This window comes from Jaculus jaculus, chromosome 14 (assembly GCF_020740685.1).
Source record: "Jaculus jaculus isolate mJacJac1 chromosome 14, mJacJac1.mat.Y.cur, whole genome shotgun sequence".
Lineage (NCBI taxonomy): Eukaryota > Metazoa > Chordata > Mammalia > Rodentia > Dipodidae > Jaculus > Jaculus jaculus.
In genome coordinates, this window is record NC_059115.1 from 3,789,638 (window position 1) to 3,859,577 (window position 69,940).

At 51.2% G+C, this 69,940-nt stretch overlaps 2 protein-coding genes across 3 annotated transcripts in view; both read left to right on the plus strand.

The window, feature by feature from the left end:
* Positions 1 to 22,879: 22,879 nt before the first annotated feature.
* Bcl3 (BCL3 transcription coactivator) lies at positions 22,880 to 42,493 on the plus strand. Its single transcript, XM_045134053.1, has 9 exons — positions 22,880 to 23,132; positions 25,433 to 25,586; positions 36,167 to 36,275; positions 37,500 to 37,704; positions 37,815 to 37,903; positions 38,084 to 38,161; positions 39,201 to 39,368; positions 41,563 to 41,677; positions 41,758 to 42,493. Exons 1-9 carry the CDS (start codon positions 22,880 to 22,882, stop codon positions 41,937 to 41,939), a joined length of 1,353 nt encoding a protein of 450 aa, XP_044989988.1. The 3' UTR covers positions 41,940 to 42,493.
* A 12,812-nt stretch (positions 42,494 to 55,305) lies between these two features.
* Positions 55,306 to 69,940, plus strand: part of Cblc (Cbl proto-oncogene C) — a 19,587-nt gene continuing 4,952 nt past the window's right edge. The window contains exons 1-8 of one of the 2 annotated variants that reach the window (XM_045134273.1): positions 55,306 to 55,715; positions 58,124 to 58,270; positions 58,401 to 58,557; positions 58,898 to 59,019; positions 61,908 to 62,045; positions 64,659 to 64,746; positions 67,109 to 67,240; positions 68,548 to 68,688. In XM_045134273.1, the coding sequence (XP_044990208.1) occupies positions 55,372 to 55,715; positions 58,124 to 58,270; positions 58,401 to 58,557; positions 58,898 to 59,019; positions 61,908 to 62,045; positions 64,659 to 64,746; positions 67,109 to 67,240; positions 68,548 to 68,688 (1,269 nt within the window). In that variant the 5' untranslated portion in view covers positions 55,306 to 55,371. The remainder of the gene's footprint in view (positions 55,716 to 58,123; positions 58,271 to 58,400; positions 58,558 to 58,897; positions 59,020 to 61,907; positions 62,046 to 64,658; positions 64,747 to 67,108; positions 67,241 to 68,547; positions 68,689 to 69,940) is intronic. The other variant, XM_045134274.1, reaches the window with a different exon arrangement.

The window sequence follows — 69,940 nt, forward strand, 5'->3', positions numbered from 1 at the left end:
TGCACAAGGGGGCGCACGCGTCTGGAGTTCGTTTGCAGTGGCTGAAGACCCTGGCATGCCTGTTCTCTCTCTCTCTCTCTCTCTCTCTCTGTCTCTCTGTGTCTATCGCTCTCAAATAAACAAATGAAAAATGGACAAAAAATAATTAATAAAAAATAAAAGAAAAGTGTGCAGAGCAACCCCGTCGGTCACACACTTCAGAGCATTGTAGGGTAGTTTCCCAATAGGCTGACAAACCCAACCCCCATGGACCTCTGCTGTTTGGTTTGCCTGTTGCTTGACCAAGGGGGTCTCACACAGTCCAGGCTGGCCTCAAACTCCACCTGCTGTCAAAGATGACCTTGAGCCGGGCTTGGAGGTGCACACCTCGAATCCTAGCACTCGGGAAGCAGAGGTAGGAGAATCTCTGAGAGCCCAAGGCCACCCTGAGACTACATAGTGAATTCCAGGACAGCCTGGGCTAGAGACCCTACCTCAAAAAAAAAAATAAATAAATAAAATAAATAAATAAATAAATAAAAAGATGACCTTAAGCTCCTGATCTTCCAGGTTCCTCCCCTCAAGTCCTAGGATGATAGATGTGCACCCCTCGACACTGAGCTGAGGACTGAAGTCAGGGCTTTGTTCAAAGTGGCAAGCACAGGACCAACTGAGCCACATCCCCAGCCCGTGTGTGTGTGTGTGTGTGTGTGTGTGTGTGTGTGTTTAACTTTTTTTTAATTTTTATTTTTCGAGGTAAGGTCTCACTCCAGCTCAGGCTGACCTGGAATTCACTATGTAGTCTCAGGGTGGCCTCGAACTCTCAGCGATCCTCCTACCTCTGCCTCCCAAGGGCTGGGATTAAAGGTGTGCGCCACCACGCCTGGCTTTATTTTTTTTTGAGGGAGAGAGACACAGAGGAGAGAGAGAGAATTGGTGTGCCGGGGCCTCAGCCTTCTGCGGTCAAACTCCAGATGCTTGCGCCACTTAGTGGGCATGTGTGAAATTGCACTTGCCTCACCTTTGTGCATCTGGCTTACGTGGGATCTGGAGAGTCGAGCCTGGATCTTTAGGCTTCCCAGGCAAGCGCCTTAACTGCTGAGCCATCTGACTCAAACAAAAAAAAAAAACCACATAAATATAATATATAAATATATATTTGTGTGTATATAATACATATTAAAAGTATATAATATATACATATTTTGGGTTGTCAAGGTAGGGTCTTGCTCTAGCCCAGGCTGACCTAGAATTCACTTGTAGTCTCCGGCTGGCCTCACACAGTGATCCTCCTACCTCTGCCTCCCAAGTGCTGGGATTAAAGATGTGCCCAGTTTAAAAAATATTTTTTTAAAAAGATTATCAGCCGGGCATGGTGGCGCACGCCTTTAATCCCAGCACTCGGGAGGCAGAGGTAGGAGGATCAACATGAGTTCGAGGCCACCCTGAGACTACATAGTGAATTCCAGGTCAGCCTGAGCCAGAGTGAGACCCTACCTCGAAAAACCAAAAAAATAAATAAATAAATAAATAAAAGATTATCATTTAATTTACTTATTTGCAAGCACAGAGCGACAGAAAGAGAGAGGGAATGGGCGGACCAGAGCCTCTTGAGTCTGCAAAGGAACTCCAGATGCATGCACCACTTTGTGCATCTGGCTTTAGATGGGTACTGGGGAACCCAACTGGAGCCGTCAGGCTTTGCAAGCAAGCACCTTTCACTGCTGAATCATCTCTACAGCCCCGTGTGCTTGTTTTGAGATATCACCTCTCTGCATAGCCCAGGCTGGTCTCAATCTCATGATAACCCACTTGTCTCGTCTTTCTGAGGTGACAGGCTTACTCCACACTCCCAGGAAGGTGTCCTGTTTGAGTCAGTGTGGGACTCCCGGTTTTGAAGTGAGAGGATGTGATTGGGCGGGGGGGGGGGGGGGGTTGAGGCAACCATAGATAAGCAATAGTTAAGTGGGCTGATAGTAGATAAAGGGAGGAGGAGGTGCCGCAGAACCTCTGTGAAGGGAGCTGGACTTTCTCCTGCGCCCTTGCAGATGGAGCCTTTGCCTCCACATCTATCCATCCACTTGGACCAGACAGGAGGGAAGCGATCACGGGTGGGGAGGGCGCCGCAATGCGAAGAGGCTGCAAGAGCCCTCTGGGGGAAGGGAGTGCAGGTACCCTCAGAAAACAGGCGGGCCTCCTTGCTACTCAGTTCCCATGCCCACTGGGAAGGCTGCAGCTGAGCTGCCAGAGTGTAGTTTTCTTATTTCTCAAGTCCAGGGTCATGCGTTTTGAGGTTCACACACAATACATACAGATTATTTTTCTGAGGCAAGGTCTTGCTGTTGCCCACGCTAACCTGGAATTCACTAAGCAGTCCCATACTGGCCTTGAACTCACGGCGATCCTCCCATCTCTGCCTCCTGAGTGCTGGGATTAAAGGTGTGTGCCACCACACCCGGCTTATTCCTTCCTTTTAAAATTATTTTTATTTATCCATTACGTGAGAGAGAGGGGGAGAAGAGGCAGAGAGAGAGAGAGAGAGAATAGGCATGCCAGGGTCTCTAGCCTCTGCAAATGAACTCCAGACACATGTGCATCTGGCTTACGTAGGTCCTGAGGAATCAAACCCCAATCCTGAACTGGGCATGGTGGCACACACTTTTAATCCCAGCAGCATTCGGTAGGCAGAGGTAGGAGGATAGTGGTGAGTTCGAGGCCAGCCTGTGACTCCATAGTGAATTCCAGGTCAGCCTAAGCTAGAGTGAAAACCGTACCTTGAAAAACAAACAACAAAAATGACTCAAGAAGCAAGGCTAGGCAGATGCATTTATAGGTGAAGTGTTTGCCAAGCAAGCATAAGGGCCTTGAGAATCCTCATAAAGACCAGGTGTGATAGGTGTGACACACCCGGAACCCCCAGAGCTGGGAAGGCAGACTTAGGAGGATCATTGGGACTTGGACACTCGGTAGCCAGCTGGTGTCATGGCACCACGTGAGCCAGGACCTGACCATGTCGGAGAGCATGTGAGAAAGACAGATGAGGCCAGGGTTGCTGGTGCTTCTTGTCATCCCAGCACTCGGGAACTGAGGCAGGAGGACTGCTATGAGTTTCAAGCCAGTCTGGGCTACAAGGTACTAGGTTAGTCTGGGCCATGTGAAAAGACCCTGTCCCAATTCCCTGAGCCCCCACCCCCTCCAAATGGTTCAGGGCTGGTCGAGGGGTGTGCCCCTAGAATCTTAGGTGAGAGGCTGAGGCAGGGAGGGATGTATTTAGTCTGAGGCTGGCCTTGAACTCACAGCAACCCTCCTTATTTATTTATTGAATGATTGATTGTTTTTTGGGGGGAGGGGCTGAGGGGGTCTTGATGTAGGGCCTCCCTCTAGCCCAGGCTGACCTGGAATTCACTCTGTAGTCTCAATACTCACAGTGATCCTCCTGCCTCTGCCTACCTAGTGCTGGGATTAAAGGTGTGTACCACCACGCCCGGCCCTATTTTGTTTTTTTTTTTTTTTGTCAAGTCAGGGTCTCATTTTAGCCCAAACTGACGAAGACCCCCAGGCCCGCTTCAACCTCACTACCCTCCCTGCCTCAGCCTCTCACCTAAGATTCTAGGGGCACACCCCTCGACCAGCCCTGAACCATTTGGAGGGGGTGGGGGCTCAGGGAATTGGGACAGGGTCTTTTCACATGGCCCAGACTAACCTAGTACCTTGTAGCCCAGACTGGCTTGAAACTCATAGCAGTCCTCCTGCCTCAGTTCCCGAGTGCTGGGATGACAAGAAGCACCAGCAACCCTGGCCTCATCTGTCTTTCTCACATGCTCTCCGACATGGTCAGGTCCTGGCTCACGTGGTGCCATGACACCAGCTGGCTACCGAGTGTCCAAGGCAGGGGAGGTGCCAAGCTCCTCAGGGACTTTCCACCACCAACCTCAGCATGCTGTGCCCAAGAACAGAGTCGTCCTGCCTTTCAGACAAGCGCAGCGGAGGGCAGGGCATACTGTGAGGCCACACTGCCACATCCCAGCGGGGCAGGAGCCAGACAAACTCCACCTGACGCCAGAGGCCTGGGTCTTTAGGCAGAAGGATGAAGGTGCCACGTGGAGGCTCTGATATGCCAGGCAACTGGGTCATAGGGTATTATCGTCGCTGACTCACAAAAATCTTCCCAGATGCCACAGTTTTGTCTTTTTTTTTTTTGGTATTTTAGAGGCAAGGTCTCACTCTAGCCCAGGCTGACCTGGAATTCACTATGTAGTCTCAGGATGGCCTTGAACTCATGGCAATCCTCCTACCTCTGCCTCCCAAGTGCTGTTTTTTGTTGTTGTTTTTTTTTACATTTCTTTCTTTTTTTTTTTTAATTTTATTTATTTATTTATTTGAGAGCGACAGACACAGAGAGAAAGACAGATAGAGGGAGAGAGAGAGAATGGGTGCGCCAGGGCCTCCAGCCTCTGCAAACGAACTCCAGATGCGTGCGCCCCCTTGTGCATCTGGCTAACGTGGGACCTGGGGAACCTAGCCTTGAACCGGGGTCCTTAGGCTTCACAGGCAAGCGCTTAACCACTAAGCCATCTCTCCAGCCCTCTTTCTTTTTTTAAAATATTTATTTTGAGAGAGAGAATGAGTGCGTCAGGGACTCCATTCCACTGCAAACGAACTCCAGACACATGTGTCCCCCCCTTGTGCATCTGGTTTATGTGGGTCCTGGAGAATCGATCCGGCCGGGGTCCTTAGGCTTGGCAGGCAAACACGTTAAATGCTAAGCCATCTCTCTAGCCACAGACGTCACGTTTCTAATTTTCACTGTCATTATGTCATGACTCACCAGAGGGGAGAAACTGAGGCGCAGACACATCAGATGTAGAGGAGGCAGGGCTGAGTCGCCCAGGCCCACGCAGCATACGGTATTCCTTGGGAATCAGACGTTAATGGGGTGCTCCAGGGACAAAGGACTGAGAAAAAGGGACAGGACTGGGTGGTAGGCATCAGACTGTGACAGAACCCTCTTCGACAGTAGAGGACCACAAGGGTGGAGGCAGCCGCCCTTCCCGTCTCCCGGGGGCTCGGCCGTGGCAGAGGGTTTGCACTCCGTCCAGGCCTGGCAAGCCGGGCGGACCTTGAGGGAATCACCATTGAAGACTGTCATAAATCAGCATGCCTAGCCATTGAGCCACAAGTCTTCCATTGGGGCAGGGGAGGGGGGGTTGAGGTAGGGTCTCACTCTAGCCCAGGCTGACCCTGGAATTCACTATGTCAAGGACTGGGATTAAAGGCATGCATCACCATCTGGGCCTGTTATCTCTCTCTCTCTCTCTCTTTTTGTTTATTTGAGGTAGGGGTTTCACTCTAGCTCAGGCTGATCTGGAATTTACTATGTAGTCTCAGGGTGACTTCGAACTCATGGTGATCTTCCTACCTCTGATTCCCAAGTGCTGGGATTAAAGCTCTTTTTATAAAACAGACTATTTTTAAATATTTTTATTTATTTATTTATTTAAGAGAAGGGGGAGAGAAAGAGGCAGAGAGAATGAAAGAGAATGGGCACACCAGGACCTCCAGCCACTGCAAAAAGAACTCCAGACGCATGCGCCACCTTGTGCATCTGGCTTACGTGGGTCCTGAGGAATTGAATCTGGGTCCTTTGGCTTTGTAGGCAAGTGCCTTAACCACTAACCCTAACCCTCCAGCCCATTTTAAAAAATATATATTTTATTCATTTGACCTGTTCCAAAGAATGTATTGAGGAGGGGTGTGGTGGTACATGCCTTTAATCCCAGCACTCACTCAGGAGGCAGCGGGAAAAGGATCACTATGAGAATTTACTTATTATTATTATTATTATTATTTTATTCATTTGACAGAGAAAGAGGGAGAGAGAGAGAGAGAGAGGGAATGGGCATCTGGCTAACGTGGGTCCTGGGGAATCAAACCTGGGTCCTTTGGCTTTTCAGGCAAATGCCTCAACCACTAAGTAAGCCATCCCACCAGCCTGTATTTTTTTTTTGTTGTTTGTTTGTTTTGTTTTTTTTTTTTTTGGTTTTTCGAGGTAGGGTCTCACTCTGGCTCAGGCTGACCTGGAATTCACTATGGATTCTCAGGGTGGCCTCGAACTCTTGGTGATCCTCCTACCTCTGCCTCCCGAGTGCTGGGATTAAAGGCGTGCGCCACCACGCCCGGCTAAGCCTGTATTTATTTATTTGCACATGGGAGGAACAGCAGTGGTATGTGTGTGAGGATCTCTTGTCCCTGTAAACGAACACAGGACCCATGAGCCACTTGTGACATCAGGGTTTACGTAGTTGGCTGGGGAATCGAACCTGGGCCACAAGATTTGCAAGAAAGTGCCTTTAACCTTTGAGCCATCTCCCAGCCTTGCTTAATTGGTTTTTGGTCTACGTGTGAGATCAAAGGACAACTTTTGGGTCAGCCCAGCCTCCCACCTTGATTTGGAGGCAGGGTGTTTTGTTTTTTTTTCATCTGTCATGTTAGCTGGCCCACGAGCTTCCAGAACATTCTCATATCTCCTCCTCACTTCTCAGTGTAGGCTTGCTGGGATTACAGAAGCCCACTACACTTCTGGCTTTTTGTGTTTTGTTTTGTTTTGTTTAAGATTTTATTCTTATTTATTAGAGACAGAGAGAGAAAGAGAATGGGCATGCCAGGGCCTCCAGCCACTGCAAACGAACTCCAGATGCATGTGCCACCATGTACATCTGGCTTACGTGGCACCTGGAGTATCGAACCTGGGTCCTTAGGCTTTGCAGGCATGTGCCTTAACCACTAAGCCATCTCTCCAGCCCCAGCTTCTGGCTTTCACATGGAGTCTGTGGATTTTAGGCACTCAAGCGTGTGCAGCAAGTGCTTTACCCACCTGAGCCATGTAGACAGGTCGCCCTGTGTAGCTCAGCCTGGCCTGCAACTTCTAACCCTTCTGCCTCTGCCTCCCAAATGCTGGGAATGCAGGAGCGTGTCGCCAAGGCCAAGGCTTTGTGCTGAGAACTTACGGTGTCTCAGGCCTGTGCTGATGGGGGCTAACTCATTTGGCCCCTCACAACCACCCAGTGAGGCATGGATTTTGCCTCATAGGGTAAAAAAAAAAAAAAACAACCCTGCAGCTCAGAAAGGTCAAAACAGGGTCTGGGGCTGGAGAGATGGCTTAGCGGTTAAGCGCTTGCCTGTGAAGCCTAAGGACCCCGGTTCGAGGCTCGGTTCCCCAGGTCCCTTGTTAGCCAGATGCACAAGGGGGCGCACGTGTCTGGAGTTTGCAGTGGCTGGAAGCCCTGGCGCGCCCATTCTCTCTCTCTCCCTCTATCTGTCTTTCTCTCTGTGTCTGTCGCTCTCAAATAAATAAAAAAAAAAAAAAAAAAAAAAAAAAAAAACAAGGTCTGGAGAGATGGCTCAGGGACTAAAGGTACTTAGAAGTAGAGCCTGCTGGCCTGGGTTCGATTCCCCAGAGCCCACGAAAAGCCAGATGCACAAAGTGGCACATGTGTTTGGAATTCATTTGCAGTTGCAAGAGATCATGGCATGCCCATACTCACTCATATTCATTCTCTCTCTCTCAATACATTTTTATTTTTGCTTATTTATTTATCTTTGGTTTTTCGAGGTAGAGTCTCACTCTAACCCAGTCTGACCCGGAATTTGCTATGTAGTTTCAGGCTAGCCTCGAACACACAGTGATCCTCCTACCTCTGCTTCCTGAGTGCTCAGACTAAAGGCGTGTGCCACCATGCCCACCTCAATACGTTTTAAAACACTTAGTTATTTGAAAGAGAGAGAAAGAGGTAGACATAGAGAGAGAGAATGGGCACCCCAGGGCCTCCAGCCACTGCAAACAAACTCCACACACATGCACCACCTTGTGCATCTGGCTTATGTGGGTACTGGGGAATAAAACCTATATCCTTAGGCTTCACAGGCAAATGCCTTACCTTTAAGTCATCTCTCCAACTCTCAATACTTTTTTTCTTTCTTTTTTGAGGGTCTCACTCTAGCCCAGGCTGACCTGAAATTCACCACGTAGTCTCAGGGTGGCCTTGAACTCACGGCAGTGCTCCTACCTCTGCTTCCTGAGTGCTGAGATTAAAGGCTTGTGCCACCACACCCGACCTTTATTTGGTTTTTCGAGGCAGGGTCTCACTCTACACCAGGCTACCCTGGAATTCACTGTGTAGTCTCAGGGTAGCCTTGAACTCATGGTGATCCTTTAACCTCTGCCTCCCTAGTGCTGGGATTAAAGGTGTGTGCCACCACACCCAGCTCCTCCATGCAACTTTTTTGAGCAGGTCACATCACTTGCCAAGGATCACACAGCCAGTAAATCGTAAAACTGAAATTCAAATCCAAACAATGTCTTTTCTTTTGAGATAGGGTCTTCACGATGTCACCCGGGCTGACCTCAAACTCCACAGCCTCCCACCTCAGCCTCCCAAGTGCCAGGATGACAGACCTGTGCCACCCTGCTGGGCTCAACCCCCAACAACATGGTATGTCCCATGTAACGATGAGAGCAGGGCGTGGTGGCGCACGTCTTTCATCCCAGCACTGGGGAGGCAGAGGTAGAAGGATTGCCATGAGTTCGAGGCCACCCTGAGAGTACAGAGTGATTTCCAAGTCAGCCTGTACTAGAGTGAGACCCTACCTTGAAAAGAAAAGGAGAGGAGAGGAGAGGAGAGGAGAGGAGAGGAGAGGAGAGGAGAGGAGAGGAGAGGAGAGGAGAGGAGAGGAGAGGAGAGGAGAGGAGAGGACAGAACCCGGGCATGGTGGCGCACGTCTTTAATCCCAGCACTTGGGAGGCAGAGGTAGGAGGATCGCCGTGAGTTCGAGGCCACCCTGAGACTCCATAGTGAATTCCAGGTCAGCCTGAGCTAGAGTGAGACCCTACTTTGAAAAAAAAGAAAAAAAAAAGAAAAAGAAAAAGAAAAAAAAAAGAAAGAAAAGAAAAGATGAGAACCCTGATACCCCACATTACATGGCCTGGCTAGCTGTCATCCTTTCCATGAGCCCCCTGTGTCTTGATGTCCTACATCTCACGTTCTGAGAGCACCCCCTCACCCCCCAGACACCCTTTTGCCAGGAGGCACGTCCCTGCTGCATACCCACAGTCCGATCAAGGCGTTGGGGGAGGGGCACGTGGTGTCATTGTCCCAGGCCACAGAGGGAGGGAGAGCCGGATGTCGCAATGCTCTGACTCAGGTCCTGCGCCAGGAGAAAGGGGGAAGATTAATTCTTGGCAGAGCCCCAGATGGGCTGATTCTACTTGGTGCCAGGGACTGGAGCAGCTGCCAAGGCCCCAGGGCTGGAGGAACCGGGAGGTACAGGCCTCGCTCCAGGAAGCTGGTGTGCAGTCACCCGTGGGGGGCGGGGGGGGGGGGAATTGCTGGGAAGGAAGTCCCAGGGAAATGGCATTCAGGTACTAGGGTGAAATGTCCAGCCAGGGGTCTAGACAAGAGGTGGTCTGACCTTGGGTAAGTCCTCCCCACCTGGGCTCTGTGTCCCTGTTTTCCTCCATCAGTAGAATTCACTGACACTGGTTTTTTTGTTTTGTTTTGTTTTGTTTTTTGGTTGTTTTTCAAGGTAAGGTCTCACTCTAGCCCAGGCTGACCTGGAATTCACTATGTAGTCTACAGGATGGCCTCCAACTCGCAGCCATCCTCCTGCCCCTGGCTCCCTCCCGAGAGAGAGCTGCGGCACCACGCCCAGGCCAATTCTAAATGCTCCTTCTGTTAGGCTCAAATCTAACGCCAACCCTTCCGGATGCAAACGGGAGTGTCCATGCACCTGCCCGGCCACCCCCCCCCCTCCACGTCCTGCGCAGCGCGAGACGTGCTGAAGACCCCTGCAGACCCCGTGACTTTCCCCCTTCACACGTCAGTTTCCCCTCCCGAACTGTTCCTTCCCCCAGAGAAGGGGTTGAGAATGAGGGATTCCACCTCCCCGGGGAGTCATGGCGACTTGCCCAGGTTAGCAGGCTGGGCTTGGATTTAAATTCCAACTTTTCCCAGCCGGGCGTGGTGGCTCACGTCTTTAATCCCAGCACTCGGGAGGCAGAGGTTAGAGGATCGCTGTGAGTTCGAGGCCACCCTGAGATTACACAGTGAATTCCAGGTCAGCCTGGACTAGAGCAAGACCCTACCTTGAAAAACAAAACAAAACCAAAAAAATAAAAAACCAAAAAAACCCTGGGTTAGGTCCTCAGCACTGAATAAACCAGGTGTGGAAGCACATACCTTGTAATCCAAGCTCTTTGAAGGTGGAGGCCGGAGGACCAGATATTCAAACTCATCTTCTGCTACACAGGGAGTTTGAGGCTCACCTAGGATACCAGAGACCCTGTCTGAAGTGTAAATCAGAGCAGTGACTCACATGGAAATGATCTTATTTTTGCCCACAGGATGGGCACACCAGGGTCTCTTACTGCTGCCATGAAGCACCAAATACATGGGCCACATGTTTTTGTGTCCTGCTTTAGCTGGGTGCTGGGGAATTGAGCCTGGCCTGGCAGGCTTTGCAAGCTGAGCAATCTCCCCAACCCCGGATTGTATTTATTTTATTCTACTTTAATATACTTTATTTTATTAGTATTTGACAGGGTCTCTCCTGTATCCTGGGTAATCCTCAAGCTCCCTATGTAAATTCTTCATGGGCGACCTTACCTTGGTTTCCTTTTATTTAATTAATTTATTTATTTATTTATTTATTTATTTATTTATTTATTTAAGAGAGTGAGAGGAAGACACACAGCGAGAGAGAGAATGGGCGCACCAGGGCCTCCAGCCACTGAAAACAAACTCCAGACACATGTGCCACCTTGTGCAACTGGCTTACGTGGGTCCTGGGGAATCAAACTGAGGTCCTTTGGCTTTACAGGCAAACGCCTTAACCACTAAGCCATCTCTCCTCTATTTTTATTTTTTATAGAGAGTGAAAGAGAAAGAGAGAGAGAGTTGATGTGCCAGGGCCTCAGCCACTGAAATCAAACTACAGAACGCTTTCGCCATCTAGTGGGCATGTGCAACCTTGCACTTACCTCACCTTTGTGCTTCTGGCTTACCTGGGATCTGGATAGTTGAACATGGGTCCTTAGGCCTCCCAGGCAAGTGCCTTAACTGCAAAGCCATCTCTCCAGCCCTCTTACCTTGAATGTCTGATCCTCCAGCCTTTACTTCCCAAGAGCTTGGATCACAGGTGTGTACCACCACACCTGCTTTATTCAGCGTTGAGGATGTAACCCAGGGCTTGTGCATGCTAGGCAAGCACTCTACCAACCAATCCACATTCCCAGTCTGGGGAGGGGTGGGGATTGCAGTTGAATTTTCTTCAGACACTGTAGAAAGAATTAAGTGGGCCAATTCTCAGCAGGAAGTTGGCCCACACTAAATGGACCTATTATGTTTGATCTGTGACAAGTAACAAGGAGACCTGTCCTCATAACTAGAGTGAAGTTAAGAAAAGCAGTGTGGGGCTGGAGAGACGACCTAGTGGTTAAGGCACTGCCTGCAGAGCCAAAGAACCCAGGTTCAATTCCCCAAGATCCATGTAAGCTAGATGCACAAGGTGGTGCATGTGTCTGGTGTTTGTTTGCAGCAGCTGGAGGTCCTGGCACACCCATTCTCTCTCTCTCTCTCTATCTACCATCTATCATCATCTATCTGCCTCTCTCTCTCTCTCTCTCTCATAAGTAAAAGTAAAATATAAGGGCTGGGGAGATAGCGTAAGGCACTTGCCTGCAAAGCCAAAGGACCCAGGTTCGATTCCCCAGGACCCACATAAGCCAGTTGCACAAGGTGGCACATGTGTCTGCATTTCATTTGCAATGGCTGGAGGCCCTGGTGTGCCCATTCCCCCCCTCCTTTCTCTCTCCCTCTCTCTCTCCATCTATCTATCTATTCCTTTCTCTCTCTCAAATAAATAAATAAAATACTTTTAAAAAGTAAATATTAGGGCTGGAGAGATGGCTTAGCGGTTAAGCACTTGCCTGTGAAGCCTAAGGACCCCAGTTCAAGGCTCGATTCCCCAGGACCCACATTAGCCAGATGCACAAGGGGGCGCAAGCGTCTGGAGTTCGTTTGCAGTGGCTGGAGGCCCTGGTGCGCCCATTCTCCTCTCTCTCTCTCTCTCTCTCTCTGCCTCTTTCTCTGTCTGTTGCTCTCAAATAAATAAATAAAAATAAAAATAAAAATAAATAAAAGAAAGAAAAGCAGTGTGGCCAGGCATGGTAGCACATGCCTGTAATCCAAGCATTTGGGAGGCTGAAGCAAAAACATCACTGAGTCAAACAGGTTACCCTGGGTTACAGAGGGACTTCTAGGTCAGCCTGGCCTAGAGTGAGACACTGCCTCAAAAGCAAACAAAAAATCTAAAGAGAAAACAGGAGAAATGGGGATATAGTTCAGCAGTAGAGCTTATGTAGAACCCACAGTGAGGGGCTGGGGGCGTGGCTCAGAGGTAGAGCACTTGTCTAGATCCACAGTGAGGGGCTGGGGGCGTGGTTCAGAGGTAGAGCACTTGTCTAGATCCACAGTGAGGGGCTGGGGGCGTGGCTCAGAGGTAGAGCACTTGTCTAGAACCCACAGTGAGGGGCTGGGGGCGTGGCTCAGAGGTAGAGCACTTGTCTAGAGTCCACAGTGAGGGGCTGGGGGCGTGGCTCAGAGGTAGAGCACTTGTCTAGATCCACAGTGAGGGGCTGGGGGCGTGGCTCAGAGGTAGAGCACTTGTCTAGAGTCCACAGTGAGGGGCTGGGGGCGTGGCTCAGAGGTAGAGCACTTGTCTAGAGTCCACAGTGAGGGGCTGGGGGCGTGGCTCAGAGGTAGAGCACTTAGAGTAGAATCTACCAGGAGCATGCCTAAGTGTTAGATTGAAGAAAGGCCTAGCATGGAAGGGGCCCTGAACTCCATCCCCAGTATCAGAAATAGAAAGAGAGGGAGGAGCCGGGTGTAAGTGACACATGCTTTTAATCCCAGGACTCAGGAGGCAGAGAGAGGTAGGAGGATCGCCATGAGTTTGAGGCCAGCCTGAGACTACATAGCAAATTACAGGTCACCCTGGGCTAGAGTGAGACACCCTACCTTGAAAAGCCACACACACACACAAAGTTCGAGTTCAGGCTAGAGAGATTAGCCTAAAGACACAGGCTTGACATATAAAGCCAGAGGCAGTAAGTGGCGTGTACATCTGGAGGTGCAAGCTCTAACACACCCATTCTCTATCTCCCTCTCTCTCCCTGCAAATAAGTAGATTTAAAAGAAAGTAAGAGGGGGCTGAAGAGATGGCTTAGCGGTTAAGCGCTTGCCTGTGAAGCCTAAGGACCCCGGTTCGAGGCTCGGTTCCCCAGGTCCCATGTTAGCCAGATGCACAAGGGGGCGCACGCGTCTGGAGTTCGTTTGCAGAGGCTAGAAGCCCTGGCGCGCCCATTCTCTCTCTCCCTCTATCTGTCTTTCTCTCTGTGTCTGTCGCTCTCAAATAAATAAATAAATAATTAAAAAAAAAAAAAAGAAAGAAAAGAAAGTAAGAGGGCTGGAGAGATGGCTTAGTGGTTAAGGCACTTGCCTGTGAAGCCTAAGGACCCAGTTCAACTCCCCAGTACCCACGTAAGCCAGATGCACAAGGTGGCGCAGGTGTCTGGAGTTTGTTTGCAGTGGCTGGAGGCCCTGGCATGCCCATTGGCTCCATCTGCCTCTCTCTCTCTCTGTCTCTCTCATAAATAAATAAAATATTTTATTTTAAAAAAAAGAAACTAAGAAAGAAAGAGGGCTGGAGAGATGGCTTAGCAGTTAAGGCGCTTGCCTGCAAAGACAAAGGACCCAGGTTCAATTTCCCAAAACCCACGTAAGCCAGATGTGCAAGGTTGCGCATGCATCTGGAGTTCATTTTCAGGGCTAGAGGCCCTGGTGTGCTCCCCCCACCCCTGCTTCCCACTCTCTCTCAAATAAATAAATAAAATATTTTTTAAAATAAAAATAGAAAAAGAAAGAAAAGCATGTTTTCTTGTGTTGATCCAGTTTACAGATGAGAGTCAACGTTCTTCAAAGTTAGTTAACTGCCTGAAGTCACACAGGTAATAAGACCCCAACAGCATGTGCACCCAGGATTCAGTTGTTTTTTGGATTGTTTGGTTTGGTTTTTCAAGGTAGGGTTTCACTCTAGCCCAGGCTGACCTGGAATTCACTACTTAGTCACAAGGCAACCTTGAACTCATGGCGATCCTCCTGCCTCTGCCTCTTGAGTGCTGGGATTAAAGGTGTGCACCACCACGCCTGGCTCATTTTATTATTTATTTATTTGACAGAGAAAGAAAGAGAGAGAATGGGCATGCCAGGGCCTCCAGGCACTGCAGACAAACACCAGACGTGTGTGCCCCCTTGAGCATCTGGCTAACATGTAAGCAAACCTGGGTCTGTTGGCTTTGCCTTAACCACTAAGCCATCCCTCCAGCTATGATTTTTGTTGTTGTTTTGTTTTGTTTGTTTCGAGGTAGGGTCTCCTTCTAGCCCAGGCTGACATGGAATTCACTCTGTATTCTCAGGATGGCCTCGAACTCACGGCGACCCTCTCACCTCTGCCCCCCAAGTGCTGGGATTAAAGGCGTGCGCCACCACGCCTGTCTAGGTCTTTGTTTTAAACAGCAATTCAAGGTCAAGGAATTGAGGTGGATGACAACATGGACTTTCATCCACCCCACATTCTCCTCTAAAAGGGGAAGTCGAGGCCCAGAAAGTCAAAGCCTTCCGGTTGGACTTCATTTCCCACTGGTGACATTCACCACATGATACTTGGCCTTTCCTTCCACCTCCCCAGGAGGAAGTGGAGACGCAGTAACAAGAAGGAGGAAGAAAAGATCCCACCAGACACCAAGAGAGGAAAAGACCCCACCAGACATCAAGAGGAGAAAACACCTCACCAGATATCAAGAGGAGAAAACACCCCACCAGACCCCAAGAGAAGCTTGTGTTAGGGGAAAGGGCTTAGACTTAGACACCAAGCAGGACTTCCCGAGCCCCTCTCTGGGATAGTTCTGGGACTGATCCAGGGGCTGCCCCTGCCCGTGGGTGGGTGGGTGCCTCCAAAGCTTCAGGGCCAGATAGGGGAGACCCTAATTATCCCCTCCAGAGGTTCAAGAAGCCAGGGGGAAGGAGGGGGGAGGCCATCCTGATTCCGCATCCTCCATTCCCGACGATGTGGTGGGAGCTGGGACTTTCCTGCGTAGCAGAACTTTCTGGGAAATCAGAGAAAGCTGCAGGGTGGGGCTGACTCCTGGCTTCCCTCCCCTCTGTCCCTGCTAGGTCCCCAGACACCTCTCCTTCAACCTTTTCCCCAAGGGGGGGGTCCTCAAAAACTGCTCTTCCTTCAAAGTCAGGCCATGCCTCCCCCTTCAGACTCTCAGATCTCCTCCCTCAGAACAGCCCACTCCCCTCAGTCCCTTTCCAAATGTCCTGCTCCCTCGGACCCTTCTTTCCCACACTCCTCCAACCCTCAGAATGGCACCTCTCCACTTAGTGTCCCCTCTTTCGGACCCTGTCCGCCTCCTTCAGACCCTCATCTCCTACTTCACTTCCTCCCTCAGACCCTCACCTCCTCTATCAGACCTACAACTCCTCTCTGGAACCCTGATCTCTTCCCTCAGACCTTTATCTGTTCCCTCAGACTATCAGCTCCTCTGCTACATCCTCACCTCCTCCCTCAGACCATCAACTACTAGCTCAGATTATCACCTCCTCCCTGAGACCCTCAACTCCTCGTTCACACGCTCTTATCTGGGACCCTCACCTCCTCCCTTAAACCATCACCTCTTCCCTCAGCTCCTCAGCTCCTCCCCTGAACCCTCAACTTCTCTCTCAGAACCTCAGCTTCTCCCTCAGACCCTCACCCACTCTCTCAGATTCTCACCTCCTCTTTCAGACCCTCACCACCTCCCTTAGACCATGTCTTCTTCCCTCTCACCTCCTAGGCCTCTCTTGCTCCTGCAGACCCTCTCCCTTCATGCCAGTTAGTCCCCTCTCTGTCCCAAGAGACTGGAGACCTCCCAGTCTTTTGGGGGCCCACTGAACCTAGGGCGGACACAGCCTTCTCAGGTCCTGTGAGGAGCATCCACTTCCCTGCTGGCCGCAGGGTGACATGCAGCGAAGATGTCACTCCCCTGAGCCTCACCCCCAGCCTCCACTCCCTTTTCTGTACAGTGAACAGAACTCCACATTCTACCCCTCTCCTGGGTGGGAGGGTCCCGGAGGGTCTTCTCCAGGCTACCCTGCCTCTTGTTATGAGTGTTATATATGCTTATGATTTTCTGGGATTTTTCTTCTTTTTTTTTTTTTTTTGTTTTTTGAGGTAGGGTCTCACGCTATCCCAGGCTGACCTGGAATTCACTATAAAGCCTTGAACTCACAGTGATCCTCCTACCTCTGTCTCCTGAGTGCTGGGATTAAAGGCGTGCGTCACCATGCCTGACTGGTGTGTGTGTGTGTGTGTGTGTGTGTGTGTGTATGAAGCAGCGTCAAACTAACTTGCCCAGGCTGGCTTACAATTTGCACCATAGCTCAGGCTGATCTGGAAGGTTTTGTCCTCCTGCCTCATCCCCCTGAGTATCTGGGATAAGAGACCTGCGCCACGATACCTGGCTTCAAGATTTAAATCTGGGGGGGGGGGTATTACCATGGGTATGTTTTATAATCATGGAAAATGTTTAATAAAATTGAGATAAAAAAATTTAAAAAAGATTTAAATCTAGTGCTTGAGTGATGGCTGAGCAGTTAAGGCACTTGCCTACAAAGCCAAAGGACCCAGGTTCAATTCCCCAGGACCCATGTAAGCCAGATGTACAAGGTGGCGCATGTGTCTGGAGTTCATTTGCAGTGGCTGAAGGTCCTGGTGCGCCCATTCTTTCTCTCCCCCACCCACCAAATAAATAAACTGTATAGACACACACACACATATATATGTATATACATATATATATATAGTTCAAGGCAGCTAGCCTTGAAATGATGAATCAAAATAAATAAAATAAAGATTTGAAGGTGGAGAAATGGCTTAGCGGTTAAGGCAGTTGCCTTCAACGCCAAAAGATCTCCGTTCTATTCACCAGGGGACGCGTGCGTCAGGAGTTCATTTGCAGAGGCTGGAGTCCCTGGCATGCCCATTCTTTCTCTCTCTCAAATAAATAAATAAAATGTATATTAAAAAAAAGAGCATCCTATTTAAAAATATATATAAAAAAATAAAAGCAAAGATTTGAATCCAGATCTAGGCCCCTCCCCCCGTTTCACCTTAGCAGGGTGCTGTACTGGGGGGGGGGGTGCCTCCAGAAAGTGGTGGAAAGAGGCAGGAAGGGGTTCGGCCTCTGTACACAGCAGCTCCTGGAATCCAGTGTCCCTGGTTAACCATCCACCTGGGTGGGGCCAGCAGCAGTTCAAAGTCCCTCCGCACCCCACGCTGATGGTCTCCACAGAGACGCCACCCAGGACACAGACAGAAGTGAGGAGACAAAAAAGGCACAAGAAGCCCGAGGGGGGGGCTGGAGAGATGGCTTAGCGGTTAAGCGCTTGCCTGGGAAGCCTAAGGACCCCGGTTCGAGGCTGGGTTCCCCAGTTCCCACGTTAGCCAGATGCACAAGGGGGCGCTTGGAGTTCGTTTGCAGAGGCTGGAAGCCCTGATGCGCCCATTCTCTCTCTCTCCCTCTATCTGTCTTTCTCTCTGTGTCTGTCGTTCTCAAATAAATAAATAAATAAACAAACAAACAAAAAAAAAGAAGCCCGAGGGGTAGATCACCCCCTTATCCATCGCTTGGGAAGCTGAGGCAGGAGGATTGCTGTAGGCTCAAGGCCAGCCTGCTGTACAGATGAAGACCTTTTCTCAAGCAGCTGGCTCCACGTGGGTTTTGGGGAATCAAACCAAGGTTGTCGGACTTTGCAGGCAAGCACCTTAATGCCTGAGTCATCTCTTCAGCCCAACCCTGTCACGAAAATACAAAAAAAAAAAAAAGTGCACGCCTTTAACCCCAGCACTTGGGAGGCAGAGGTAGGAGGATTGCCATGAGTTCGAGGCCACCCTGAGACTCCATAGTTAATTCCAGGTCAGCCTGGGCCAGAGTGAGATCCTACCTCGAAAAAAAAAGCTGGGGTCTGCAGGGAGGTTAAGGCGCTTACCTGCTTGATTCCCCAGAACCCATATAAGCCAGATGCACATGACATCGCATGTGTCTGGAGTTTGTTTGCAGTGCCTAGAGGCCCTGGTGTGTCCATTCTCTCTATCTGCCTCTTTCTCTCTCTCTCAAATAAAATATTAAAAGCTTTTTTTTGTTTTTTTAAGGTATGAAAACTAGAGAGATTGCTTAGCAGGGAAGGCACTTGCCTAAGAAGGCAAAGGACCCAGGTTCAATTCCCCAGGACCCACGTAAGCCAGATGCACAAGGGGGCGCATGAGTCTGGAATTTGTCTGCAGAGGCTAGAGGCCCTGGTGCACCCATTCTCTCGCACTCTCTCTCATTCTATCTGCCTCTTTCTCCCTCTCTCTCAAATAAAAATAAATTTTAAAACTATTTCTAAATATTTGAAATAAATAAATAAAATTTTAAAAGGTGGACTGGAGAGATGGCTTAGCGGTTAAGCGCTTGCCTGTGAAGCCTAAGGACACCGGTTCGAGGCTCGGTTCCCCAGGTCCCACGTTAGCCAGATGCACAAGGGGGTGCACGCATCTGGAGTTCGTTTGCAGAGGCTGGAAGCCCTGGCACCCCCATTCTCTCTCTCTCCCTCTATCTGTCTTTCTCTCTGTGTCTGTCGCTCTCAAATAAATAAATTAATTTTTAAAAATACTTTAAATTTTTAAAAGGTGTGCACCACTATGCCTGGCTTTGATTTTTTTGCTTATTCTTTGTTTTTTTGAGGTAGGGTCTCACTCTAATCTGGGCTGACCTGGAATTCACTACCTAGTATCAGGCTGGCCTCGAGCTCACGGCGATCCTCCTACCTCTGCCTCTCAAGTGGTGAGAATTGGAAGTGAAAGGTTGCCCTTAGACCTTCAAACACACACTGTGACACACACGCACCTTCATTCACACGCACGCACACAAACATACATATGACAGACACACACATTTTGTTTTGTTTTTGTTTTTTGAGGTAGGGTCTCTCTCTAGCCCAGGCTGACCTGGAATTCACTATGTACTCTCAGGCTGACTTCGAACTCTCGGCGATCCTCCTGCCTCTGCCTCTCAAGTGGTGAGGTTAAAGGTGTGTGCCACTATGGCCTGGCCACAATTTTTTTTAAAATGTATTTTATTTATTGAGAGAAAGAGGCAGATAGAACGAGAGAATGGGCGTGCCAGGGCCTCCAGCTACTGCAAATGAACTCCAGATGCATGAGCCCCTTTGCGCATCTGGTTTACATGGGTCCTGGGGAATCGAACCATGGTCCTTAGGCTTCACAGGCAAATGCTAAAACTGCTAAGCCATTTCCCCAGTCTGAATTTTTGTTTTTTTAAGGAGGGGAAGAAACAGAGGTTAAAAAAACAAAATGGATGGGGAGCAGGGCGTGATGACGCACGCCTTTAATCCCAGCACTCTGGAGCCAGAGGTAGGAGAATCGCCATGAGTTCGAGGCCAGCCTGAGTGAATACGTAGTGAATTCCAGGTCCGCCTGGAGTAAAGCAAGGCCCTTCCTCAAACAAAACAAAGGAAAGAAATGGAAGGAGAGACTTGCAGAGACCCAGGGCCACCCAGGCAGGGGACCGACCTTGCGTGGTCCCTCGGCGGGTTTGGGGCGCAGCCCCCACTCCCAGACCCGCCAGCCTCTCCCAGCGCCTCCCCATCCTCCTCCGGTGACTCAGTGACCGGGACTCAACCCCAGCGCGGCCCCGCCCCCGGGGGAATCCGGGAAAACCCCGCGCTGCCGGTCCGGCCCCCGGGGCGGGGACGGGAGGCGGCCGCCGCTGCCCCGCCTCCCCGGCCGCGCACGGTCTGAGTCACGTCCCCAGCCTGCCCGGCCTGTTCCCCACCCAGGGGTGGGAGGGGAAGCGGGGGAGCGAGGGAGTTAACCTGATAGATACCCTTCTCCAGGGCCTGGTCTTTGCTGGCCCCTTGCAAGCTGCGTCTCGTCTCCCGTGGACCCTGTACCCCCGTCTCCAAGTCTCTTGCGCTCTGCGTACCCGAGACGCCCCCCCCCCCCTCCCGTGCACCATCTCGGGGACCCCCTGCAGGGAGACCCACTGAACTCTTGTGCGCACCCTCAGGCCTGCAGCCGGGAGGCCCCTAAAGTTTAGGCAGAGGTGGAGGAGAGAAAGACAGGTAGCTGATTTCTGGGCACCATCCAAGAACCCGTACCCACCCTGGGCTCCACTTTTCACTCCCCACTAGGAAGTCTGAAAGGGAGCCCACCCTGATGGTTCACACCTGCTAGTCCCAGGGTAGAAAGTTCAAGGCCAACCTGGCCTTGTGCCACGCCGACCTGGACAATTTAGTGAGACTCTCAAAAATAACAAGTTAAAGTTAAAAAAAAAAAAAAAAAAAAAAAGGAGAAGGCAGGGGAGGAGGGGAATTAGATTCGAGAGATGGTTCAGCTGTTAAGGGTGCTTGTTTGCAAAGTCTGATGGCCTGGGTTCCATTCCTCAGGATCCCCATAAAGCCAGATGCACAAAAGGGGCCCATGCATCTGCTGTCGGTTTGCAGCCGGAGGAGAGCGTGGTGTGTGCATGTTCTCTCATTCTGTCTCTCATTCTGGCACACCTTTAATCCCAACACTCCAGTGGCAGAGGTAGGAGGATCGCTGAGAGTTCGAGGCCACCCTGAAACTACATAGTGAATTCCAGGTCAGCCTGGGCTAAGCAAGACTCGACCTCAAAAAAAAAAAAAAAAAAAGAGCTGGAGAGATGGTTAAGGTGTTTTCCTGCAAAGCCAGAGGATCCTGGTTCGACTCTCCAGGACCCACGTAAGCCAGATGCACAATGGGGGGGGCGCACGCATCTGGAGTTCGTTTGCAGTGGCTGGAGGCCCTAGCCACCCATTCTCTCTCTCTCTCTCTCTCTCTACTTGCCTATTTCTGTATCTCTCTCTCAAATAAATAAAAAATATATATATTTAAAAAAAAGGAAATGGCTCTGAGAGGGGAAGTTCCTGCTAAGGTCACTCGAGGAGGAAGTGGGAATCTGGATCCTAACCCATATCCTAGCCACCCCTTTGGCCTTAAGGAATTTCCTCCGGGTGGGGAGCAATGCTGTGGAACCACAGAGCCTGAGGACCACCTCAGAGACTCGGGGGGCTGTGGTGCTCACACACCTAAATTCAGAGTCACTGAGATGCAGAGCGCTCACTCAAGATCTGGGGTGGCTCAGTGCACCACGCTTTCCTCCCAAGCACCAGCCCACGGGGTTCAATCCTGCAGAGAGTGAGCGTGAGTCTGACATGGCCGCACTCCCGAGGTGGTGAGGCCGTAGGAGTTCAAAGCCAGCCTGAGCTAAAAGTCTGAGAGGGAGGGGGAAAGAGAGAGAGCAAGACAGAGGGAGACAGAGAGAGAAGAAAGGAACAGAAAGAAGGAGGGGAAGAGAGAGAGAAAGCAAGAAAAAAAAAAAGAGAGGGAGGGAAGGAGTGTGGGGGAGAGAAAGTGAGAGAGGAGAGAGACAGAGGGAGAGAGAAAGAGTGAGCAAGAAAAAGCAAGAGAAGTCGGACATTGGTGGCGCACGCCTTTAATCCCAGCACTCGGGAGGCAGAGGTAGGAGGATCGCCATCAGTTCGAGGCCACCCTGAGACTCCTTAGTGAATTCCAGGTCAGCCTAAGCTACAGTAAGACCCTACCTCGAAAAACCAAAAAGGAAAGAAAGAAAGAGAAAAGGAAAAAGCAAGAGAGGCAGAGAGGGTGGAGGGAGAGAAATAACAAGAGAGAGGGAGAGAGATTAAGAGTGAACAAGAGGGCTGGAGAGATGGCTTAGTGGTTAAGAGCTTGCCTGTGAAGCCTAAGGACCCATGTCAGCCAGATGCACAAGGGGGCGCACGCATCTGGAGTTCCTTTGCAGTGGCTGGAGGCCCTGGCGCGCCCATTCTCTCCTTCCCTCCCTCCCTCCTTCCCTCCCTCTCTCTCTCTCTCTCTCTGCCTCTTTCTTTCTCTCTCTGTTGCTCTCAAACAAATAAATAAAATAAAATAAATACCCCCCAAAATTAAAAAATATATATATTTAAAAAAAGAGTAAACAAGAAAGGGGCTGGAGAGATGGCCTGCAAAGCCAAATGACCCACATAAGCCAAATGCACAAGGTGGGCATGCATTGGAGTTCGTTTGCAGTGGCTGGAGGCCCTGGTGCTCCCATTCTCTCTCTCTCTCCCTCTCTCTGCCTCTTTCTCTCAAATAAATTGCGTATATGTACATACATATATATATATACCTACATATATGTATACACACACACCACACACACACAAAGATTGAGCAAGAAAGAGAGGGAGAGGGAAAGAGGGAGGGAAGGGGGAAGGAGAGAGAGAGAGAGAGAGAGAGAGAGAGAGAGAGAGAGAGAGAGAGAGAGAGAGATCGCAGGCTTGCAGAGGCCCAGAGCGAGCCGAGGGCACGGCCCGGGCGGGCGCACGCCGATCGCGGAGGGCCGGGCGCCGGGGCTCCTCCTCCTCCTCCTGCCCGGGGCGCACGGCGGGGCGGCGCGGGTCCAGGAAACCCCTGGGGCGGACGGGTGGCCCCGGGGGGCCGGGGGCGGGGAGGCGGGCGGCCGGCACCGCCCCGGCTGACAAAAGTCCCTTCAGTTCAGCCGGCGGCTGGGGGAAGTCCCTGCGACCGGCGAAACCACCACCCTTCCCCGGTGCCACCGCCGCCGCCGCCGCCTCTCCGGCCCGGCCGCCCGCCCGCCGTCCCGGGCCGGGCGCTCTCCCCTCCCCTCCCGCTCTCCCCTCCCCTCCCGTGCGCCCACATGCCCCGATGCCCCACGGGGGCCATGGACGAGGGGCCCGTGGACCTTCGCACCCGGCCCAAGACCACCGCTGCCAGCCCGGGCGCCCCGCTGCTGCCCCTCCGCAAGCGTCCCCTGCGCGCGCCCTCCCCGGAGCCCGCCGCCCACCACCGCCACGGGGCACCCCTGGACCCCTTGAGGGGCGGCTGCGACACGCCGGGGATGCCCGGGACCCCCCACGGCCTGGCCCAGCCAGAAGCGCTTTATTACTCGGGTGAGTGGCCATCCCCGCGCCCCCCCCGCCCCCAACATCTAAAGGTCAACAAGGCTGGTGGGGGCCACCTGAGGTCACCAGAGCCAGGGGACAGAGCTGAGGACACAAATGCACATGGTGTGTGTGTGTGTGTGCAGTTGGAGGGGGGTCCCGGGGTAACTAGGAGACAGCATGGAACCTGATGTTGCCCGGACAGCTAGGGGAACGTCCAGACACCAGGCTGTAACCCCCATCGAGTAAAGAGACGTCGGGGCACCCTAGGGGACAGGGCCCAGGGGACAAGGGACATAGATAATGGGAACCCGGGGACAGTGCTCAGTGGTGCAGACGGAAGCGTCAAGAGACCAGAGGATAAACCGCAGCGTTCCAGGGACAGATTGGTGTTCAGGGCTCTGGACGTTGGGGCCTGGGAAGCTGGGGTTCCTGGTATCCAGTTAATTGGGGTCAGCAGAAATAGAGATGTTGGGAAGGTTAAAAATCCCAGGGAGCTGGGCTGGAGAGATGGCTTAGCAGTTAAGGACTTGCCTGTGAAGCCTAAGGATCCAGGTTTGATTCCCCAGTATCCACATAAGCCAGCTGCACAAGGTGGCCCATGCATCTGGAGTTCCTTCTCTCTCTCTGTCTCTCTCACTCACTTTCTCTCTCAAGGGAATAAAGTATATAAAATATAATAAGATCAGGGTTTAAGGGGATGGCTTAGCAGTTCAGGTGCTAGCCTGCAAAGCCAAAGAAGCCAGGTTCTACTCCCCAGGACCTACGTAAGCCAGATGCACAATGTAGCGCATGCTTCTGGAGTTCGTTTGCAGTGGCTAAAGACCCTGGCACCTCCATTCTTTCTCTCTATCTGCCTCTCTCTCTCTCTCTCTCTCTCTCTGTGTGTGTGTGTGTGTCTCTCTCTCAAAATATGGAATCGGGAGGTAACATATGAGGATTGGAACACTTGGGTCTGTGAGCACCCCAATATCCTAGGGGTCACAGATGGAAGGCACAAGCTCAGCCCCAGGGGCCCAAACAAATATTGCAGGTGCCCAGGAGTCAGGGAGACAGAGCTCACATTCTGGGCTCACAGTTAGGTGTGGGTACAAGGGTCCTATGTGGGGTCGCAAGGACTGAGTGTTCCAGGGGTCGGGGGCAGGACTAGGAGATTCAGAAGTCCAGAAACTCTTCTCCACATCCCATATCAAGGAAGGGGTGTCCCTCTACCACAGCCACGTTATCATCACCCCCCCCCCAGGGGAAACCCAAAGCACCTGGCCACCTGTCTCTAGGGCCCCAACTCATTCCGGGGTTTCTAACACCTTCCCATCCCACCTGAGGTGCCCGGGGATCCTCAAGCTGGGTGTCAGGAGGCACTCAGCCCCCCCCCCAGAGAATCCCATTCCCCGAGCCAGTCCTCTGAATTCCCATCTGTGCAATGGGCATCTGTGGATATGCCCGCATCCTTTCAAACAACTTGAGCTCCAGGCTCTCAAACATCCTTGCTCCTCAAACCCCTGTGGGTTCACTCTGTACCTGACACCCATATCTTGGTCTATTGCTGGCTCCCTCAGCCACATTATCACTGGGTGAACAGGCCATGGGGTCCCCGTGCTGGGTAATGGAGGGGGGGGAGCTCACCTGCCCTGAAGGGACTTTAGTAGATGTGAGGATCAGACACACAAAGGAAAGAACTGGCGGTGAGGGGTGGGGAAGCTTCAGTGGGGCGGGGGGAATGAAGATGAGGAATTTTTCTTGAACTTCAAGGTCCAAATTCTTAAGCATGCTAGGCAGGCCCCCACACACACCTGTAATCCCAGCACTTGAAATGCTGAGATAGGAGGATTGCCATGAGTTCAAGGCCAGCCTGAGACTACTGAGTTTCAGGTCAGCCTGGGCTAGGGGGAGACCCTGACTCAGAGAGAGAGAAATCCGGGTGTGGTGGCACACACCTTTAATCTCAGCACTTGGGAGGCAGAGGAAGGAGGATCGCTGTGAGTTCAAGGCCAGCCTGCGACTACAGAGTGAATTCCAGGTCAGCTTGGGCCAGAGTGAGACCCTACCTCGATAAACCAAAAAAAGAAAAGAAAAGAAAGAAAGAAAGAAATAGCAAGGTCATCCTCGACTACATAGGTTCGGGCTAGCCTGGGCTACACGAGACCCTGTCTCTAAATAAATAAACAAACGGGCAAGCAAATAAGGGCGTGGGAGAATGCTGAGGGCCTTACAAACTCTCAGGCCTGGGGGAGGGACTGTCTGGGGTGGGGGGAGGGTGTGCGTGCTTGGTCTAACCTGAGTCCTGTCTCTTTCCCTGTCCTACCCAGGACCCATGATGCCTCTATACTCCACCCCTGCCATGGGCCCCCCTTTTTCCCTGCTGAACCTGCCTACGCCCCTGTACCCCATGATGTGCTCCATGGAACACCCCCTGTCAGCTGACATTGCCACAGCCACCCGCGCAGATGAGGACGGAGATACGTAAGTTTCAGTCCCTTATCCGTGGGGACACGGAAGGTGAGGGGAGCTCGGAACTCCACAACACACTCAAATTTTGACGCTGTTGCTGGCAGTTCGGCTCTGCAGGGGTGTGTGTGTGTTTGTGTGTGTGCGCGTGTGCGCGCGTGTGCGTGCATGCATGTATGTATGCGGGCATGCTCTCTCTCTCTCTCTCTCTCTCTCTCTTATGTGAGAATTGGTTTGGAGACTGGAAGCCATACCTTAAGGTGACCAGGCCCATTTTGCACACCTCTTACCACTGCAAATGCACCCAGAGGCAGGCACCACTTTTTTGTCTGGATACTGGGGAAATGAACCCCAGGTTGAGAGGCTTTAACCACTGTGCCATCCCCCCAGCCCATCTTTTTCTGTTTTGTTTTGTTTTTTTTTTAATTGCTCTTTATTTCATTTACTTATTTATTTTTATTCTTTTGTTTGTTTGTTTGTTTTTGAGGTAGGGCTTCACTCTAGCCCAGGCTGACATGGAATTCACTATGTAGTCTCGGGGTGACTTCAAACTCATGGCGATGCCGGGACGAAAGGCAGGCGTGTGCCACCACGCCCGACTGTTTTCCTTATTTCCTTTAAGCAGAGAAAGAAAGAGAAAGAGCATGAGAGAGGAAATGGGCCTCTAGCTACTGCAAATAAACTCCAGATGCATGCACCACTTTGTGCATCGGGCTTTATGTGGGTGCTGGAGACTCAAACGTGGCTTGTCAGGCTTTGCAAGCAAGCACCTTAACCACTGAGCCATCTCCCCAGCACTTTTTTTTTTTTTTTTTTTTTTTTTTTTTAGAGGTAGGGTCTCACTCTAGCCCAGGCTGACCTGGAATTCACTGTGGAGTCTCAGGGTGGCCTCAAACTCACGCCAGAGTGCTGGGATGAAAGGGGTACGCCACCACACCTGGCCCCTTCTTCTTTTTTTGAGACATGGTCTCATGTAGTTTAGCCTGGCCTGACACTCCCTTGGTAGCCGTGGATGACGCTGAACTCCTGACTGCCAAGTCTGGGATTAAAGGTGTGTGTCACCGACCACTCCTTGCCGGAGCAGTGATTTTTTGGTTTTGTTTCAGGCTGGGACACTGAACCTAAGACTTGTGCATGTTAAACACGTGTTCTAACACTAAGCTACACCTTCAGCCTGTCAAACATTTTTTTAAAATTTTATTTACTTATTTGAGAGAGGGAGGGAGGGAGGGAGAAAGAGAGAGTGGGCATGGCAGACCCTCTAGCCACTGCAAGTACATGTACCACTTTGTGGGCATCTGGCTTTCCTTGGGTCCTGGGGAATCAAACCTGGATCCTTAGGTTTTGCAGGCAAGTGCCTTAACTGCTAAGCCATCTCTCCAGCCCTTTTAAAAAAATATATATTTTAGTGCTGGGCATGGTGATGCATGCCTTTAATCCCAGCACTCAGGAGGCAGAGGTAGGAGGATCACTGTGACTTCGAGGCCACCCTGAGACTACGTAGTGAATTCCAAGTCAGCCTGGGCTAGAGTGAGACCCTACCTCTGCCTCCAGAGTGCTGGGATTAAAGGTGTGTGCCACCACGCCTGGCAGGTGTTGATTGATATCATTGCTATTACTACTGCAATCACAAACCCAGCACATACGCTCACCATGGAGCATTGTACCCATGCCTTCATGGACTCATAAACCCAAAATGTGCTTGTACACAATGAAACAAGACTCACCCTTATTGTGTGGGCTCTGCTCCAATTGCATTTTTTAAAATTAATTAATTAATTAATTTGTAAGCAGTGAGAGATAGAAGAGAGACAAATGGGGAAAGAATGGGCATGACAGGGCCTCTAGCCACTGCAAACTCCAGACACATGTGCCCCGTGAGCATCTGGCTTACGTGGGTATTGGGGATTTGAACTTAGGTCCTTGAGCTTCCTAGGCAAGAGCCTTAACCACTAAGCCATCTCTCCTGCCCTCCAATTGCTTTTATCCTAGTCTACATAATAGTTTCATGGTCATAGTTCATACAGTTAAAGTGACTATCCCTTAAGCTAATTTCTCAAGCCCCTGCGTTGTTCCCTAGAAATCTTAGAAATCAGGGCTGGAGAGATGACTCAGCAGTTAAGGCACTTGCCTGCAACGCCTAAAGACCCAGGTTCAATTCCCCAGTACCCACGTAAGCCAGATGCACAGGGTGGCGCATATGTTTGGGGTCTTTTTGCAGTTACTAGAGGCCCTGGCATGCCCATACTCTCTCTCATACATAAATTAAAAAATAAAATCTACAGGGGAGGGGTTAGCTCTGGGTTTAGCACATAATAAACACTCAGTGAAATTGTCAACCAACCTGAGTTTGAACATCAGCTGGCCCCTCCGTGCCTCAGTTTCCCTCTCTGTAAAAACAGGAGTCATAAGGGCCTCTGAGGAAAAGACTAGATTGTTTGCTTGCTTTCATTTGATTTGGTGTATTGCTTTGACGTGGGGGGGGGGCGGGTTTCGGGGTAAGGTCTCGCTCTAGCCCAGACTGACCCAGAAATCAGTATTTTTTTTGTTTTTTGAGTCAGGGTCATGTGATGTAGTCCAGGCTGTCCTCGAACTTGCAATCTTCCTGTCTCAGCCTCTTGCATGTTGAAATCACAAGCATGTACCACCACACCAGGCTGAATTGATTTATTTTTCAAATTTTAGTTATATTTATTTGATTTTTATTTTAGTTATATTTGTTTATATACTTACTTGCAAACGAACTCCAAGGACACATGAGCCACCACGTACATCCGGCTTACATGGGTTCTGCAGAGGGATGGAACCTGGGTCCTTAGGCTTCGCGGGCAAGTGCGCGCCAGCCCAGTGAGTTGATTTACGCAATGCACTTATGTGGGACTTGGTTTGGAGACTGGAAGCCATACCTTAAAGTAAACAAGGCCCATTTCTGCAGGAAAGGGCCCCACGAAGTGTCTCCATGTTCCATAGCCTCAGTTTCCCTACATGGAGACCTGGCCTCATTGATGCACCTGTCACAGTTAGGACTCGGTGAGTTTGTGTGTACACATTCAGTGGTCAGGGCTGACAGGACGCAGCTGGGCAAACAGTAAGCGCTTACTACTTAGAGGGTGATGTTTGAACAGAACCGCCCAGGGTGCTTACAGGCCATGGTGTGTGTGTGTCCCAGCAGGAGAAAGTGGCAGATACATGAAAAGGACTCAATTAATATATATATATATATATATATATAAATAAATAAACTTGGCTGCCTCCTGCCCTGGGCACCTCTGGGGCCAGATCTGAAACGGATTGAATCTGTCTCTGGCCCCAAGGACGAGCTGTGTGGTGTGGTAGCTGGGTGCAGCCCCAGCCCCTCGCCCTTCTCCCCAGCCCCTCCTCCCTCTCCCTCCAAGGCAAACACTTCTGCCTCAGCTGCCCGCCAGGGGAAATCCCTTCCCGCAGAACTTGACCGCAGCCCAGCTGCTCTGCCTCCCCCACGTCAGCACCCTTCCCTCACTGGCAGCCTCCCCCTCCGGGCGGGCGCTCCCTCCAACCTTAACCCCTTCCGCTGGGGCTGACACTTACCGGAATGGGCATTCACGCACACGGGCGGGGGAGGGCAGCGGGGGTGTGTGGGGGGGCCACAGGCAGAGGAGGGGACATTCAGCCTGGATCCCCAAAGAAACAAAGGCCTGGAGGCTGGACTTTTAGCTCTTTGCAAAGATGCCAGGGTTCCCCCCAACACACACACAACTAAGCGGAGTAGCTCAAGTTTGTAATCATTGCCCCGAGAAAGCTGCAATTCCCCTCTGGTGAGTTCAAAGCCACTCTGGGGTACAGAGACGAAATGCCTCAGGATACCTGGAATCCAAAGAGGTTAGGGACTGGGGAGCTTACTCCAACCAAAGGGGGTCTGAGCCTTGTTTTCCAAGAGCAGAAGTCGGAGTACTGTGTTACCCCATCTCCAAAGGGGGTAGGGAAGGAAAGCCAGGTACAGCCTGAGGATTTGTGCTCAGGCAGACCTCAGGACCACCTTCATTCATTTGCAGTCCTCTGTTCAAAAATGAAGAATTTCAGCCAGGTGTGGTGGTACACGCCTTTAATCCCGGCACTTGGGAAGCAGAGGTAGGAGGATCGCCATTAGTTCGATGCCAGCCAGAGACTACATAGTGAACTCCAGGTCAGCCTAGGCTAGAGCGAGACCCTACCTCATAAAACCACAGAAAGAAAGAAGAGAGAGAGAGAAAGATAGAAAGGAAAGAAGAAAGAAAGAGGACTGGAGAGATAGCTTAGTGGTTACGGCACTTGCCTGCAAAGCCAAAGGACCTAGGTTTGATTCCCCAGTACCCATGTAAGCCAGAGGCACAAGGGGGCGCACTGGAGTTCGTTTGCAGGGGCTGGAGGCCCTGGTGCACCCATTCTCTCTCGCTTACCTGCCTATTTCTCTGTCACTCTCTCTAATGAAGAAAAATAAAACATTTTAAAAATTAAAAGAAAAAGAAAAATTTCAGCCAGGTGCGGTGGCATACACCTGTAATCCCAGCTCCATGGAGGCTGAGGCAGGAGGGTGGCAAGTTCCCCACCCCCTGGGCTTCACTAGTGAAACCCTGTCTCAAAACAAAACAAGAATGGGTTCCATGCATTAAAAAAGAAAAATACAGGGCTGGAGACATAGTTTAGCGGGAAGGACACGTGCCTGCAAAGCCAAAGGACCCAGACTCCATTCCCCAGGACCCACGTTAGCCAGATGCAGAAGGGGGCGTCTGGAGTTCGTTTGCAGTGGCTGGAGGCCCTGGCGCTCGCTCTCTCTCTCCCTCTCTCTCTCTCTCTCTTTCTCTGTCAAATTATTAAATAAATAAAAATGAATATATTTTAAGAAAAATGCAGAATTTCGAGACAGCAAAGCCAAACATTACACTGGGGGAAGGGGCGTGTGTTTCATGCGCCCTGGCCCTGAGGGGTTAGAGCCATTTCAGCTCGCCAAATAAACTGAGCCCTGTGTAATTACACAATCACAGATGTTGGTGAAACTTCTTGTGCATGAGGGCCCGAAAGTCTGTGATCCCAAAGGGGTGTGCTGGATTCCTGAGCCCTTAAAGGGGGTGGAGAAATGAGGCAGGAAGGGAGGGAGGGGCCGCTGTTTTTTTTTTTGGGGGGGGACCACGAGTTCAAACGCCCTGGGAAGTAAGGCCTTATTTCCAAAGAAGAGGTCTGCCTCTATTCCGAGGTCCCCCAGGAGACCTTGGTGTGAATTCCAGGATAGGAGATCTGGAGCCGGCTGAAAAGTAGAGGCCAGTGAGGTAGAGCTGGGGAGCCCCCCGCCCTCACCCCAACACCAGGCTGGAGGACTTAGGGTGCAGTCCCTCCTCCTCCTCCTCCTCCAAGGTAGACAGCTCCTGGGGCGAGGTACCCTCCTCTACCGTCCTGTTGCAGGATGGAAGTTGGGGTGCCCGGGGATGGCAGGGTAGATCCCCCCAGTAGGACAGTCTTTCCTCCACCACCAGCAGCCCCCCCCCCCTCCCAACCTCACCCCTCCAGCAGGAAGCAGAGCCCCGCCCGGCAGACCTGTTACTGGAAGTCGGAGGGCTGGGCCGCCCCTCCCGTCCCCACTTCCTCCAGCCCCGCCCCACCCCCCGCGGCCCGTGCATTTATGGGAACTCCGGCCTGGACGGTTTCTCTGAAATCACCGGCTCCCCCCTGTGCCCTCGCTTAACCCCCAGCCGCCCCTAGAGGGACCCAGGCGTCGGGACGTCCAGGGTCTTGCAACGAAGTAGGGAGGGATGGGTGGATGGGTGGAGGGGGTGGGGGATGGGCGGCCGGGCCCCCCCTCCCCCCTCCCCTCCCCCCCCGGCCCCTGCATAGTTATTGACTATTGCAACTTGGGTTTCCAGGAGGGATCTCTGGACTCACCTGTCAGAATCTTGTCTGTCCCGGCTTGCGACGCTATCGTGAGCTCTGATTCCCCGGGGCTGGGGGAGGGGAGGGGAGGGGAGAAAAATTGGGGTTAATGAATGCAGCCACGTGTCCTTACACTAGTGCTCCATTAGGGGGCGCTGGAGCCTCTGACTCGGTGACACACACACACACACACACACTTTGGAGCCCAAGATTTGGGAATTCACTCAGAATCACATGGGAAGCTGGACTGGGGATGCTCATTGTGGCCTTTGTGCCTTAGCAAAGATCTGGATAGTAAAAGGCAGGGGAGACTCACTCCAGCTCAGGCTGACCTGGAATTCACTATGTAGTCTTAGGATGTCCCTTGAACTCAAGGCGAGTCTCCTACCTCTGCCTCCTAAGTGTTGAGATTAAAGGCGTGGGCCACCACGCCGGGCTTTGGATTTTTAAATTTTATTTTTACTTTTTGGCTTTGCTGGTGATGGACCCCCCAGGGCCTTTTACACTTTTGGCAAGTGCCTTACTCCAGCCCTCACTGTGGATTCTGGACAAGTGCTCTACCGCTGAGCCATGCCTCCAAAATGTCACTATTGTCCTACCACGGAAAATATTTATTCAGGTGCTAGAGAGATGGCTTAGCCGTTAAGGTGCATGACTGCAAAACCTAAGGACCAAGGTTCGATTCTCCAGGTCCCATGTAAGCCAGATGCCCATGGTGGCACACGCTCTGGAGTTCGTTTGCAGTGGCTAGAGGCCCTGGTGTGCTCATTCTCTCTCTCTCCCCCTTAAAATTAAAAAATAAAACTAAAAAATAAATTTAAAGGGGGGCATTGTTAAAAAATATTTATTCAAGCCGGGCGTGGTGGTGCACGCCTTTAATCCCAGCACTCTGGAGGCAGAGGTAGGAGGATCGCTGTGAGTTCACAGCCACCCTGAGACTACAGAGTGAATTCCAGGTCAGCCAGGGATAAAATGAGACCCTACCTGGAAAAACCAAAAGGAGAAAAATATATATATTTATTCAGCCTCTGTGTAGTCCAGGTTAGCCTTAAATTCTCCATTCTCCTGCATCAGCTTCCCAAGTGCTGGGGTTACAGGTGGGTGGCCACTACTATATCTGGCTAGCAAATGACTTTATCTTTTTAACATTTTTATGTATTTGAGAGAGGGAGAGAGTAACAGTATGGCTGCACCTGGGCCTCCTGAGACAGCAAACGCACTCCAGACGCATGTGCCACTTTGTGCATCTGGCTTTACGTGGGCACTGGGGAATGGAGTCCCAGGCCATTAGGCTTTGCAAGCAAGTGCCTTTGACCACTGAGCCATCTCCCCAGCTCTGAATGACTTATTTTTATTTAATTTTTTGTTTTGTTTTGTTTTTGGTATTTTTCTTTCTTGCTATTTTTTTTGTTGTTTGTTTGCTTTTGGTATTTTTCTTTCTTGCTTTCTATTTTTTTTTTTTTTTTTTTTTTTGAGGTAGGGTCTCACTCTAATTCAGGCTGGCCTGGAATTCACTGTGTAGTCTCAGGGTGGCCTCGAACTCATGGGAATCCTCCCACCTCTGCCTCTCAGGTGCTGGGATTAAAGGTGTGCATGCCCAGCATGTTTTTGGTATTTTTCGAGGTAGGGTCTCACCCTAGCTCAGGCCACCTGGAATTAGTCTCAGGGTGGCCTTGTAATCATAGCAACCCTCCTACCTCTGCCCTCCCAAGTACTGGGATTAAAGGCGTGAGCCAGCATGCCCGGCCTAAATGACTTTAAATGAAAGATCTACAGCCCGTGTCCATGCATATAACCTGTTGTCCTTGCTCTGTCTCCCCATGCACACGCATGCTTGCACACCCACAGATGCACACACGCAATGGTCCCCGCCTGCCCTCAGCTCTGAATGGCAGCTCCAGATTGCATCCCCCCGGGAAGCAGGCATGGGGTTCAGCAGGAAATGCTCCGGGTCTGAGCAAGGCCTCGGCTCTCCCACAGGGGAATGTTGACACGGGTGTGCCCTCTACGGTTGAGGGCAGAAGGCTGGAGCCCTTCTGTGCAACGACCATTCTCTGGGTGCCAGTTCAAAGCAGATGTCACTATGCAGAGGACAGGACCTTGAGCACTTCTCTTTAGTGAAGGTGATTCCTAGGTGCCTGAAGTTGAAGGCCCTTGAAGAATCTGGGGAGTAGATCCTTTAGTCTAGACGGAGGTTTTGTTATTTTTTAAAAAATATTTTTGTTTATTTTTATTTATTTATTTGAGAGTGAGAGAGAAAGAGGCAGATAGACAGGTAGAGAGAGAGAGAGGATGGGTGCGCCAGGGCCTCCAGCTGCTGCAAATGAACTCCAGATACATGTGCCACCTTGTGCATCTGGCTTATGTGGGACTTGGAGAACCGAACCTGGGTCCTTAGGCTTCACAGGCAAGTGCCTTAACCGCTAAGCCATCTCTCTAGCCCTAAGTATTATTATTTTATCTGGGCCCAGCAGATTCATGGACCACTTTGGGTGTCTGGCTTTATAAAGCAAGTGCCTTTAACCACGGAACAATCTCTCCCTTTCTGTTTTTTTTTTTTTTTGAAATTTAATTTTATTTTCATATTATTTATTTATTTGAGAGAGAGAGAGAGAGAGAGAGAGGCAGAGAGAAAGAATGGGCACACCAGGGCTTCCAGCCACTGCAAACAAACTCCAGACACATGAACCACCTTGTGCATCTGGCTTACGTGACTCCTGGGGAATCGAACCAAGGTCCTTTAGCTTTGTAGGCAAGCGCCTTAACCTCTAAGCCATCTCTCCCGCCCTTTATTTTTATTTGCTTATTATAGAGAACGAGAGAGAGAAATGGACATGCCTATGCATCTGGCTTACATGGGACCTGGAGAATTGAACCTGGCTCCTTAGGCTTCGCAGGCGAGCACCTTAACCGCGAAGCCGTCTCTCCAGCCCTAGAAGGAGGTTTTGAACTGTCCGAGAGCTGTGACTCTATCCCTCTTGCTGTCTTTCCCCCTTTCACGCAGAGCTTGCGCTGCACACACAGTCCTTGAGTGTCCTGGTGTGCAGTGACCTGTGGTCGTCACCCTCACTTCAAAGATGAGAAAGCTGCAGCCCAGACAGGGTGATGACGTGGTTGCTGGCATCAAGCGTGGTCAGGGTGACAACTGAGATGGCCACCGTCACCTAGCAATTGCGTGAAAGGTCTCCTAGGCGCTTGGCCATGGATAAGTCCTGCCCTAGTGGGGCTGACATTCTAGTAGGGAAAAAAATTCAGACAGGAAACAATTACAGACTGAACAGTGTGTCAACCCATCATGAAAATGTGGTAGAGGGGCTGGAAAGATGGGCCAAGTGGCTGAAGCCCTAGATTCCCCAGGACCCACGTAAGCCAGATGTACAAGGGTGGCTCATGCGTCTGGAATTTGTTTACAGCACCTGGAGACCCTGGCATGCCTATTCTCTTTCTGCCTCTTCCTCTCTCTCGTTCACCCCTCTCTCAAATATATATATATATGCTGGTGGGACACATATATATTAGTTAAATAGAACTGGGGATATAGCTCAGTTGTAGATCTCTGCTGGAGAGTACTTGCCTGTCATTGTCCATCTATGCTCTGTCCCTAGTACCACAAATACAAAAATGAAATAAGGACAAAGCTGGGCTGGAGAGATGGCTTAGGGGTTAAGACGCATGCCTGCGAAGCCTAAGGACCCAGGTTCGATTCTCCAGGTTCCACGTAAGCCAGATGCACATGGTGGCGCATGCATCTGGAGTTCGTTTGCAGTGGCTAGAGACCCTGGCACCCCCATTCTCCCCCCCACCCTGTCTCAAATAAATAACTAAAAATAAATTTTAAAAAAAAAATCATAAGCTATGCATGTTGGTGCACACCTTTAATTCCGGTGCTCCAGAGGTAGAGGTAGGAGGATCACCATGAGTTCGAGGCCACCCTGAGGCCACATAGTAAATTCCAGGTCAGCCTGGGCTAGATCGAGACCCCACCTTGAAAAACAAAAAAAGCAACAACAACAACAACAAAAAAATCATACAGAGCTTGTGGGCAAGGGGAGGACTCTTATAAGAAATAAAGGGCTGGAGAGATGGCTTAGCGGTTAAGCGCTTGCCTGTGAAGCCTAAGGACCCCGGTTCGAGGCTCAGTTCCCCAGGTCCCACGTTAGCCAGATGCACAAGGGGGCGCACGCGTCTGGAGTTCGTTTGCAGAGGCTGGAAGCCCTGGCGCGCCCATTCTCTCTCTCTCCCTCTGTCTGTCTTTCTCTCTGTGTCTGTCGCTCTCAAATAAATAAATAAATAATTTTTTTAAAAAAAAGAAAGAAATTAAAAAAAAACAACAACTATTTGCAAATAGAGAGAGAAGGAGAGACAGAGTATAGGCACACCAGGGCCTCTTGACACTGCAGACCAACTCCAGACGCATGCACCACTTTGTGCATCTGGCTTTTCTGTGGGTGCTGGGGAATCGAACCCTGGCTGGCACACTTTGCGAGCAAGCACCTTTAACTGCTCAGCTATCTCTTCAACCCCAGCGAGGGACTCTTGAGTGGAAGGCGTGATCTAAAAGGGTCCTTCTTAGCCGGGCGTGGTGGCGCTCGCCTTTAATCCCAGCACTCGGGAGGCAGAGGTGGGAGGATCGCTGCCAGAGAGAACTGACCGCATTCTGCAGTTAGCACCGAACCGGATGAGTCTATGATTAATAATGCCGTGTCCCCCCTCAGGCCTCTCCACATTGCTGTGGTCCAGGGCAATTTACCAGCTGTGGACCGGCTGGTCAGCCTTTTCCTGCACGGAGGACGAGAGCTGGATGTCTACAACAACATGCAGCAGGTGAGGGGTGCTGGGGGGCTTGCACGTGGGGCTCTGCCTGCCAGAGACACGCCAGACTCCAGCGCCCCCCTCTGGCGGTCCTCTTGTCCAAGGAGGAAGAAACCCAAGTGTGGGGTGCTGGGGACCCAGCCTCCAGGTCTTGCGGAAAGAGGGTTGTGGAAATGTGGTCATAATGCTTGTAATTCCAGCACTAAGAGAGAGGTTAGGGCAGGGGGAGGATGGAGAGTTTGAGGCCAGCCTGGGCGACTGAGTGGCACTCTGACTGGGGAGAGAGGCCGGGCGCGGGGGCGCACCTCTTTATTCCCAGCACTCTGGAGGCAGAGGTAGGAGGATCGCTGTGGGTTCAAGGCCAGCCTCGGACTACAGAGTGAGTGAGTTCCAGGTCAGCCAGAGCTAGAGTGAGACTCTGTCTAGATAAAACAGAGAGAGAGAGAGAGAGAGAGAGAGAGAGAGAGAGAGGGAGAGAAAGCCCAGGCTTGGTGGCTCATGTCTATAATCTCTGGTTGGAGGCAGGAAGATCAGGCATTCGAGGTCATCTTCAGCTACGTAGTGAGTTCAGGTCCAGCATGTGTTAAAAGACCTTGCTTCAGGGACTGGATAGATGGCTTAGCCGTTAAGGCGTTTGCCTACAAAGCCAAAGGACCCAGGTTCAACTCCCTAGGACTCACATAAGCCAGATGCACAAGGGGGCGCACACCTTGGAGTTCGTTTGTAGTGGCTGGAGGCCCAGAGCACCCATTCTCTATCCGCCTCTTTCTCTCTCTCTCTCAAATAAAAATAAATATTTTTTTTTAAAAGACCTTGCTTCATATAACAAAAACAAGAGATGGGGCTGGGGAAATGGCTTAGTGGTTAAGGCATTTGCCTGAGAAGCCTAAGGACCCCAGTTTGATTCCCCAGGACCCACATAAGCCAGATACACAAGGGGGGGCGCACACATCTGGAGTTTGTTCGCAGTGGCTAGAGGCCCTGGCGTGCCCATATCTATCTCTATCTCTCTCTCTCTCTCTGCCTCTTTCGCTCTCTCTCTCGCTCATAAACAAATACTTAAAAAGAAAGAGAGAGCCCAGATGTCCGGGTTCTAGCCTAGCCTAGGGAAAGAAGCAGGGGGGTCCCGGGCGTCTTGCGTCTAGAAAGGAGGTTCTGCAGGGTTCTGTTGCAGGACTCGGAAGATCTGAGGGCCTCAGGATGACCCAGGACCCTCACAGTCACTGTGTCCCCCAGACCCCGCTCCACCTGGCTGTCATCACCACCTTGCCCTCCATGGTCCAACTCCTGGTGACCGCTGGCGCCAGTCCCATGGCGCTGGATCGCCATGGCCAGACAGCTGCCCACCTAGCCTGTGAGCACCGCAGCCCGGCGTGCCTTCGAGCCCTGCTGGACAGCGCAGCCCCAGGCACGGTGGACTTGGAAGCTCGCAATTACGAAGGTGGGCTCCGCACTGGCCTGTGGGGGGTGGGGGTGGCTGGAGTCTGTCCATCTGGGCCTGACCACCTGCCCAGGCCCAGGTCTGACCGCGGCCCCCCTCTCCCCGCTCAGGGCTCACCGCCCTGCACGTGGCCGTGAACACCGAGTGCCAAGAAGCGGTGCTGCTCCTGCTGGACCGCGGCGCCGACGTGGACGCGGTGGTGAGCGGGCGCGGGGGGCGTGGCCAGAGGACCCGAGTGGGCGGGGCTTGGGGTGCAGAGTGGTCCAGGCTGGACCCCGAGGTGGGATGAGGCGCTAGCGGTCCGTCACCCCCACCCCACCCCACCCCCAGGCTGGTCGCACAGAACTTGGAGGGCCTTAGAGACCTGTCCTCCCCACAGGACATTAAGAGTGGCCGCTCCCCTCTCATCCATGCCGTGGAGAACAACAGTCTTAGCATGGTCCAGCTGCTGCTCCTGGTGCGTAAGCAATACCCCCCCCCATACACAGTCCTTCCTCTGAAGACAGCTCTTGCCTGTCACCTCTACCCCCCCCCCAATCTCTGCCGCAGACCCTGATGTCCAGCTCTGGCTCTGGCCAGGTCATCAGCTCTGGTCCTTCCTCCAGGCCTCATTCTCAAACCTCTGAACTGAATTCACTCTCTGCCCTGCTAACTTGTTTCCCCTACACACACCACCACCACCAACAACCATCTCCCATTCCTCCTCTGTCGCCCTCGCCCAGCCGAGGCTCCATATTCTGTAGTCTCACGATGGCCTGGAACTCACAGTGATCCTCCTACCTCGGCCTCCTTGAAGGCAGGGATTAAAGGCCTGCGCCTCCATGCCCCCCCTCCCCCCGGATTTGTTTTGTTTTGTGAGGCAGGGTCTCACTCTAGCCCAAGCTGGCCTGGAACTCACTATGGAGTCTCAGGCTGGCCTCGAACTCTCGGCGATCCTACCTCTGCCTCCCGGGTGCTGGGATTAAAGGCGCGCGCCACCACGCCTGGCTGCCTTTTACTTTTTTAAAAATCATTTTTATGTACTTATTTGCAGAGAGAGAGAGTGGGCATGCCAGGGCCTCTAGGCGCTGCAAACGAATTCCAGGTGCATACACCCGTTTTGCGTCTGGCTGTATGTGGGTACTGGGGAATTGAACTCAGGTCGTTAGGTTTTTGAGGCAAGTGCCTTAACCTCTGAGCCATCTCTCCAGCCTACTTTATATTTTTTTCTTTCCCTGTTCCCCCCCCACCACCACCACCCCCGTTCAAGACTCTTGTCTCATGCAGCCCTGAACTCAACTGTGTAACTCAGGCTGGCTTTGAACTCCTGATCCTCCTTGTCCCTACTGCCCAAGTGTTGGCGATTTCTACCCTTCCAAGACCCCAGCCCCCACCTGGAACCTCTCTCCTGGTTCAGGCCACCAAAGCGAGCACTTGGGCCCTGCCCCTTGACTCTGCCCGCTGAGGCCACCTGTGTGGCTGCCCACCCGCATGCACGCCTGTCCCTTCGCCCGCAGCACGGTGCCAACGTGAACGCGCAGATGTACTCGGGCAGCTCGGCGCTGCACTCGGCGTCGGGCCGCGGGCTGCTGCCCCTGGTGCGCACGCTGGTGCGCAGCGGCGCGGACAGCAGCCTCAAGAACTGTCACAACGACACGCCGCTCATGGTGGCGCGCAGCCGCAGGGTGAGTGGGTGCGCGGCCCGGGGGAGGGGCGCGGGGCCTGGCAGGTGAGGGAGGTTGGGGGCGCAGGGGGTGCTTGGGGCCGTGGGGAGGGAAGCAGGGAAGGAGAAACTTAAGTCACAAAGAAAAGAAAAGTGGGAGCAACCAGGTGCAGCGCGCCTTTAATCCCAGCAGTCAAGGGAGGCAGAGGTAGGAGGATCACCGTGAGTTCGAGGCCACCCTGAGACTACAGAGTGAATTAATTCCAGGTCAGCCTGGACTAGAGTAGAACCCTACCTCGAAAAAACAAAAAGAAAAGAGAGAGAGAGAGAGAGAGGAAGGAAGGAAGGGAGGGAGGGAGGGAGGGAGGGAGGGAGGGAGGGAGGGAGGGAGGGAGGGGAAGTGGGGGCCAGATGCACCGCACCTTTAATCCCAACACTCAAGGGAGGCAGAGGTAGGAGGATCACCATGAGTTCGAGGCCACCCTGAGGCTCCGGAGTGAATCCCAGGTCAGCCTGGGTTAGAGTAAAACCCTACCTCGAAAAAACAAAAAGAAAAGAGAGAGAGAGAGAGGAAGGAAGGAAGGGAGGGAGGGAGGGAGGGAGGGAGGGAGGGAGGGAGGGAGGGGAAGTGGGGGCCAGATGCACCGCACCTTTAATCCCAGCACTCAAGGGAGGCAGAGGTAGGAGGATCACCATGAGTTCGAGGCCACCCTGAGACTCCGGAGTGAATTCCAGGTCAGCCTGGGCTAGAGTAAAACCCTACCTCGAAAAACCAAAAAGAAAAGAGAGAGAGAAAGGAAGGAAGGAGGGAAGAAAGAAAGGGAAGTGGGGGCCAGATGCACCGCACCTTTAATCCCAGCACTCAAGGGAGGCAGAGGTAGGAGGATCACCATAAGTTTGAGGCCACCCTGACACTACGGAGTGAATTCCAGGTCAGCCTGGGCTAGATAGAGCAAGACCCTACCTTGAAAAACAAAAAATAGTGGGGATGGAGAGATGGCTCAGGTGTTAAAGGTGCTTGCTGGCAAAGCCTGACAGCTTTGGGGTTCAGTTCCCCAGTACCCATGTAAAGCCAGATGCATCTGGAGTTCACTTGTGGTTAGAGGCCCTGAGGTGCCCATTCCTCCCCACCCCATTCCCTTTCACTGTCTTCTCTATCTGCTTTAGATAAATAAATAAAATTTTAAAAAATATTTTTTATTTATTTGAGAGAGAGGAAGAGAGAGAGAGAATGGGCAGGCCAGGGCCTCCAATCACTGCAAACTCCAGATGCATACGCCCCCTTATGCATCTGGTTTATGTGGGTCCTGGAAAGTTGAACCAGGATCCTTTGGCTTTGCAGGTAAACACCTTAACCACTAAGCCATCTCTCCATCCCAAATAAATATTTTTTAAAAAGAGGGCTGGAAGCTGGGTGTGGTGGCACACGCCTTTAATCCCAGCACTGGGGAGGCAGAGGTAGGAGGATCACCATGAGTTCTAGGCCACCCTGAGACTACATAGTGAATTAATTCCAGGTCAGCCTGAACTAGAGTAGAACCCTACCTTGAAAAAAAAAAAACAAAAAAACGAGAGAGAGGGCTGGAGAGATGATGACTCAGTGGTTCGATTCCCCAGTACCCACTTGAAACCAAATGCACAAAGTGTCACATGCATCTGGAGTCTTTTTGCAGTGGCTAGAGGACCTGGTGCACCCATTCTCCCTCTCTCTTTCCCCCTTGCAAATAAATAAATAAATAATATTTTACAAAATAAATAAAAGAAGCCAGGCATGGTGGCACATGCCTTTAATACCAGCACTCGGGAGGCAGAGGTAAGAGGATCACTGTGAGTTCAAAGCCAGCCTGAGACTACATAGTGAATGCCAGGTCAGCCTGCACTAGAGTAAGAAGCTACCTCAAACAAACAAACAACAAAATAAATAAAAGAAGCCAGGCATGGTGATGCACGCCGTTCGCCCCAACGCTCGGGAGGCAGAGGTAGGAGGATCACCTTGAGTTTGAGGCCACTCTGAGGCCCACATAGTGAATTCCCGTCAGCTTGGGCCAGAGCGAGACCCCACCTCGAAAAACCAAAATGAGTAAATAAGTAAATCGAGAGTGCCTGCGTCCCTTCAGCTGCCCTGATTGCTTGTACATTCACAGAGGAGGAGGAGACCCGAGAGGGAGAGAAGTGAGGGTTGGAGTGGCCTTGGGGTGACCTTCATCTTCCCGCAGGTCATCGACATCCTAAGGGGCAAGGCATCCCGGACTGCCTCAGCGGCGTCACAGCCCGAACCCTCCTCCGACCGAAGTGCCACCCCCGAGAGCAGCAGTCACCCTAGCTCCAATGGTGAGTATCTGCCTCCCCACAGGCACCCCTCACCCCAAGACCTTGGAGTCAGCTCACCCTCCTCTCTCCTCCTTCCGCAGGTCTCCTGCCTGTGTCCTCCTCGCCCTTGGAGTCTCCCCACAAGGAGGCCCTGGGCTTTCCTCTGCCCAGCCATCATTTCTGCCTTCCGCCTTCACCTCCCCCTGCCTTTCTGCCCTTCTCCACCGTCCTCCGCGGCCCTGGCCGGCCCGTTCCCCCCTCCCCGGCTCAAGGAGGTAGCTGAGATGGACGGGGGGACAGACGTGGACTCATGAGGAGGGGGTCCTCCCTGGCGCCCCCCTCCTAGGACAGACCCTTCTGGAAACTGTGAAGATCTTGCTCTGTTCCCCCTCCCCACAAAAAAATTGTTGGGACCAGGATTTGCACCAAAGCACATGCACCTACCACTAAGGCCCCTCCCTTCTGTGCATAGATACACCCCCATCTCATTCCCTGCCCAGGGTCCTCACTCATCCTCAGGCACAAACTCCCTGTCTGGAATCCATCAGACAGATGTTCCTTTCTTTTTTTTTGTTTTTGTGAGGTAGGGGCTCCCTCTAGCCCAGGCTGACCTGGAATTCACTATGCAGTCTCAGGCTGGCCTCGAACTCATGGAGATCCTCCTACCTCTACCTCCCGAGTGCTGGGATTAAAGGCATGCGCCGTCACGCCCCTCCCTCCGTCACCCATGCCCAGGAAAAAGGAGAGAGGAGGGGTTTTAGGTTAGCACTAACGACTATGTAAATTATTAGGTGTTTTGGTTGGAATTCTTTTGTAATAAACTATTTTTGTACCATATCTCTGGCTTGGCCCAACCTCTGTGGTGAGATCTGGCCAGAAGTGTGTTTGTGGGTGAACATCTAGATGTTGTGAGTGACTGGCTCAGTTATAAATTGTGTCATAGTTTGGACATTTCTCCAGGCGATAGTGTGGGGCTCCATATTCCAGTGCTTCTAAGGTACTCTGCACTGTGGGGCCCTCTGGTGAGTGTGTTTTCTTTTTTTAATGTTTTGCTTTGTTTTTAAGTATTTTTATTTATTTGCAAGCAGAGAGAGATGGGCACACCAGGGTGTGTAGCTAATGCAGACTCCAGACTCATGGCTTTACATGGCTACTGAGGAATCGAACCCCACGTTACCCCATGATTTTGAGGTCAGCCTGAACAAGCAAGAACATACTGAACCTTCTCCTTAGCCCTGTTTTGTTTTTAATTATTTTTTTGTTTATTTTTATTTATTTATCTGAGACCAACAGACAGCAAAAGAGGCAGAGACAGGGAGAGAGAATGGGCATGCCAGGGCCTCCAGCCACTGCAAACAAACTCCAGATGTTTGCACCACCTTGTGCATCTGGTTTACCTGGGTCCTGGGGAATCGAGCCTCAAACTGGGGTCCTTAGGTTTCACAGGGAAGCACTTGACTGCTAAGCCATCTTTCCAACCCCCCTTTATAGAAAATATTTCATTTATTATTATTTGAGAGAGAGAGATGAAGAGGCAGATAGAGAGAAAGAAAGAATGGGCACAAAGAGCCTCTAGCCACTGCAAATGAACTCCAGATGCATCTGCCCCCTTGTGCATCCAGCTTATGTGGGTCCTAGGGAAATGAAACTGGGTCCTTTGATTTCACAGACAAATGCCTTAACTGCTAAGCCATTTCTTCAGCCCTGTTTTGGGATTTTTTAGGAGAGGGTGTCATCTAGCCTAGGCTAGTCTCCAGCTCAGTATATAGCTTAGGATGAACTTTATATATATTTATAGGCTGGAGAGATGGCTTAGTGGTCAAGGTGTATGCATACAAAGCCTAAGGACCCAGGTTCAATTCTCCAGCTCCCATGTAAGCCAGATGCACAAGTTGGCGCATGCATCTGGAGTTAGTTTGCAGTGGCTGGAGGTCCTGGTGCGCCCATTCTCACTCTTCCTCTCTCCCTCTTTCTGTCTCAAATAAATAAATAAATAAATAAATAAATAAATAAGTAAATATTAAAAGCCCGGCATGGTGGTGCATGCCTTATATTGCAGCACTTGGGAGGCAAAGGCAGGAGGATCACCACGAGTTCAAGGCTACTCTGAGACTATATGGTGAATTTCAGGTCAGCCAGAACCAAAGTGAGACTCTACCACAAAAAATATAAGCAACTATATTTATTTGAGAGCAAGAAAGAGGCAGAGAAAGGGAGAATGGGCGAAAAAATAAAAAGAAAGAAAGAAAGAGAGAGAGAGAGAGGGAGGGAGGGAGAGAGAGGGCTAGAGAGATGGCTTAGAGTTTAAGGCACTTGCCTGGGAAGCCTAAGGACCAACGTTGGACTCTCCTACATAAGCCAAACACACAGGTGACCCAAATATGCAAGGTCTTCCATGTACACAAGGAGGCATTCACGTCTGTAGTTCAATTTAGAGTGGCTGGAGGACCTAGCATGCTAACTTTCTTTCTCTCTTTCTCTCTCTCTCACTCTCTCTCTCATAAAAAAAAGTCAGTCTGTTTGACTTGCATTAGAGGGAAAAAAAATAAAGCCAGGTGTGATGGCGCATTCATAAAATCTCAGCACTTGGGAGGCAGAGGTAGGAGGATCACCATGAGTACAAGTCCATCCTGAGACTACATAGGGAATTCCAGGTAGCCAGGCTAGAGTCAAACCCTAAAAGAAAAAAAATAAAATAAAATAATAGGAATGGGGGTTGGATAGATGGCTCAAGGGTTAAAGGCACTTATGTGAATAGCCTGATGGCCAAGGTTGAATTTCCCACATAAAGATAGATGGTCAAATCAGCCCAAGAATCTAGAGTGCCTTTGCAGCAGCAGGAGGCCCTGGGGAACACAATGCCAGGTGAGGAGCTGCTGTTGAGCCACGGCCCCAGCCCCTCACTGTGGATCCTAGACAAGTGCTCTGCCTCTGAGCCACGCCCCCAGCCCCTCACTGTGGACTCTAGACAAGTGCTCTACCTCTGAGCCACGTCCCCAGCCCCTCACTGTGGACTCTAGACAAGTGCTCTACCTCTGAGCCACGCCCCCAGCCCCTCACTGTGGATCCTAGACAAGTGCTCTACCTCTGAGCCACGGCCCCAGCCCCTCACTGTGGACTCTAGACAAGTGCTCTACCTCTGAGCCACGCCCCCAGCCCCTCACTGTGGACTCTAGACAAGTGCTCTACCTCTGAGCCACGCCCCCAGCCCCTCACTGTGGACTCTAGACAAGGGCTCTACCTCTGAGCCACGCCCCCAGCCCCTCACTGTGGATCTAGACAAGTGCTCTACCTCTGAGCCACGCCCCCAGCCCCTCACTGTGGATCTAGACAAGTGCTCTACCTCTGAGCCACGCCCCCAGACCCTCACTGTGGATCTAGACAAGTGCTCTACCTCTGAGCCACGCCCCCAGCCCCTCACTGTGGACTCTAGACAAGTGCTCTACCTCTGAGCCACGTCCCCAGCCCCTCACTGTGGATCTAGACAAGTGCTCTACCTCTGAGCCACGCCCCCAGCCCCTCACTGTGGACTCTAGACAAGTGCTCTACCTCTGAGCCACGCCCCCAGCCCCTCACTGTGGACTCTAGACAAGTGCTCTACCTCTGAGCCACGTCCCCAGCCCCTCACTGTGGATCTAGACAAGTGCTCTACCCCTGAGCCACACCCCCAGCCCCTCACTGTGGATCTAGACAAGTGCTCTACCTCTGAGCCACGACCCCAGCCCCTCACTGTGGGTTCTAGACAAGTGCTCTACCTCTGAGCCACGCCCCAGCCCCTCACTGTGGATCTAGACAAGTGCTCTACCTCTGAGCCACGCCCCCAGCCCCTCACTGTGGGTTCTAGACAAGTGCTCTACCTCTGAGCCACGTTCCCAGCCCCTCACTGTGGATCTAGACAAGTGCTCTACCTCTGAGCCACGCCCCCAGCCCCTCACTGTGGGTTCTAGACAAGTGCTCTACTTCTGATCCATGCCCCCAGCCCCTCACTGTGGATTCAGGTTTTTTTTGCTTTTGTTTCTCTTTGTTTTTGAGGTAGGGTGTCACTCTAGCTCAGGTTGACCTGGAATTCACTGTATTTTGGGGGGTTCTTGAACTCACCGTAATAATTCTACCTCTGCCTCACGAGTGAGTGCTGGAATTAGCGGTTGCTCCACCGCGCTCATCTCCTTCCTCTCTAGTCAGAGACAGCGGCTTACTATGTAGCCTAGGCTGGGCTTGAATTTAAGATCCACGTGCCTCGGCCTTCCTGGTGCTGGGGGACCCTGCGGCCACCACTGCTGCCTGAGCCCAGGGGAAAGAAGTGACAATAATGGGCTTCGTTTTGGTCCTGATTGAAATATGAAACAGAGGATGTATGCAGCCAAAAAAAAAAAAAAAAAGGAAAGAAAAATGAAACAGATGCTAAACATAGAGCTCCTGGCACTAAGTAGAGTTGTAAGGTTTAAAAATTAAAAACAATATAGCCGGGCGTGGTTGTGCACGCCTTTAATCCCAGCACTGGGGAGGCAGAGGTAGGAGGATCGCCATGAGTTCAAGGCCACCCTGAGACTACATAGTGAATTCCAGGTCATTCCGAGATGGAGCGAAACCCTACCTTGAAAAACCAAAGAGAGAGAGCGCGCGAGAGCTAGAGAGATGGCTCAGTGGTTAAGACACTTGCCTGAAAAACCAAAGGACCCCAGTTCAATTCCCTAGTACTCACATCAAGCCAGAGGCACAAGGTGGCACATGCATCTAGAGTTCTTTTGCAGTGGATAGACTAGGCCCTGATGTGCCCATTCTCTCTCTCTCTCTCTCTCTCTCTGGAAATAAACAAATAAATAAAAATATTTTAAAACGACGTTTTAGGGTGGAGAGACGACTCAGGATTTAAGGTGCTTGCCTGTGAAGCCTAAGGACCCAGGTTTTTTTCCCCAATACCAATGTAAGCTAGATGCACATGGTGATGCATGAATCTGGAGTTGTTTGCAGTGGCTAGAGGTCCTGGCTCTCCCATTCTTCCCCACCCCCCGCCCTGAAATAAATACTGACATTTTATAAAAATAATAATAATAATAAAACAAGTATGGTGGCACACACCTTTAATCCCAACATTCAGGAGGCAAAGGTAGGAGGATCACCATTAGTTCAAGGCCACTTTGAGACTACATAGTGAATTTCCAGTCAGCCATAGTGAGACCCAACGTCAAATAACCAATTTTTCATAAAAAGGTGGAAGAGGAGGGACAGCTTGGGGAGAGGACTCAGAAGGATCATGTGCCTATGTGCTTGGAGTTCATTTGCAGAGGGTTTAGTGGCCTAAGCCTTTAATCAGGAAGCAGAGGTGGGAGGATCGCCGTGAGTTCGAGGCCAGCCTGAGACTACGTAGTGAATTCCAGGTCAGCCTGGGCTAGAGCGAGACCTTACCTTGGAAAACTAAAAAATTAAAATTTGAAAAAAAAATACAAAAGAAAGAGGATAATTTTTGACAAGAACAAGTGTGATCCACCACGCTCCCCAATGACCCCAGGCAACAAGGCTTTCTTTCCTCTGTCCCCAGTCAGGGTGGCAGTTACAGAAGGCTGTGACCGCGCTGAGGAAGTCACACAGCCTGGCCCTGTGGTGTTTGTTGGGGTGGGAGAGAGACTCCGAAGCCAAGGGTGCAGGCTGTGGGCAATGTGCCTCTGTGTGTGAGAAAGTGGGGGTTCAAGGGCTGACCTTGGTAAATTACTTCCCCAAAGCAGAGGTCTGGCTTCTCTGTATGTGGAAATCCCCTCTCCTAGACCTTGGGACTGGGCGAGTGTCCTCCACGTCCCTCCCCGCTTCCCCAGAGATAAGCAAACCCAGAAGGGGGGAGGGACACACGTGTGTGTGTGTGTGTGTGTGTGTGTGTGTGTGTGTGTGTGTCAGCCCCCTGAACCTTCTTCCAGTCACCAAGACTTGTCCATGACAATGACAGTCTCAAGCTGGGCGTGGTGGCGCATGCCTTTAATCCCAGCACTCGGGAGGCCGAGGTAGGAGGATCACCATGAGTTCAAGGCCACCCTGAGACTCCATAGTGAATTCCAGGTCAGCCTGGGCTAGAGTGAGACCTTACCTCGAAAAAACCAAAAAAAAAAAATAAATAAATAAAAAAGGACAATCTCAGCATTGTGGAGTCCCCTTTAAAGGCAGTGATCAGGTCTTTGGTGCATTTGGGGAGGTGGTCCTCAGGCCCTGTACAAAGGGCCACTCGTTCTAATTCCCATCCCCCTCAGTAAACCCAGAAGATCAGCAGACATGTTTTTCAGGGCTACAAAGAAAATTTACCAAATCCTTAATACTATCAACATTCTAAAAATGATTTTGTTTTCCATTTATTTACTTATTTGAGAGAGCAAGAGAGGGAAAGAGGCAGACAGAGAGAGAGAAAGAGAGAGAGAATGGGTGTGCCAGGGCCTCCAGCCACTACAAACTAACTCCAAGCACATGCACTAATGTGGGTCCCGGGGAATCGAACCTGGGTCCTTTGGCTTTGCAGGCAAATGCCTTAACCACTAAGCCATCTCTACAGCTCCCAAAATCTTTACTTTTTAAATTTTAATTTATTTGCAAGGATGGAGAGAGAGAGAATAAACCAGGGCCTCTCGCCACTGCAAAGGAACTCCAGATGCATGTGCCACTTTGTGTGTCTGGCTTTACATGGGTACTGGGGAATCAAACCCAGGCTGTCAGGCTTTGCAAGCAAGTGCCTTTAATGACTGCTCCATCTCTCCAGCTCCTTTATTAAAAATATATATATTTTTTTTAGGAGCCAGGCATGGTGGCGCACGCCTTTAATCCCAGCATTCAGGAGGTAGGAGGATCGCCATGAGTTTGAGGCCACCCTGAGACTACATAGTGAATTCCAGGTCAGCCTGGGCTAGAGTGAGACCCTACCTTAAAAAACCAAAAAAAAAAAAAGCATATATATATATATGGTCGGAAAGATGGCTTAGCAGTTAAGACACTTGCATGTGAAGCCTAAGGACCCCACGTTCGATTCCCCAGGACCCACCTAAGCCAAATGCGCATGGTGGCACATGCGTCTGGAACTCCTTTGCAGTGGCTGGAGGCCCTGTCGCGCCCACTCTCTATCTTTGTCTCTCTCTCTTTCTCTCTCTAAAATAAATAAATTTTTAAAAAGTAAATATATAGATTTATTTATTTAAGAGAGAGAGAGAGGAAATAGGCAAATAGAGAGACAGAGAAGTGAGCACCAGGGCCTCCAGCCACTGCACACGAACTCTAGGTAGGAGGATTGCTATGAGTTCGAGGCTAGCCTGGAACTGCAGAATTCCAGGTCAGTCTGAGCTGGAGTGAGACCATACTTCGCAAAACAAAACAAAAAATATTAAAAATTAAAAGAAAGGAAAAAATAAACAAACTGTTTCTTGAGATGTGACATGAGCCTTGTGGTATAAAGTCTAGGGGTTGGGGCTGAGATGGAACCTTGAGGGTACAGCCAGTCTCCAGGCAAAGTGGCCAGTTTGGAAGCGATGCCAAGGCCTCGCCCAAGCGAGGTGGCAAGACTGTGCTTACACCGCCCTCCTGTGGTTAGCTACCAAACTGGCCTCTCTCTCTTTTTTTTTTTTTTTAATTTTTTAGTTTTTTGAAGTAGGGTCTAGCTCTAGCCCAGGCTGAACTGCAATTCATTATGTAGTCTCAGGGTGCTGGGATTAAAGGCGTGTACAACCACACCAGCCCCTGGTCTCCATTTTTAAAATATTTTATTTTTATTTACTTAAGAGAGAAAACAAGGCAGCAGGAGAGAGAAAGAAAGAGAGATAGAGAGGAATAGAGAGAAAGAATGGGTGCACCAGGGCCTCCAGCCACTGCAAACGAACTCCAGATGCACAAACCCCCTTGTGCATCTGGCTTACGTGGGTCCTGGGGAATTGAACCTGGGTCCTTGCCCTTTGCAGGCAACTGCCTTAACCGCTAAGCCTTCTCTCCAGCCCAAAAATTTATAAAAAGGAAATTCTGTACCACTAGGTGTGGTGACACATATCTGCCACCCCAGCACTCAGGAAGCTGAGGCAGGAGGACTGCCACAGGTTTGAGGCAACCCTGGGCTAGGGTGAGATATGTGACCTCAAAGAAAAAGGAACCTGCTTTTTGGCTGGGTGTGGTGGCACACGCCATTAATCCCAGCACTTGGGAGGCAGAGGTAGGAGGACTGTTGTGAGTTCAAGGCCACCCTGAGACTACGTAGTGAATTCCAGAATTCCAGGTCAGCCAGCTAAAGTGAGGCCCTACCTCAAAAAAGCAAAAACTAAAAAAGAAAAAAAAGGAAAGTGCAAGAAATAGTTGAGTGGATAAAGGACAATACCCAGGACACACATAAAGGCTGGGAAAGACAGAAACCTGGAGCCATGAATATCACTCTGTTTTTCTTGTCTAACATCCTCCCAGCCTGTTGTAGGTAACCCCTGACATTATGAACTTCGCGGTTCTTTGTCTGTTTGTTTGTTTTTCGAGGTAGGGTCTCACTCTGGTGCAGGCTGACCTGGAATTAATTCACTCTGTAGTCTCAGGGTGGCCTGGAACTCACGGTGATCCTCGTACCTCTCTCTGCCTTCCCAGTGCAATGCTGGGATTAAAGGAGTGTATACTATGCCCCGCCCTGAACTTTTTTGTGAGGGAGAGGGAGAGGGAGGGAGAGGGAGAGGGAGGGAGAGGGAGAGGGAGGGAGAGGGAGAGAGAGAGAGAATTGGCACTCCAGGGCCTCAGCCATTGCACTCTTAACTCCAGACGCTTGCGCCACCTAGTGCACGTGTGCGACCTTGCGCTTGCCTCACCTTTGTGCGTCTGACTTACATGCAGTCTGGGGCGTAGATCATGGGTCCTCCGGCTTCACAGGCCACCGTCTTAACCACTAAGCCATCTCTCCATCCCTCTTCTTGTTTTTTTAAATATTTTACTTTTATTTATTTATTTGACAGAGAAAGAGGCAGAGAGAGAAAGAGAGAGAGAAAGAATGGGCGCACCAGGGCCTCCAGCCACTGTAAACGAACTCCAGACCCATGTGCCCCCTTGTGCACCTGGCTAACGTGTGTCCTGAGGAATCAAATCTGGGTCCTTAGGCTTTGCAGGCAAACGCCTTAACCGCTGAGCCATCCCTCCAGCCCTCTTCTTACTTATCATTTTGACACAGGATCCCATTGATAGTCCAGGCTGGCCTTGAGCTTTACCCCTCTGCCTCCTACTTCTGATACTTGTGTCTGGTTCTCTCCTCTAGCATGTGTGTGCAGGGCAGACTTTGTGAGCAGACTATGGGGCTGGAGAGAAGGCTCAGCACTTAAGGTCCTTGCCCGCGAAGCCCAACAACCCAAGTTTGATTCCCTACTACCTCTCATAAGGCCACACGCACAAAGTGATTCATGCGTCTGGAGTTCTTTTGCAATGGCTGGAGGCCCTGACACACTCATGCTCTCTGTCTCTCTTCTCTCTACTTCTTTTTGCTTACAAATAAATAAATAAATATCTTATTTATTTATTTGAGAGGACAGACAGAAAGAGAGAGGAAGAGGCAGATAGAGAATGGGCATGCCAGGGCCTCCAGCCACTGCAAACCAACTCCAAATGCATGCACCATCTTGTGCATCAGGCTTATGTGGATCCTGGGGAATTGGACCTGGGTTGTGTGGCTTCACAGCAAGCATGTTAACTGCCCAGCTATCTCTCCAGCCCTAAAAAAAATAAATAAATAAAAATAAAAATTATTTTCCAGGTAGGGTCTCACTCTAGCCCAGGCTGACCTGGAATTCACTATGGAGTCTCAGGGTGGCCTCAAACTCATGGCAATCCTCCTACCTCCGCCTCCTGGGTGCTGAATTAAAGAATTAAAGGCGTGTGCCACCACGCCCGGCTTTTAAAAATATATTTAAAAGAGAGAGCGATCGAGCGCGCGAGAGAGAACAGGGTTCAATTCATTCATCCCCTTTCGTGCTCTGGGGTATTTAAAAGCTTGTTCCCATTTTTCTCCATTTCCCATAAGACCTCATTAATGTTCCTGAACCTGTTGCTTGAAATTTCTCTAGGCAGTATTTTTCAAACTGCAGAACATGATCCATTAGTGGGTTGTGAAATCAATTTAGCGGGTTGCAAAGAAGAGTTTTTATTAATAAAACAGAATCATCTGGTACATATTTAAATGCACACATGGAGGGGATGTAAGGGCTAGGCTGCAGAATTTCTGTCTAACATCATTTTTTTTCTTTTGGTTTTTCAAGGTAGGGTCTCACCTGGGCTGACCTGGAACTCACTATGGAGTCTCAGGGTGGCCTCGAACTCACAGCGATCCTCCTACCTCTGCCTCCCGAGTGCTGGGATTAAAGGTGTGCGCCACTGTGCCCGGTCTCTTCTTCTTTTTAATTAATTAATTTATTTGAGAGCAACAGACAGAGAGAGAATGGGCACACCAGGGCTTCCAGCCACTGCAAACTCCAGACACGTGCGCCCCCTTGTGCATCTGGCTAACGTGGGTCCTGGGAAATCGAGCCTCGAACCGGGGTCCTTAGGCTTCACAGGCAAGCGCTTAACTGCTAAGCCATCTCTCCAGCCCTTCTTTTTTCTTTTCTTTTCTTTTTTATCCGAGGTAGGGTCTCACTCTGGGCCAGGCTGACCTGGAATTAACTATATAGTCTCAGGGTGGCCTCGAACTCTGGGCGATCCTCCTACCTCTGCCTCCCGAGGGCTGGGATTAAAGGCGTGCGCCACCACGCCCGGCTATTTTTTTTTTTTTTTTTTTGGAGACATAGTTTCAGTATGGAGCCCAGGCCTGCCTTGAACTTGCTATGTGGCCCGGGCTAGCCTCGGACTCCCTGCTGTCCTCCTACCTCAGCCTCTCTAGTTCTGGGACTTGCTCCTCCAGGCCACAGCAACTTCAAAGGGCTTTGAGAATTCACTGGGCAGATGTTTATAATCTGACACAAAGGTGCCTGGCAGAATGGGCAGGTGTTGGATAAATGTTAGTTATTACCATTATTCTCCCACCGAAACCCTCTAGGGATGGGCATATTTGCAATCAGAACTAGCCTGGAAGCCTGGGGCTGGTGGCCACCTCCCCTGTAACTGCAGCACTTTAGAAGATGAGGTAGGTGCATGGTTACCGGTTCAAAGGTAGGCTGGGCTACGTAGTGAGTTCAAGGCCAGCTACACACGTAGACCTTGTCTCCAAAAATAACAAAGAAGGGGCTGGCGAGATGGCTTAGCGGTTAAGGCACTTGCCTGCAAAGCCAAAGGACCCAGGTTTGGTTCTCCAAGACCCACGTAAGGCAGATGCACAAGAGGGGTGCATGCGTCTGGAGTTCATTTGCAGCAGCTAGAGACCCTGGAGCTCTCTCTCTCTCTCTCTCTCTCTCTCTCTCTCTGTGTCTCAATCTCTGTCTTAAATTTCTTTTTTTTTAAACAGGAGATGGGGATAGAGGGATGGCTTAGCAGTTAAAGCATTTTCCTGAAAAGCCAAACGACTCAGGTTCGACTCCCCAGGACCCACATTAGCTAGATGCACAAGGGGTGCATGCGTCTGGAGTTCATCTGCAGTGGCTGGAGGCCTGGAGCGCCCGTTCTCTCACCCTCTTTGTCAAATAAATAAATAACTATTTTTAAAATATTTTTTAAAATTTGGGGCTGGAGAGATGGCTTAGCGGTTGAGGCATTTGCCTGTAAAGCCAAAGGACCTCTGTTCAATTCCCCAGGACCCAAGTAAGCCAGCTGCACAAGGTGGTGCATGCATCTGGAGTTCGTTTGCAGTGGCTGGAAGCCCTAGCACAGCCATTTTCTCTCTCTCTCTCTCTGCCTCTTTCCCTCTCAAATAAATAAATAAAAATAATTTTTTAAAAATTTAAAAATTAAAAAAAATAAAAAGAATATATGGGAGCCGGGCGTGGTGGTTCACGCCTTTAATCCCAGCACTGGGAAGCAGAGGTAGGAGGATTGCATGAGTTCGGGGCCACCCTGAGACTCCATAGTGAATTCCAGGTCAGCCCGGGCTAGAGTGAGACCCTACCTCGAAAAACCAAAAAAAAAAAAAAAAAAAAACAAACAGTATCTGGCTGAACAGGCGGTTCCTGGGGTGTGGCCTGGGTGCTTTGGGGCTCAGAAAGCAAGCCCCACTGCGCCCTCTGGCGGTTGCCACAGGCTTGGCCGGTTGGAGGGAAAGCCCTGCCCGGCCAGGCCACACCCCGTGCATTCGTCCCTTTCTGTTCATTTTTTTTATTTATTTGAGAGTGACAGACACAGGGAGAAAGACAGATAGGGGGGAGAGAGAGAGAATGGGCGCGCCAGGGCCTCCAGCCTCTGCAAACGAACTCCAGACGCGTGCGCCCCCTTGTGCATCTGGCTAACGTGGGAACTGGGGAACCGAGCCTCGAACCGGGGTCCTTAGGCTTCACAGGCAAGCGCCTAACCGCTAAGCCATCTCTCCAGCCCCATTCGTCCCTTTCTGAAGGCAGGGGTCCATCTTCCATAGACTTCTGGATTCTTCAACACCAGCCATGCCCCACCATGGGATCCAGAGCTCCACGGCTCTTGCGCCTTCCTTCTGGGGGGCTGGGGAATAGCTTGGGCTACCTGAGTTTCTCTTGCTCTGCGTCTCAGCCCTCTGACCTTTAATCCTATGTCCTGAGCATAAGACCGTGACGTCCAGCCACCATAAAAAGAGGGGTGCTGTCTTCTAAGCCACTCCCCGCAGAGCTCAGCTCCCAGCACCCAACAGAAGTCTCCAGCTTGACCAGGCGTGGTGGCACTCGCCTTTAATCCCAGCACTCGGCAGGCAGAGGTAGGAGGATCGCTGTGAGTTCAAGGCCACCCTGAGACTACATGGTGAATTCCAGGGCTACAGTGAGACCCTACCTCGGAAAAGAAAAGAAAAGAAAAGAAAAGAAAAGAAAAGAAAAGAAAAGAAAAGAAAAGAAAAGAAAAGAAAAGAAAAGAAAAGAAAAGAAAAGAAAAGAAAAGCAAAACAAGGGCTGGAGATGGCTTAGCGGTTAAGGCACTTGCCTGCAAAGCCACAAGACCCAGGCTCAACACCCCAGGACCCACGTAAGCCAGATGCACAAGGTGGCGCATGTGTCTGGAGTTCATTTGCAACTGGACTCCCTGGCCTGCTCATTCTCTCTCTCTCTCTCTCTCTCTCTCTCTCTCTCTCTCTTTCTCTTTCTCGTGCGCGCACTGTGCCTCTCTTAAAAAAAATAATAATAATTAAAAAAAGCAAACAACAATAAAAAAAGCTTTGAGCCTACCTTGGGAAGGAGAGGTAGGAGGATCGCTGAGAGTTAGTTGGAGGCTAGCCTGAGACTACACAGTGAATTCCCGGGGCCAGAGCAAGACCCTAACTTGAAAAACCAAAAAGAAAGAAAAAGAAAAAAGAAAAAAAAAAAAACTACAACAACGAACAACAACAAAAAAAAAGTCTCAGGCCTACCTTAAAGCCCTCCCCCGCTGGAAAGGAACTGAGGCCACTGCACCCGCAGTTGCTATCTTCTCAGGGGTCCCTCTCCCACTGCCCCCCCCCCACTATCCTATGGAAATCAGGCTTCCAAGCCACACCTCCAAGGGAGCCAGGCGAGCCAGATCTGCCAGGCCCGCCCCTCCGTAGCCTCGGGCACCTGCCGGTCACCTCCCAGGTATCCAGAGCCCGGTCCGGGCCTCCAGCCTGGCGCGCCGCCCCTTCCAGCACCGCACCCGTGCGTCCCAGGACGGCCGAGGGATCCATGGCTGCAGTCCGGGGAGGCTGGCAGGGGGCAGAGCCACGAGCCATCCGCAGGGCGGTGAGCTTGCTGGAGCGTCTGGAAGGGCAATGCCAGGACCCCAGGCTGGCCTTCGGTCACCCGTCGCTGAGTGACCTGCTGCCCCGCATAGCGCACCTGCTTCGAGAAGTGGCGAGCGCCCGGAGCGCAGCCGGGGACGCCCCCGAAGGCCCGGGGGGCGCCTGGGACTTTCTGGTCACTTACCTCGCCAACCTGGAGGCCAAAGGACGGCAGGTGGAGGCCCTGCTTCCACGCCGGGGCCGAAAAGATGCCAATCAAGAACTTTTCCCGGAAGGGTACAGACTCAGGTGAGCTGACCTCCGCCTTGGAAAAAAAAAAAAATCCTCCTGAGGAGCAAGACACGGTGCCAGTCTCTCTCCGACCCAGGGGTCCAGACCCAGCCCCCTCCCAAAGACCCAGGGGTCCGGACCCAGCCCTCCTCACTCAGACCAGGGGTCCGGGCCCAGCCCCCCTGATCAGACCCAGGGGTCCGGACCCAGCCCTCCTCCCTCAGACCCAGGAGTTCAGACCCAGCCCCCCTCTCTCAAACCCAGGGGTCCGGACCCAGCCCTCCTCCCTCAGACCCAGGGGTCCAGACCCAGCCCTCCTCCCTCAGACCCGGGGGTGCAGACCCAGCCCTCCTCCCTCAGACCCTGGGGTCCAGACCCAGCCCCCCTTCACATCCAGAACAACTAACCCCTAGTTTTGGTTATGTTCCCCCCAAGTATGCATGTCTTCAGTTCCCCACTTACCTCTTTTTCTGGGTCACCTTGGACCTGGGGCATTGGTACCCCTCTCTCCACGTGGCCTGGGGGAAGGTGAGAACACCCTTGGGTCCTTGGGATGGGGGTAGGATGGACTCACCTCCAGGGTGGGATTCTAACCTGGGCTCCCTTGTGCACTCCCATGCCTGCGGAGCTGGCTGGCTGGCTGCTTTGGCCTTTCTTGCCCACCACAGATGCTCTGAAATGTGGGCAGGGGCTGATGAGGGATAGGATTGAACGTGTGCGCCACAACGCCCGGCTGCCGCTGCTTTAAACACTGGCTTGGAATGTATCTTTAACCCTGAAATGAAATGTGGAGAATGTACGGTATGCACATACACACACATATAATGTTTCTTTTTTTAGTTTTTTGGTTTTTTTTTTTAGAAGAGAGAGAGAGAGAATTTGTGCACCAGGGCCTCGGCCCCTGCAATTGAACTCCAGACACTTGCGCCACCTAGTGGGCATGTGCGACCTTGTACTTGCCTCACCTTTGTGGGTCTGGCTTACATGGGATCTGGAGAGTCAAACATGGGTCGCTACGGTTCACAGGCAAGCACCTTAAATGCTAAGCCATCTCTCCAGCCCGTTTTTTAGTTTTTATCTTGTTTGTTTTACCATTTTTATATTTATTTATTTATTTGACAGAAAAAGGGAGAAAGAGAGAGAGAATGGGCCCGCGCTAGGGCCTCCAGCCACTGCAAACGAACTCCAGACACATGCGCCCACTTGTACATCTGGCTAATGTGGGTCCTGGAGAATCAAACCTGGGTCCTTTGGCTCTTCAGGCAAACAATTTAACTGCTAAGTCATTTCTCCAGCCTGCTTTTTAAAGTTTTTTGTTTGTTTGTTTTTGTTTTTCAAGGCAGGGTCTCACTCTGACCCAGGCTGACCTGGAATTCACTGTGTAGTCTCTCTAATAAATAAGATTTTTTTTTTTAAAAAAAAGGAATATACCAATTATCCCACAGCTATTGAATGCCAGAGATCCCGTTAGTGATTCCTATATATCCAACTAGAAAATTCAGGAAGGCAGTTGGCACACAGAAAATATAGGGCCTCATTCACACCCACACCACCAGGGTTTGGAAGCTCTAAGCATGGGCTGTTGGCAGACCTTTCACCCGGCATCTCCCCACAGTGCCCATAGGTGAAGCTGTTCCTCCAGGCACTCAATGGGCTTTGAGGCTGCCAGCTGGGGGTGGTTTGGATATTTATTGGGCAGTTTGTCCACATCCTTTTTTTGTGTTTGTTTGTTTGTTATTTCAAGGTAGGGTCTCACTCTGGCCCAGGCTGACCTGGAATTCACTATGTAGTCTCAGGGTGGCATCGAACTCACAGTGATCCACCTACCCCTGCCTCCCAAGTGCTGGAATTAAAGGCACACACCACCACACCCAACTCTAGTTAGCTTTTTAAATGTTGTGGGTTTTTTTTTATTATAAATTTATTTTTATTTATTTGAGACAGCGAGAGAGAACGAAGCAGAGGTAGAGAGGAAGAGAATGGATGCGCCAGGGCCTCCAGCCACTGCAAACGAACTCCAGATGCATGTGCCACCTTGCGCACCTGGCTTATGTGGGTCCTGAGGAATTAAATCGAGGTCCTTTGGCTTTGCACGCAATCACCTTAACTGCTAAGCCATCTCTCCAGCCCTAAATTTAAAAAAAAAAGAAAAGAAAAGAAAAGAAAAAAAAATTTAAGCCAGATGGGACGTGGTGGCACATGCCTTTAATCCCAGTACTTCGGAGGCAGAGGTAGGAGGATCACTGTGAGTTCGAGGCCACCCTGAGATTACATAGTGTATTCCAGGTCAGCCTGAGCTACAGTGAGACCCTACCTCGGCGGGGGGGAGGAGTTATATAGAAGGTGGGATTGGGTGCCCATGTAGGGACTCCCCAGTGTGGGGTGTCCTGACTTCCGGCGTTATTCTCGCAATTCAACCCCCACAGGCGACAGCTGGCCAAGCTAGCCCTCATCTTCAGCCACATGCACGCGGAGCTGGCCGCGCTCTTTCCGGGGGGACACTACTGTGGACACTTGTACCAGCTCACCAAGGCCCCAGCTCACACCTTCTGGAGGCAGTGCTGCGGAGTGCGGTGAGAGAAAGCGGCCACCAGGGTGCGGATCAGCGACCGGCCCCTACCCACCGTCCCCAGAGACCACCCCCTTCAGGTCTCAGCTGCCTCCACAGACACTCCCGGCTGAAGCCCTGCTCCTTTCCCTCAGGTGCGTGCTGCCCTGGGCCGAGTTCGAATCCCTCCTGTGCACCTGCCACCCTGTGGAACCAGGCCCCACGGCTCAGGCCTTGCGCTCCACCATGGACCTCACCTGTAGTGGCCACGTGTCTGTCTTCGAGTTTGACATCTTCACGAGGCTCTTCCAGGTTAGGGGAAACCAAGGCTGGAGTCTGGGGGGCTGGGTCCCGCTAGGACATGAATCCCTCAATCTGAGGGAGGAGGGCTGGGCCTGGAACCCCAGGTCTGAGGGAGGAGGGCTGGGCCTGGACCCCTGGGTCTGAGGGAGGAGGGCTGGGCCTGGACCCCTGTATCTTATGGAAAAGAGCTGGTACTTGAACTTCTGAATCCTGGGGAAGGGAATGTGTGTGGTCTTCTGTGTATTGACATAATAGTGCCAAGACTGTGTGCAGGCTGTGGAACCCTCCACCTGCACTGGAACACGGGCTGTTTCCTCCGTCCCTTGCTCACCCATACCTGTCCCCCCAGCCATGGCCCACACTGCTCAGAAACTGGCAGCTCCTGGCCGTCAACCATCCGGGCTACATGGCCTTCCTCACGTATGATGAGGTCCAAACCCGCCTGCAGGCCTGCAGGGACAAGCCGGGCAGGTGAGCCGGGTCTGGGCTCAGCGTGGTGGTGTTGGGAGGCTGGAGACACATGGGTGTTCCCACATACCAAGAGCCTGGTGGGGAACAGCTCTGATCACGGCACTATGGAGGTCAGAGCGGGATGATCAAGAGTTCAAAGCCGGCGGCTGGAGGGATGGCTTAGCGGTTAAGGCGTTTGCCTGCAAAGCCAAAGGACCCAGGTTCAATTCCCCAGGACCCACATAAGCCAGATGCACAAGGTGGCACATGCGTCTGGAGTTCATTTGCAGTGGCTGGAGGTCCTGATGTGCCCATTCTCTCTCTCTCTCTCTCTTTCTCTGCGCCTCTTTCTTTCTCTCTCTCAAATATATAAATAAAATTTTAAAACAATGAGTTCAAAGTCAATCTGGGCTAGATACTGAATTTGAAACTCACCTGGGCTATGTTAGATATGCTCAAAAGTAAAAGAGCTCTGGGTTGCAAGGATTGCTTAATGGTTAACGCATTGCCTGCAAAGCCAAAGGACCCAGGTTCGATTCTTCAGGATCCACATAAGCCAGATGCACATGGTGGCCCATGCATCTGGAGTTCGTTTGCAGTGGCTGGATGCCTTGGCACACTTATTCTCTCTCTCCCTCCCTCTTTCTCTGTCAAATAAATAAATAAAAATAAAATATTTTTATAAAACAAAGTAAGAGAGCTCTGAGTTATGAAGCCCAGTACCACAGTAGCCTCACTTCTCCTGGACCTCCCAAGCTGAGCAGCGAAAGCAAAAGGGTTTGACCTACCAAGCAGGGGTCCTGAACCGAAGACCCCACCCAGGGTCAAGTCCATTTCTGACAGATCATAGGCCATGTTATGCTGTTAAATATTAATTTCTAAGCCGGGCGTGGTGGCGCACACCTTTAATCCCAGCACTCAGGAAAGGCAGAGGTAGGAGGATCACCTTGAGTTTGAGGCCACCCTGAGACTACATAGTGAATTCCCGGCCAGCCTGGGCTAGAGTGAGACCCTACCTTGGAAAAAAAAAAAAGGGGGGGGGGCGGGCTGGAGTAATGGCTTGGCACTTAAGGCACTTGCCTGCCTAAGAACTCATGTTTGAATCTCCAGGTCCCATGTAAGCCAGACACAGTGACAAAAGCATGCAATGTCACACATGTGCACAAAGTGACACACACATCTGTAGTTTGTAGTGGTTGGAGACTCAGGCATGCCCATTCTCTCTCTGTCTCTCTTTTTTTTAAAAATTTTATTTATTTATTTATTTGAGAGTGACAGACACAGAGAGAAAGACAGATAGAGGGAGCGAGAGAGAGAATGGGCGCGCCAGGGCTTCCAGCCTCTGCAAACGAACTCCAGACGCGTGCGCCCCCTTGTGCTTCTGGCTAACGTGGGACCTGGGGAACCGAGCCTCGAACTGGGGTCCTTAGGCTTCACAGGCAAGCGTTTAACCGCTAAGCCATCTCTCCAGCCCTCTCTCTGTCTCTCTGCATCTTTCTTTCTCTCAAAAAACCACAAAAAATATTAATTTTGTTGTTAAGGGAGAATTATCTTCCTTTTCTTTTCAAAGCATGGTCTCACTGTCACCCACGCTGGCCTGGAACTCACATTGTAATCCTAGTCTGGCCTGAAACTCATCTTGAGCCTCCTACCTCAGCCTCCCGAGTGCTGGGGTTAAAAGTGTGTACTACCATGCCTGGCAACTCCTCTTTAAAAAAAAAAAAAAATTTTTTTTTTTCTTTCTGTATTTATTTGACAGAGAAGGAGAGAGAGAGAGACAGCGAGAGAGAGAGAGAATGGGTGTACCAGGGCCTCCAGCCACTACCAATGAACTACCTCCACCTCCCAAGTGCTGGGATTAAAGGCCTGTGGCAGCGTACCTGGCTTTTCTTCTTCTTCTTTTTTTTTTTTTTATTTCTTTGGTTTTATTTATTTTGTTTTGTTTTGCTTTTCGAGGTAGGGTCTCACTATAGCCCAGGCCCAACTGGACTATGTAGTCTCAGGCTGACCTCAAATTTACAGCAATCCTACCTCTGCCTCCCAAGTGCTAGAATTAAAGGCATGCGCCACCACACCCGGCTTCTTTCTTTTCTCTTTTTAAATCTTATCTTATTTTATTTATTTATTAGAGAAAGAGGGAGAGAGAGAGAGAGAGAGAGAGAATGGGCGTGCCAGGGCCTCTAGTCACTGTAAATGAACTCCAGACCCATGCACCCCCTTGTGCATCTGGCTAACATGGGCCCTGGGGAAGCTAACCTGGGTCCGTGGGCTTTGCAGGCAAACACCTTAACCAGTAAGCCATTCCTCCAGCCCTTCTTTCTTTTTTTTTTTTAATGGTTTATTTTAATTAAATTAGTATATCAAATTATAATTACAAAATTTCTAATTTTTTTTCTAATTTTTATTTGAAAGCAACAGACAGAGAGAGAGAGAGAGAGAGAGAGAGAGAGAGAGAGAGAGAGAGAATGGGTGTGCCAGGGCCTCCAGCCACTGCAAACACATGCACACCCTTGTGAATCTGGCCAACGTGGGTCCTGGGGAATCGAGCCTTGAACCGGGGTTCTTAGGCTTCACAGGCAAGCACTTAACCGCTAACCCATCTCTCCAGCCCCTTCTTTCTTTTTTTAAGAAACATTTTATTTATTTTATTTATTTATTTGAGAGAGAGAACACTGGTGTGCCAAAGCCTCCAGCCACTGCAAATTAATTGCACATATATGCACGTTCTTGTGCATTTGGCTTACGTGGGTCCTGGGGAATCAAACCTGGATCCTTCGGCTTTGCAGGCAAGCGCCTTAACTGCTAAGGCGTCCCTCCAACCTCTACCCCCCCACACACTGCCTCTTTGTCTTTTTTTGGGGGTGGTGGTGGTGATGATCACTTCCTCACTGCCCCCACTCTCCTTCCAGCTACATCTTCAGACCCAGCTGCACTCACCTTGGGCAGTGGGCCATCGGATGCGTGAACCCCAATGGTAGTATCCTGCAGACCATTCCTCCTGATAAGCCCCTGTTCGAGGTGCTCCTGAAAGGACAAAAAGACGGCATGTGAGTCCCCAACCCGCCAGGAAAAGGGTGTTACACCTTTAATCCCAGCACTCGGGAGGCAGAGGTAGGAGGATCGCCGTGAGTTCGAGGCCACCCTGAGACTACAGAGTGAATTCCAGGTCAGCCTGGGCTAGAGTGAGACCCTACCTTGAATAATCAAAATAGTAATAGTAATAGTAATAATAATAATAATAATGTTGGGGTCACACGCTGCAATACCACAGGTGGCTAGCAGGTGGCGGTCAAGGGTCTTGTGGGCGGGGCGTGTCCCCAGTCCACTGCGTCTGGGAGGGCCGGGCTCTGCCCAAGGGACTCCCTTTCTTGGACTTGGCTCCAGAGAGTTCATGCTTCTGGAGATCATATCCTGTTCTCGAATCTGCATTGCTGGGGCAGAAGCCGAACTGGGGGAACAGCCAGGCTGGGGCTTTTCCACCTGGGGCCTGGGCTGCCTCCAGGCTCTTTTTCCTTCCGGAAGGTGGTTGGGAGGAGGGGCAGGCGCTGGCTCAGTGCCACCTTCACCCTTGCTGACACTTGTCATGCCTTCCCCGTGCAGTTGGAAAGCTGGGCCCAGGCAAGCGCTCTGCCCCTAAGCTCTACGGCTGAGACAAGAAATCGAGACAGAGGGCCAGAGAGATGGGCTTAGCGGTTAAGGCGCTTGCCTGCGAAATCCTAGGGACCCAGGTTCGATACTCCAGGTCCCACGTAAGCCAGATGCACATGGTGGCACATGCATCTGGAGTTCCTTTGCAGTGGCTGGAGGCCCTGGCATGCCCATACTCTCTCTCTCTCTCCCTCTGTCTCTAATAAATAAGTAATAAAATCTTTTTCTTTCTTTTTTTTTTTTTTTAAGGGAAAAAGAGCCAGGCATGGTGGCATACTCCTTTAATCCCAGCATAGGAGGCAGAGTAAGAGGATCGCTGTGAGTTTGAGGCCACCCTGAGACTACATAGTGAATTCCAAGTCAGCCTGGGCTGGAGCAAGACCCTGCCTCAAAAAACCAAACGAGAGAGATGAGAAGACGAATGGATGACAAGACAGACAATAAATGTACTGTTGATTCTTGTCCCCTACCCCAGGCAGGGTTTCACTCTAGTCCAGACTGACCTGGAACTCACTCTGTAGCCCCAGGCTGATCTTTTACTGACTGCGATCCTCCTACTTCAGACTCCACGAAATACTTGAGTCACCACCCCGAGCTTAATTTTCATTATTCATAGTAGTTATGGCCAATAAAATGACAAAGACTTTGAATTATTAAACAGAGAGCCCTTACACCCAGGGGAAATGAAAGGTTAGATTACTGTAGGATGCTGGTCAGATTTTTGATTCTATTACTTATTTTACTGGCCTTTTTTTTTTTTTTGTCTTTTTTCATTATTTTTTAAAATGCTTATTTGCAGGCTTGGCGTGGTGGCCCACGCCTTTAATCCCAGCACTCAAGAGGTAGAGGTAGGAGGATTGCATTGAGTACAAGGCTAGGCTGGACTACAGAGTGAGTTCCAGGTCACCTTGGGCTACAGTAAGATCCTACCTGGGAAAAAAAAAAAGTGATAATGAGCTGTGGAAAGGGAGCTACATGTCTGTATTTCCAGCATTGAGTGGTGGGGGCAAAGAACTGCAAGTTCTAGTCCAGCCTGAGCTACATAGTAAGATCTTTTTCAAAATAAATGAATAAAATGTGGAAAATTTTACTTTGGTTATGCACTATGTGCATGGCTCAGCAATAGAGCACTTGTCTAGGATCCACAGTGAGGGGCTGGGGGCGTGGCTCAGAGGTAGAGCACTTGTCTAGAACCCACAGTGAGGGGCTGGGGGCGTGGCTCAGAGGTAGAGCACTTGTCTAGAATCCACAGTGAGGGGCTGGGGGCGTGGCTCAGAGGTAGAGCACTTGTCTAGATCCACAGTGAGGGGTTGGGGGCGTGGCTCAGAGGTAGAGCACTTGTCTAGAGTCCACAGTGAGGGGCTGGGGGCGTGGCTCAGAGGTAGAGCACTTGTCTAGAATCCACAGTGAGGGGCGGGGGGCGTGGCTCAGAGGTAGAGCACTTGCCTTGCTCATTCTTGGCCCGATTTTATGTAAAATAAGTACATAAGGCAGTCTTGGTGGTTCATGCCTTTACTCTCAGCATTCCAGAGCCTGAGATAGGAGTCTTACTGTGAAGTCCAGGGCGAACTACAGAGTGAGATTCTGCTTCAGAAATGACAATAATAAATAAAAATCCTAAGTCATAATAAAATAAACTCTGCCCGGATTTGGCCTTCAGGGCAGCGGAATCCTGGGAGGACGGAGCCCAAGGTTTGCGTTCATCATCCGCTTCTCACTCAAGTCGAGTGTGACTCCCGAGCTGGAGGCGTTGAGGTCCGATGTGGCTGTCTCGGGAGGGCACAGGGGCCGGTGCTGCTCTGGGGAACCTCAGAAGATGCCTACTCTGGGATGGCCAAACATAAGCGGAGAAAGAGAAAATGTCCCCAGATCAGCAGCGGGTATGGGCCATAGTGTCATCTTAGGGAGCTATAGGACCCCCCCCCACACACACACACACAGTAGGTAGGACCTTATGGTATAGACTAGCGGATGCTGGATGGTTTCTGAGAACCTCTCTTAACTTTCCTTAGCTACCTCTACCCGGATGGCAAGAACCACAGCCCAGACCTGAGCGAGCTGTTCCAGGCAGAACCCCACCAGCGCATCCACGTGTCTGAGGTGAGCCCCACGCCCACACCCACCATCGCCTGTGCTGAGAGGCATTCACGGGCCGGAGAGATGCCTTAGGGGTTAAGGCATTTACCTGCAAATCCAAAGAAAGGATCCAGGTTCGATTCCTCAGGTCCCACATAAGCCACGTGCACAAGGAGGCGCAGGCATACGGAGTTCGTTTGCAGTGGCTGGAGGCCCTAGCGCAACCATTCTCTCTCTACCTACCTGCCTCTTTTTCTTTGTGTCCATCTGGTGCTCTCAAATAAATAAGTGAAAATAAAAATAAAGTAAGAGATGCTGGGAGTGGTGGCGCACGCCTTTAATCCCAGCATTCGGGAGGCAGAGGTAGGAGGATCGCTGTGAGTTCGAGGCCACCCTGAGACTCCATAGTGAATTCCAGGTCAGCCTGGGCTAGAGTGAGACCCTACCTCGAAAAATAAAATAAGAGGCATTCGCTTTGTGGGCATGCGATCCTGGACCACCCCCCTGGCCTCTCTGAGATGCTCGTTTCTCTGTTACGGGCCCATCTGCTGCCTCCCAGTAGGTTTTCTTGAGGATGAAACAAAGAAGCAGCTGCTGACGTCATCATAACTGTGACCATGCACTTGACATTGAACAGACAGCACACCAGGGAAAAGCCAAGAATCTTTTATCATTTTTTTTTTTTCACATAGGGGATGGAATCCAGAATTTGGGCATGATAGGCAAGTGGGCTAGTACTGGGCCACGCCCCCAGCCCCTCACTGTGGACTCTAGACAAGTGCTCTGCCTCTGAGCCACGCCCCCAGCCCCTCACTGTGGACTCTAGACAAGTGCTCTACCTCTGAGCCATGCCCCCAGCCCCTCACTGTGAACTCTAGACAAGTGCTCTACCTCTGAGCCACCACCCCCAGCCCCTCACTGTGGACTCTAGACAAGTGCTCTACCTCTGAGCCACACCCCAGCCCCTCACTGTGGGTTCTAGACAAGGGCTCTACCTCTGAGCCACGCCCCCAGCCCCTCACTGTGGACTCTAGACAAGGGCTCTACCTCTGGGCCATGGCCCCAGCCCCTCACTGTGGACTCTAGACAAGTGCTCTACCTCTGAGCCACGCCCCCAGCCCCTCACTGTGGACTCTAGACAAGTGCTCTACGGCTGAGCCATGTCCCTAGCCAGTGTTTTTTGGCAGGAAGTCTTTTGGGATTGTTTTGTATTTTAGTAACATAATGGGCCAGGCGTGGTGGCGCATGCCTTTAATCCCAGCACTCGGGAGGCAGAGGTAGGAGGATCGCCGTAGGTTCAAGGCCACCCTGAGACTACATAGTTAATTCCAGGTCAGCTTGGACCAGAGTGAGACCCTATCTTGAAAAAAAGAAACAAACAAAGAAAAGAAAAAGAAACAGAAGCTTAGTACAGTGCAAGGGGCTGCAGCAGGTTGGATATTAACAAGAGGAGGACGACCAGACCCTCAGGCAGCCTCTGTTGAATTTTTTTTGGCATGTGTGCCTGCATGTACACTTGGCACATCAGAGGATAACCTCATATGTACAACTTTCAAGGTGTCTATACTACACCATTGAGACATGACCTCTCTCTCCCTCTCTCTCTCTCTCTCTATATATATATATATATATCTTTAATTTTATATTATATTATCAAGAGAGCAAAACAAGCACCAGGGTCTCTTGCCACTGCAAACCAATTCCAGATACATTCACTACTTTTTTTTTTTTTTTTTTTTTTGGTTTTTTGAGGTAGGGTCTCACTCTGGTCCAGGCTGACCTGGAATTAACTCTGTCATCTCAGGGTGGCCTCGAACTCATGGAGATCCACCTACCTCTGCCTCCCAAGTGCTGGGATTTAAGGCGTGTGCCACCAAGCCCGGCTCATTCACTACTTTTTGCATCTGGTTTAACACATGTCCTGGGGATTTGAACCCATGTCAACAGGCTTTGCAAGCGTGTGCTTTTTTTTTTTTTTTTTTTTTTTTTACCTGCTGAGCCATCTCTCCTGTACAGAAGGAATCTCTCTTTTTCTGCTTTTTCAAGGTAGGGTCTCACTCTAGCCCAGGCTGACCTGGAATTCACTATGCAGTCTCAGGGTGGCCTGGAACTCACGACAATCCTCCTACCTCTGCTGGGATCAAAGGCGGGCGCCACCACACCCTGGCAAGGAACCTCTTGACCAGGAGTGAGGGCATGCAGAGTGTGGTAATGAGCTGCCCTCAACCCTGGCAGTATGGTAGTCTGGGGGGGCAGGTGGATGACCACAGGCATGACCCCCGTGGGGAGGGGAGCAGCCTTGTGCGCACCAGCCGTGGTGATTACTCGGGCTGGCCCAGAGGTTGGGGAGCTCCCTTCATGCAACCCCGTCTTCTTACCTTGCCAGGAACAATTACAGCTCTACCAGGCCATGAACTCCACCTTTGAGCTCTGCAAGATCTGTGCTGAGAGTGACAAGGACGTGAGGATCGAGCCCTGTGGTCACCTTCTGTGTAGCCACTGCCTGGATGCCTGGCAGGTGGGGCTGGCCTCTGCCCCCTTCCCCGGCCCCACCTCCTCTTTCCCACAGTAAACACCCCACAGGGTTTCCCGTGGGCTTCACGGAGCACGCTGTGAAATAGAGGCTGAGAGAGAGAGGGGGGGAGAGGGAATGGACCTTCTTGGGTCACTCGGGGGCCTGGCTGTCTGCATCAGCGTCTCTGTGCTCATCTTCCCCTGTGGCATTACTGCGTCATTTCTCCCTCTGCAGCTAAACGTGACTCTCAAAGCCGGCTTCTTGAGGGGCTGGGAAGATGGTTTAGTGCTTAAGCTGCTTGCCTGCAAAGCCTAATGACTGTAAAAGCATGAAGTAGAGCCTGCATCTGGAGTTCTCGCTGTCTCTCTTTCTCTCTCTCTCTCTCTCCTCTTTCAAATAAATACAAAATAAAATAAAATAATTAGAAAGAATAAAAGAGCTTCTTGAGCCGGGCATGGTGTGCATGCCTTTAATCCCAGCACTCGGGAGGCAGAGGTAGAAGGATTGCCATGGGCTCGAGGCCACCCTAAGACTACAGAGTGAATTCCAAGTCAGCCTGTGCTAGAACAAGACCCTACCTTGAAAAATCAAAAAATAAAAAAAGACCTCTTTCTCCTTGCTGGGCCACATGGAGCCAGTAACTTTGCTTCCTTAAGCCTTAGCCCACAGTCTCTGGAGAACAGAGCTCAGAGCTCATAGTATAATCAAGAGCCATTCATTGGGTATAAAAGTTTAGCCACCCATGGTGACACACGCCTTTAATCCCAGCACTCATGAGACTGAGGTAGGAGGATCGCCATGAGTTTGAGGCCACCCTGAGACTACATAGTGAATTCCAGTCAACCCGAGCTAGAGCGAAACCCTACCAAGGGACCCAGGTTTGATTCTCCAGGTCCCACATAAGCCAGATGCACAATGGTAGCATATGCATTTGGAGTTAGTTTGCAGGGGCTGGAGGCTGGTGCGCCCGCTGTCTCTCACTATGTTTCTCTCTCTGTCTCTAATAAACAAATAAATAAAAATAAATTAAAGAAAGAAAAGGGGGGGGTCATGCATCGGGACAGTCCAGCCCTGCGAGGGTTTGGCACAGACCTGGCCAGCAACCCCTCGGAGCTTTTCTGCTAGGTGGGTCCTGGCCGGATATCTAGTCCAGTTCTGCCACCAGCTGTGATCCCCTTCTAGGACCTCGCTCTCTCTGTTGCCCCGCCTGACACCCCTCTGCTGGAGGTGGAGGTCCTTGCAGAACCCCAAAGGGACATGGGGGAGAACAGGAAATAGAGAGTTACTTCCCCCTTCCCCACTTCCCCCAGCAATCAGACAACCAAACATGCCCCTTCTGCCGCTGTGAGATCAAGGGACGTGAGGCCGTGAGCATCTCCCGAAGGCAAGGGGGAGCGGAGGAGGACCCAGAGGTCTGCGACCGCCAGAGGGACGAGGCCTGGGAGCTGGAGGTAAGCAGGGCCGAAAGGGCTGGAGCCAGAACTCTGGGGGTCCGAGGGAGGAGGGCTGGGTCTGGACCCCTGAGTCTGAGGGAGGAGGGCTGGGCCTGGACCCCCGGGTCTGAGGGAGGAGGGCTGAGATCTGGACCCCCGGGTCTGAGGGAGGAGGGCTGGGTCTGGACCCCCGGGTCTGAGGGAGGAGGGCTGAGATCTGGACCCCCGGGTCTGAGGGAGGAGGGCTGAGATCTGGACCCCCGGGTCTGAGGGAGGAGGGCTGGGCCTGGACCCCTGGGTCTGAGGGAGGAGGGCTGGGCCTGGACCCCCGGGTCTGAGGGAGGAGGGCTGGGTCTGGACCCCCGGGTCTGAGGGAGGAGGGCTGAGATCTGGACCCCCGGGTCTGAGGGAGGAGGGCTGAGATCTGGACCCCCGGGTCTGAGGGAGGAGGGCTGGGCCTGGACCCCCGGGTCTGAGGGAGGAGGGCTGGAGCAAGAGTTGGGAGTACTCAAAGCTGCGGTGTTGGCTTGCCCAAGTGTCTATGGCATGGCTTCCCCTGAGGGTGAGAAGCTTTATGGGCTGACATCTAGCACAGGGCCTGATCTGGCCTCCAGTGATACCACATGGAAGTGTGAAGGAGCTGGGCGTGGTGGCACACGCCTTTAATCCCAGCACTCAGAAGGCAGAGGTAGGAGGATCGCCGTGAGTTCGAGGCCACCCTGAGACTACACAGTGAATTCCATGTCAGCCTGGGCCAGAGTGAGACCCTACCTCGAAAAAAACAAACAGAAAGAAAGAAAAGAAGAGAGAGAAATAAAGGAGGGGGGCTGAAAATATGGCGTAACAGTTAAGGTACTAGCCTCTGAAGCTTGAGGCCCAGGTTTGATTCCCCAGGACCCATGTAAGCCAGATGCACATGGCGGCATATGCATCTGGAGTTTGTTTGCGGTGGCTAGATACCCTGGTGTGCCATTCTGTCTCTCTATTTGCCTCTCTGTCTCTCACTTTCTCTCTCAAAATGGATAAACAAAAATTAAAAAAAAAGAAAGAAAGAAAGAAAATGTGGCCTGGAGAAGGTGGCTTAGCAGTTAAGGCGCTTGCCTGAGAAGCTTAAGGACCCATGTTTGGCTCTCCAGATCCCACGTAAGCCAGACACACAAAGGTGAGGCAAGTGCAAGGTTACACATGCCCATTAGGTGGCCCAAGCATCTGGAGTTTGATTGCAGTGGCTGAGGCCCTGGTGTGCCAATTCTATCTCTTTCTCTCTCAA

Coding starts and splice junctions, on each gene's coding strand:
- Bcl3 (XM_045134053.1), top strand. CDS start 22,880: ATGCCCCGATGCCCCACGGGGGCCATGGACGAGGGGCCCGTGGACCTT. Junction 23,133..25,432: donor AGAAGCGCTTTATTACTCGG/GTGAGTGGCCAT, acceptor TGTCCTACCCAG/GACCCATGATGCCTCTATAC. Junction 25,587..36,166: donor GCAGATGAGGACGGAGATAC/GTAAGTTTCAGT, acceptor GTCCCCCCTCAG/GCCTCTCCACATTGCTGTGG.